Raw genomic sequence first — 72089 nt, forward strand, 5'->3', positions numbered from 1 at the left:
GAGGGAGGTGATCCTGCCCCTTGGTGGCAACACTGGAATATTGCAAAGTTTGTACAAAATTTTTCCTTGATGTCTGGAGCTGTCATGAACCCACCAAGATAAAAATAATTCACCCTTATCTAATAATCCATCCAAATCTACCTGAACCACTTCAACCCTAATGTCCTGATCCACTTGTTGATTGTTTTGATTTTCGTCAGTGGCTCGACTCTTGTGGATAGAAGCATCGTCAAGACGTATTTGTACAACTGAAATTTTCCCTCCAGGCAGCAATATCTTTCCATAATGCACCTGCCAAGATGGGTTTACCTCTGTGCTGCCAATTGTTCTGCCTCCTTGTGAAATCAACAGAGCCTCCAGATCATTGAAATCTTCCATGCCAGAATCTTCTCAAATTAATTTTTGTTTTTCAGCTAATGTAACTCAGATATTTTCATGGATGTGATTAGCAGAAAATACAGTCTTGCTAGTCTTTAAACACTATTAACAGCAATCCAACAACCCACAGCCACCTCCATGTTTTGAAGACAGTTTATATATTGGGAGAATGGGAAGGAAAAATGGATTGGATGGAAACTCTATGTAAATTTCACACCTGGATACATTCAAATCAATCAGGGCAGAGTGGTACTAACTAGTTTTTAAAAAAAAGTCTATTTCTACATTTTTAGCACGAGCTCCTTACAAAGTAAGATTCTGTAAGTACTCTACCTACAGTGAGTATCCTCCATATAGACTTCTGTATGGCTGAATTGCTCATCAGTCATTATCAGACACAGAGAAACTAATAGCATTTGGGATGAAGATAACAAAAGAAAGAACCAAGGCTTAAGTCTGGGTGAGAGAAGGATAAAAGCAGAATAGGATGAAATACATATAGGACTGGAGGAGACAGTAATGGGAGAAGGAAGACATACATATATATATATATATATACATGTATATGGATTGTCCACAAAGACTGTCAGTCCCTACCAGGCCTGGACCTATACTGCCCACTTCTGGCACACTTTCCTTGTTTGCCACACAGAACTGAGACCTCCCTGCAACCTGTTTGTCCCTGTGCCACTCTGCTTTATAATTCTATAAGAATCCCTGGACTCCATTATGAATAAAATCTCCTTTTTTTTTTTTTTTTATTATTTAAATTACACTACAGTAAATAATGCAAAGCTAAAAACTGACGTAAATTTGGACTGCTTCAGCAACCTGAATTCAGCCTGTGTGTGTATTTTTATCACAACAAGTTTTTTACCTGACCTCACTTTATTCTCACGGTGGGCAAGACAAGGCATGGAGATGAAACCCTCTGGGTCTGTACCTTAACCAAACTGCAATGTCTAATTGCTAGAGCAGCCAGAAGGCGTGCAGGAAAAACAAAACTACAAGAGCAAGTAGAATGATTTTGATATCATTAGCCTAGTTCTAACACTGTTCACAGCTTTGCAGCAGTAGTATAAACTCAGTGTTTCCAGGACACTGTGGATTCTTCTTTATTTTTAAGGTCCACAAAACTTGTTTCCAACTAATTGTGATGGTAGATATTCACTACTACATCAGCATTCAGTGGAAGTTCTATTTTAAACGTGAGAAAGTGAAAGGAACTCAGGAGAGGAAAAAGAAAGAAAAAAGATAGAATTAAGCACAATAACTCACATTTTGAATACTGTGATTTCTGATGTCTAACATTTTCACAATCTCACACTAAATGTTTCTAAAGGATTAATACCAAAGAACAGAAATGAAAAACAACTGAAGGCCCACATCATTCATTTATTACAAGTCAAAGAAAGATGAGTATATAATAGAAATAATATGAAATAAAACATGTAATCAAAAGGAATAAAAAAAATCCAAATACTTTCATGCAAACCATAAACTCCTAAAATTGGGTTAAGACAAAGGGAAAGAAGTACAAACTATTCTAGCCAGCCATGACTTTAGGGCTGCAAGCAAGCAATGCCCTGACTCCTGTACAAAAGCCATCAGTGCAAGCAATCTCAAAAGGTATTTGAGAAGCATTAGAACAGAACTGTACTCCAGACCAGGGTTTAAATTCTTAACCAAGCATCAGCTTACTTGAATACTACAACTAGAAGTTACAGTTTGGGCCTTGTACCTCGATGCAGCATAATGTTCAGCTGTACAAACACTTTCCACTTTGAAATAATTTGCATAGTAACTCCGATAGATGCACACAGTTTGGGAACATGTTACTAAGGTATCATTGAAAATATTCATAGAACAAAAACTTCCACGGACAGTATTTTGAGGGAAAATAGCAAAAAGAATCAATTGAGCTAATGACAACAATTATGGGGAAAATTAAATATGTCTGAGCCATTAAATCAAGCTTGAAATATTTGTCTTTCATTTTTTCTTCTACTACAAGGCCTTCTAGCATTGTGAACATTCTGTACATCATGGAAAGTGGCGAAAATGAGAATGGTGGGTGCTTTTTAAAAAACAAAGGCAAAACAAAAAAAAGAATACTGTTAGCAAAACACTGATGTAAACAAGAAGATGCAGAACACCAACAAGGTTAAAGTTGGGATCACAGCTCCACAAAAAAAATTATTCTGTGACCACAGTCAGAATCCATTTTGCCTCAAAGTTGGAGAAACAGTAATACTAACAAAGCTTTGGTCTCTGAATACAACATACTATTATTGCAAAGCAATGTCAAGACTGTCTTTGCACTTGGTAGAAAAAAAAAGTAAAAGATTTATCTTACACAATACATTCTACACTACTGAATGGAAGTTCCTATATTATCAACTCTGAAAGTATCCGTTATCCTGATTCAACAGCCTTTCAGGAAGCTGTGTTCAGTCAAAGAAGGGAACAGGCTGCAGGTAGACCTCACACATATTGGACAGACTACAACTCTAATGGAAAGACCTGTTTGACCACCAACTGTTTGACCACCAACTAAGGTTCATGATGTGACCAAACATTTCCTTGAGAAGTGCCAAATGTTGGTCTGAAATTCCAGGTATCAGCATGTAGGTAGCATACAGCCACCACTGTGGGCTCCTTCTGCATACAGCAGTCACTTTTTCTACAAATTCAGACACCTTAGCAGTATCCTAAACTAGAAACTGTAACATTACCACAGCCTAATCCCTAAGGAGCTCTTACTAATTTTTATTTGTAATAAGATACCTGCAGCAACAAAATCGCTAAGCATTCATATTTATCTTGAGAACAGTAGTTTCCTAAAACTGCAGTGAAAGAGCCCACTGTATGAACTGCACTGCTCAAAACTTACCTTCAAGTAAAGCTTTGGGGGATTTGTAAGACTATCCTTAGAAGGGAAGGTGCAGCATTTGTACACTGGGCATATACTCCACTATTCATTATAAGAGTTTTACAAACACCCAGCTCTTTCTGTTCCCACGCTGATCATTCCCATACACACACACACACATAAAATAGGTGAAAGCTGTAGTGCTTAAAAATATAAAAAATATAATGTTCCCGTATATATTCTTTTTAATGTCAACCAAGACCATAAAAGTATACTTTCCAGTCAAATTTAATCCTATTTTTTTAAATTTATTTTAATTTTTACAGCCCTTTTTAACAGTTACTTAAGTTTAAGTAAAAGTTTATTTTGAAACTCCTTCCAGAGAAGTTTCATGGTTAATCTTCTGACTTTATGGTCAGAAGGAGCTTAATGAACACTATGAAAGATTCATTTTTTAACTGTTCTGCTGAAAAATTAACATACTAGTTTACAAGTTCAATTTTCAAGGTGCATGCATGCAAGTTCCTAATACTTGTATTATTATTGTATTCCTAATACTTGTATTATTATTATAAAAGTTGTATTATACTTTTTATTGAGAGTATTATTATTAATAGCACTTGTTATTAAGAGTAAACTGAAGATCTGCTGCAGTTAGAATCCTACACAAGGCTGCAGTAGCTCATATCTGAGACAGACTCATACTCTTACTAAGAGTCAATAATTTCATACTCAGACTTACTGTGAGTAAGAGTATACTCAAACAGCCACTCTCCTAATTAGCTATTTGTACAATAGGTTAAATGTCCTCTTTTTTTCGCTGAGAAATACCTCACTTGGATACTCACATGGTCATGTGTTCCCAGTGTTTCAAGTAGATTTTATTAAACTACCTCATCTTTCAAGGCTGTGTGCTCAAGATACACCAGAGAGCAATTAAGGATGCACTATTCTTCATCATGAGATGTGAGAACATGGAGAAACTAAAAATAAAATCTAGCTAAAACAAACATGTCAAATCTGTGCATTGAAGTCAAGAGCATTACTCACACAAATTAACGGGCAAACAACATTTCACATCTTTTGCATCTCTTTTAATGCTTTCTTGAAAATGTACTGCAAATATTGAGGAAACAAATGCAGCTAAATGACTCCTGATTACATTTTGTTTTTCACAAAGCAATAGTTCAGAGCACTGAGACTGATTAGAATGATTAGATGTTCCACACATACATTATATTACTTTTCTGTATTTCTCCAAAGAATCCTTATAGCAGGAGAACCTACATGAACAATCAGAAGATAATCTCTTTGCCATGCCATCTTGCAGGAGTGGATAAGGGGTGGGAGGGAAGGAAAGTCAAGCAAACATAAAAACAACTTTACTCTAGTCTACACTTTTCAAAAACAAAACTGCCCCCCACAAAGGCAGTAGATCACACACTACAGCCACCAGTCCATGTAGCACATGGACTACCAGTTACCAACTAGTTTTGACTATTTGAGCACTGTAAAGTACAAAGAACCTTTTAGTTGGCAGTTCTGTCCATCTTCATGCTAGTCAACATTTGCAGCAAGGCAGCTCAATGACAGACAGTAACAAACAACATGTATTCAGCAAGGAGCAAGGAGCAAAAAGTCTGTGAGAAAAGATGTAGAATGAATCAAGCAGAACTACCTTAAATAAATTGTTCTATACCAGTCAACACAGGTACAGAACATAAGCTGATCAACTACAATTATTTCATAGAATCATAGAATGGATTGAGTTAGAAGGGACCCTTTAAGTTCATCTAGTCCAACCCCTATGCTGTGGGAAAGGACCTCTTTAACTACATCAGTTTGCTCGAAACCCTGCCAAACTTGACTTCCAAACGTGAGGCTGCCACAGCTTCCCTGGGCAATCTATTTCAGTGTCTCACCACTCTCACTGTGAAAAAGTTCCTACTTATATCCAGTCTCAACATACTCTATTTCAGCTTAAAGCCATTGCTTCTTACTCAGACACATTCCTATTAATAGACATTTTTATATATTGAAAGGCAGAAATAATTTCATCACACACTCACCGATGTCCTACTACAAAAACAATGACAGGATAACTAATTTTTCATCATTTTTACAGAATAAACTGAACTTTCATAATTGCAAGGTAATATACAATACAGAACAGTGCTACAAGAGCAGTAAAAACATTTCCTGTTTTGCAGTGTCCCCCAGGGGTCTGTCAGGGGACTGGTGCTCTTTAACATCTTTATCAATGACATCGATGATGGAATCGAGTGCACCCTCAGCAAGTTCGCTGATGACACCAAGCTGAGTGGTGCAGTTGACATGGTTGAAGGAAGGGATGCCATTCAGAGGGACCTCGACAGGCTTGAAAGGTGGGCCTGGGTGAACCTGATGAGGTTCAACACGGCAAAGTGCAAGGTTTTGCACTTGGGCTGGAGGAATCCCAGGCATCCGTACAGGCTGGAAAGAGCGGTCCTTGAGAGCAGCCCTGTGGAGAAGGACCTGGGGGTCCTGATGGATGAAAAACTGAACATGAGCCAGCAGTGTGCCCTTGCAGCTCAGAAAGCAAATGGTATCCTGGGCTCCATCAGAAGAGGAGTGGCCAGCAGGGAAAGGGAGGTGATTGTCCCCTCTACTCTGCTCTTGTGAGGCCCAATTTGGAGTACTGAGTGCAGGTCTGGAGCACCCAGTACAAGAGAGAGCTGTTGGAGAAGGTCCAGAAGAGAGCCACAAAGATAATCAGGGGGCTGGAGCACCTCTCCCTACACAGACAGGCTGAGGGAGGTGAGCTTGTTCAGCATGGAGAAAGGAAGGCTGTGGGGTGTCCGCATTGCAGCCTTTCAGTACTTAAAGGGAGCCTACAGACAGGAGGGGAGTCAGCTCTTTGAAAGGATAGATAACAGCAGGATAAGGGGAAATGGTTTTAAATTGAGGGAGGGAAGATTTAGATTGGATGTCAGGAAAAAGTTCTTTACAGAGAGAGTGGTGAAGCTGCCAGAGAGGTTGTGGATGCCCTGTCCTGGGAGGTGAACAAGGTTGGGTGGGGCCTCGGGCAGCCTGGTCTGGTGTTACCTGTGGAGGTTGGTGACCACAGGTGTGGGGGTTGGAGATTCATGATCTTTCATGATCCAACCCAGGCCATTCTGTCATTCTGTGATTTTGTGAAATGTGAGTTTAGGCTACCAGCTCTCCTTTGAAGTATTTGGAGGGGAAAAAAATATTCCAACATTGCCAGGAAACAGTTTTCTGTCATTTTTATGTAAAGAAGCTTGATGAAATAACCTATGGTGACTGCTACCTACAGACTGATTGATCTCCAGGACAATTAAGCATTCACAAACACTTTAATTTACCAATGCCCACTGAAACAGATTTTAAGGGATCATACATCACCGTGTTTGCAACATCTAGGTTGGTTTTGGTCACTCCTATGTAATGGCAGATCTAGCATTTCTTGCAGCATTCTCCAGTGACTCCTTACTATTACATGAAAACACATGCAACACTTCAAACTTTAAGCCTTCTGGTGCAATGGCAGGTCAAACTGTCCTCTGCTAAGTATGGAGGCCACAAGTACCCTCCACTTCCCCCGAGAAAGCTGGGGAGCAGTGACAAGGCCCAGGCCAGCAGCTGCAGACGCACCTTCAAGTGAACACAGAGGCTCAGACGCTGCTTATAGAACTGCAGGTGCTTTAGTTCCAAGTACTGCCCCCTAGCAGCACGCGGCAGGAATCGTGTCCTTATGCGCTTCCATCTCCTTTAGCCCAAGTCCTGCTTAGGGCAATCAAAGGAACCCGCAGGAAAAGCTGCTTTTCACCACCACAGCGGCCGCCCCAAGGTTCGAACCCGCGAAAGTCACAGCCTCTCGGGCGCAGGCGCTCAGGAGGAGCCTCCCTCGACTTCCGGTTCATGGGCAGTCCCCCGACGCATCGCCTCACGCGGCCTGCGCGCAGCTGCGGTTGTAGCCGGAAGTGTGTTTCCGCTAGAGAGTCGGTCTGGGCAGATACACGTGCCATCGGATTAACTCATTTACAGCATGGGAAGTGGTCGAACCGGTTTCGGATAGGAGACTTTTTCTGTTTTGATTATGAGCTGATCACGACTCAGCGGCCAGCTAAGCGCACAACGATTCGGCTGAGAACACGAGCGTCTATGCAGCTGCCAGGACCCAGACAAGCCGCATCCCTGAGCAGGCGGCGCTCCGTGCTCTGCTCATGCGCAGGAGCGGCCGAGGCGTGCTGCTGTGTGGGCCGGGGGTTGAGCAGCTGCCGCCATGGGGAAGCTGAACGTGGTCATGCTGCGATACCTGTCCAAGGAGCACTTCCGAGTCCTGATAGCGGTGAGTGGGCAGGCGGGCGGCGGGCGGGGAAGTCTTGTCGTCCTGGCACGGCCGCGCAGGCTGCCCGCTGGCGCCTTGCCCACCCAAGGAGTGCGGGAGGGAGCGCTCCGAGCGGGCAGAACTGCTCCACCACCCGTCCCTGAGACAGCAGCCAGGCTGCCGATCTGTGGTTGGCACTCTACGAGTTTAGAGCACCCAATACAAGAAAGGCAGAGAGATGTTGGAGAGGATCCAGAGAAGAACCTCAGAGATTATCAGGGGGCTGGAGCACCTCCTCCCTACAGAGGCAGGCTGAGGGAGCTGGGCTTGTTCAGCATGGAGAAAAAAAGGTTGCGGGGTGACCTCACTGCAGCCTTTCAGTACCTAAAGGGAGCCTACAGACAGCAGGGAAGTCAGCTCTTTGAAAGGGTTGATAAGTGCAGGATAAGGGGAAATGGTTTTAAGTTGAGGGAGGGAAGATGTAGGTTGGATGTCAGAGGGAAGTTCTTTACAGGGAGAGCAGTGAGGCTGCCCAGAGAAGCTGTGGATGCCCCGTCCCAGGAGGTGTTCAAAGCCAGGTTGGATGGGGCCTCGGGCAGCCTGGTCCAGTGTTATGTGTGGAGGTTGGTGGCCCTGCCTGTTCGGGGGGGGGGGGGGAGGAAGCGGGGGTTGAGATTCGTGATCTTTGAGGTTCCTTCCTGGCCCTTCTGTGATTTTGTGAAGATGTTAGAATTAAGTTACTCATCTGAGAAAAGTGGTTTTATACTTGGGGAGGATCTGATCTATTCAGCTGCTGAACATTGGCTAACAGACCCGTTTTTCATTTGCTCTTTTAGGTGGAAATGGGAATGAAGAATCATGAAATAGTTCCTGCCAGCTTAATTGCTTCTATCGCAAGCCTGAAGCATGGTGGTTGTAACAAAATTTTGAGAGAGCTGGGGAAACACAGGCTCCTGGCTTATGAACGAACTAGAAGTGAGTTTGGTTTATGTGTTGGGCTCCTCTCACCCCTTCTTATGCTATAGTACCATTGCTTGGCACACACAGACATCTGGAGCATTTTCTCTGCTGTCTAGCCTGGGAACGTGGATTTGTTTAACAACAAATGATGATGCTGTATGTTTAGCTGCTGATTCCAGTAGATCTCATAGACAGGAAAGAGACAAAAGGAGAGCAGTTAAATCTCCTTCACTCCATTACAAAATTCATGGAAATATGAAATAACTATTGGATAAGGTAATATAAATGTGCATGCAGAAATCAACCCAAATGTGTTACAGTTTTTTCATAGTGCACAAATGGAAAAGACTGCAAAAGTCATATGACCTGCACTTCAGCAGGAACAGTTACTAAAGTATTTTTTTTTCCTTTCCAAGTAGTAGTAGTCAAGAAGTACTTGTAGTAGTAGTACTTAATCAAGTAGTAGTGTAGCAGGCCCTTGCCCATTTCCTTCAACCTTGTAGTTTCATCTCACTTTTGAGTCTACATGAAATTCCTTCCCTTTTGGTCTCCATTCTTCAGAGTTTTAAGGATTGGTTTAGAGCCTCAGAACAATCCTATATCCCTGCTATAGCTCCTAGGTAATTATCTTTGAAAGTAATGCCACTTCCATGCCATTTGGAGTATCATAATTGCTTGTGCTGTTGAGGTGCTGATAACATGTCTATCTTTTATCCAGTTAATTTTTCTAAGACTTGCAGGAATTGAAACATTCCATCAAATTTGGCTGATACTAGCCAAGAGGAAATGTAGTACTTGAGTGTTTTGTACCATAAGCTGGAACAAGAAACTTGACTAAAACTAGGCTTTTTTTTTTTTGAAGCTAAAGTGTCTGTAGTAAGGAGTAAAATGTTTTATAATTTATTTTTTTTAGTGGTCCAGGGCTATCGGTTAACTAATGCAGGATATGATTACCTTGCCTTGAAAACTCTGTCTTCCCGACAAGTCATCAGTTCTGTTGGAAATCAGATGGGTGTTGGCAAAGAATCAGGTAATTCAAAAAACGTTTTAATTTTTTTTTTTTTTTTGAAGGAAACATATCAGTATTTTTGCTTGTATTTTGCTAGAAACTTGGTAAATGTATCTCTAGATAGTCATCTCAGTTAAACACCAAGATCTGTGGCTCACTTCATGAGGCTTTTAACTGCATTTGGTTGGTGTTTTTTTTTTTTTTGTAAGAGTGTTGTTCCAGTTTGACCATTTTGTCCAAATTTTGATTCATCTCTTAAAAGGTATTTTGCTGACAGATGCAAAATGTCACATGCTTCATGAAGAATTCTGAAATATTTTATCAAAAATATAACTTCAGTTTTTTTGTTCCACCTGTAAAATAAAATAATGTAAAATACCATCAAAATTCTTGGAGTGCTGTCTTGGTTTCTCTTACGTATAGGTTGTAATTTGGCACAGCATGTCTCTCTCATCATTAAAGAAAGAGACTTGTCATAGGCAAATGGTAGAAATGAAATTAAGAGGTTGGTCCCTTGGGATTTGTCTCCAGTCAGTAGAAAGAAGGCAGCTTTTCCAGCGTGTTATTAGGAACACTGGAGTTTGGCATCTGACCTGTATTGCCCTGTTTGGAAGTTTATAATTCCACGCTGTACAGATGGCCTGGGGAAATACCAGTCTGTTGTGATTGTAGGAACCTGAAGCCAGAGAGCTTGAATTGTCTCAGTTCTATTTCAGTTACTTTTACCTCCTGGTATGAAAGATGTTTCAGATAACATCAGTATTTCTGCTAATGGAGAACCATAATCTCTTCAACAATAATTTCTTCCATCTCAGATCACTAATAGACAATATATAAATATAGCTTTCTTTACTGTTGGACTAAGTGTCGTAGACCTTTCTATGCCAGAAATACTTTTTCATTATAGACTTGTCAGGTATTTATTTCGTATTGCTGTTTCTCTTCTAGATATTTATATCGTTGCAAATGAAGATGAGCAACAGTTTGCAATGAAATTGCACAGGCTTGGAAGAACTTCTTTTCGCAGTCTGAAAAACAAGCGTGATTACCATAAGCACAGGCATAAAATGTCATGGCTTTATTTATCCCGGCTAGCAGCAATGAAGGAGTTTGCCTACATGAAGGTAGGAGGCCATTTGCAAAGTATCAACAATGGTGGAATAGACTGGAAGATACTTCTCATGCTGTCTTCTCATCACTTTGTTTTTGCAGTACTAGTAGAATTTATGCTTATTTTCCTAGTGGGCTTAAATTATGCATTTCAGAGAACATCAGTTTTGTATTCTTATATAGTGTCCGGTAATATAATGAAGCCTTGCAACAAAAGTCGTACAAAACTGAAGCAAGTTTTCCTCCTGAAATCCAAGAGGATTTCAGTTGAATGTTATTATTACTGGACAACTTTATGTTGTCTGTCTGAAAATCTTAATGAAGGCATCTGAGTAAACTGCAGAATGCTGCTTCCACCCTAAGATTTTGTGTTTATCTTAGATTGGAGTTTGTAGTAAACACACTGTTTTCTTAACAATTTTCTTTTTATTTTTTTAATGTGTTAACTCTTTCAGGCTTTGTATGACAGAAAATTTCCTGTTCCAAAGCCTGTAGACTACAACAGACATGCAGTTATTATGGAGCTCCTTGATGGCTATCCTTTGTAAGTACTGAAGCTTGACTTCTCTGTTTCACAGAAACCTAACAATTGTAAGTTCAGTAAGGCAGCAGGGATTGCATTTTTCATTATCATGTGAGTGAATTCTGACCATAGTAAAGCTGCTTGGCCTGCAGTATTATTTGTTCAAAGAAACTAGTGAAGTAGACTTCATTTATTTAAAGTATGCAATGCACTGAAAGAGCAATGTGATGCAGATGTTAGTGTTACAACTGATTTCTATGCAGAAATAGCATATTCTATTATGTTCATATTGAGTTATATTTCCTCTGCATTCTGAGATCAAGTTCATGATGCATGCTGTGGCAATTTGGGAAGATTACAGTTTTCAAATCCAGAGCTTGTGTTTAAAAATATAAGGGGGAAGGGAGAGTGAGGAGAGTTGCTCTGTTTACACATATACTTTTTGCTGTGTCGTGTATACTCTTTTTTTATAAGGAGGAATACTTTTCTTGAATTGTGCAAAATCTTTCAATGGTTTTTAAAAAAACTGTGTGTGAATGAATGATTCGGTTGCATAGCTGAATGTATTTGATACTTTATAAAATGTAGAATAGCCTAAGTGCTTACCCAGAGATTTAAAGCATCACGTGCTAGAACAAAAAGTCTATGTTTTGATATGGTAATGAATATCAAAAATAGGAAGCTTAATCAAAAAGTAATTATCCCAAAGTATAACAGTTGAAGAGAAACATGGAATAAGTGCCTTTTAAGTAAGTGCCTTCAATGTATTCTGAATCCCCTTTTTTTGTTAAATAATTCCACATCCATCCTTTATAATGGTTTCATGTGGGCATCTGCAGTGGAGTTTTACCATGCTCACCCTGTTCTGCAGTTTTAATCTGTAGGAGATGCTGGATGAAAATTATTTCCAATGAACAGCAATCTCAGAAGATACCAGTTAACATGATTTCCAGATTCAAAGAACAAGGAGTATATTTTATGATATAAGACCTGACCATATGAGAAATGTCACCAATTAATTTTTTCTACCTGTACAAAGATGTTCAGCAGCAGCAGCATGTTTGAAAGCTGCTGGACTTCCCTCGTGCTTTCTTTCAGTGTTGTGCAGCTGATAAGCTCTTGTAACACTGTAATGTTGAATTCAGGCCAACATGCATCACAAGAAAATTTTAAGTTCTGGCTTCTCCTTAACAGTTTTTGTATAATAAAACAACTGCCTCTTCATGCTGTTTAAAAGAAGGTGATGTGTATTTTGCCCATTTCCAGTACTTTGTTTTCACTGCTGTGTATTTTAGAGTGTCCTAAGCTTTTTATGTTTTGGATCCTCACCTTACCTTCCAACCTAGTCTTGAAAATATGCTTTTGTGAATGAAAATATGAGGCATTTGAATATGAGATCACCTCCTGTTTCAGTACAGGACTTCCTGTTGTGAAGTTAGGCTTATCTAAAAAAAATCCATACATAAAAATTTGCCGATGCATTATTTAAATACTGCAGTACAACAGAAGAACTGGTGAGAGGACAAGGGGAAATTGGTATAAGTTGAAAAGCTTATAAGGAGAAACTTCCTCCCTGTGAGGGCAGTGCGACAGTGTGTCACAGGGCAGCTAGAGAGGCTTGCACAGTCTTTCTCCATTCCTGGAAGCTTTTCACCCCCATCATGGGAATTCCTGATAACTTTATGTCTGTTTTCAGAGCTCAGCCAGGTTTGAGGTGGTTATCAGAATAGACACCTCTGGAACTCCTTTCTAACTTCAATTACTCTCTCCTTCCGTGAGATTTAATTGGTATATCTTACCTATATTTATTAAGTCCTTCAGGGTTCAGGATATTTTATTTGAAATTTCCAGGTGCCAGGTGCGCCAAATGGAAGATCCTGCTTCTGTCTACAGTGAATTAATGGAGTTAATTGTAAAACTTGCCAATCATGGTTTGATTCATGGGGATTTCAATGAATTCAATCTCATACTGGATAATGATGACCATGTCACTATGATTGATTTTCCACAGATGATATCAACATCACATCCAAATGCTGAATGGTAGGTAAAAAGTTTATGGTATTTTCAAAACAGGTAAGTTAAGTTCTGATAAAAGCAGTCAGCCATGCTTTATGTTTATAACCTGCTACTACTTCTACCATTTTTATCATGTGTCCCAAATGATAAGTATAGTTTGATTTGTGAATGAGTGGAAATTTCCAGGATATATTTATAATTAATTGCTCCTCAAAGAGAATGATTTATTTTGGTTAAGGAATACTTAGAAATAAACTGTATACTATTTAGATAATTAGCTTTTTTTCTAGATGCCTAATAAGTCATTAACTTGCAAATAAAATGAGTAATAAAAAAGTACACAAAATCTTGTTATTGCAATAGATCTTATTACTTTGGTTTTTGGTTTTGTGCATTTCTGTGTTTTTTACAGGTATTTTGACAGAGATGTTAACTGTATTAAGGAGTTCTTCAAGAAACGCTTCAACTATGAGAGTGAGCTCTTCCCAGAATTCAAAGACATCAGGTAGAAGATGCCAGATAAATCTGGGTTCCCCCATCTTTGGTTTTCTGTAGGCTTTATGGAAAGAGCTGATGCCTGTTTGAGATGTTTATAGGAGAACTGTGGAGGGGAGAAAAGCCAAATTAAGCAATTTGAAATGTTTTTGTTGTTCTTACAGTAAGAAGGCCCCCTGTTTTCTTCACAGTCAGTTAGTGAAATGGTATCTAAAAGCTAATGAATGCCTTAAAATGGTCTGCTTTCTCCTCTGCCTTTCTACTTTCTGCTGAGGGAAAAAGATCAATGCAAAACATTAATACAAACGGTAAATACATAGGAAATGTTACAGTAATGCAAAATCAGCTTCTTCCACTCTTAAAAGCCTTAACAGTTCTGGCATATTGAGTATTAATGTAGGTTTTAATTTTAAATTTATTTTACAGAATGGTAGTAAACATGGTGACTACATCTTCAAATATTATCTTCAAAGTTTAGACATAAGGAAAAAATATTTACAGTTAGGGTGGTGAGGCAGTGGCACAGGTTGCCCAATGTGATTGATGCCCCATCCCTGGAGACTTTCAATGGGAGGCTGGATAAAGCGCTGGGCAACCTGATGTAGCTGTGGTGTCCCCATTCATTGCAAGGGAGTTGGACAAGATGGACCTCAGACGTCCCTTCCGACTCAAAGGATTCTGTGAAGTTTTATTTATAATATTGTTTGGTTTTTTTTGAAAAGTAAAATAATTTTTCATGTACTTTGGGAGAGAAGCTGTTGCAATTAGTAGGTTTTTATGTCATTCTGAGCTCTTGCTCAAGGGACAATTGCACTTTCATCAGTGCGTGTCAGTGCACCCTTTATTTTTCTGTTTGAACAAGTATTATTTAAAACTAGATTATGTTTATGTTAAAATGAAATTATTGAAGTAAATAAATACTTATAAATACTTACTATCTTAGAGATGGAGTCATCTTCTGTGGCAGTTTGCTTCTGCTAAGCCACATTCTGCTAAGTACCAAAGCCCAACATTGTCTTGTATGTTTCAACAAAGTAACACTTTTTTTAATACTACGGTAATTACAATTTATGGTATTTTATGGCATTACATCCATAGCAGGATGATTTAACATATTGAAAGAAAACCTTCTTTTATTGCTCTTTTTCAGAAGAGAAAGTTCTCTTGACATAGAGATTGCTGCCAGTGGATATACGAAAGAAATGCAGGACGATGATGAACTGCTTCGCCCATTGGGCTCTGACGAGGATGATCATGCAGCAGAGGTATCAGAATTTGAAGAATTTGATGAGAGTAACCTCAAATTCTTCAGAAGTAATCAGGAAAATAATGCAGAATTAATACAGGAAGAGGATTCTGAAAGCAGCACCTCTGAAGATGCAATGTATCACAATGAAGAGGCTGATACCACTGAAACTAGTGAAAATCTACAAAAACTGAGTTTGTCAGAGTTGAGCTCTGCCATAAATAAGGTTGAAGGGCAGCCTGTGCATTGTAAATCCAGTGAAGATGCAGAGAGTTCTGTAACTGTGTTTTCTGAGCATGATAAGATGCTTCAAGGTACCTCAGAAAATCAGACAGCTCAAGGAGAGTGCTGCATTGACAAGGAAAACGAAGATGAAGAATGTCCTGATCGGGTTGACTTGTCAACTTTAAACAAGAAGTTGAAGCCTTACAGGTAAATATTTTTACTGTATAACCATGTATTTCCTGCACTGCCTCCCAGTAAATGAAAATCTTACAAGTAGTTCAAAAGCAACTGCTCTTCACCACCATAGTTCAAAGTGCCAACTAAGAATTAAATTTATTCTTAAAACAGTGCATTAATATATTTTCTGATGAGGCATTACATGTACAGTACCAGTCATAAGTATGATGCAGCGGTTGTCCTATCCTGTAGTAATAACAGGCTGCTTTCCATGTGTGCAGTATACAAGTGCCTGCTGTGCAGTACTTCTTCCTGTCATAAATGCCTGTGTTGAGCTGTTAGTGTTAATGTTTCAAATGGAAATGTTCTGTAGTACTTAGATGTTCTGCTAGCAGTTCAAATTATGTCTCAAAAATGTTATGATTAAAATGTGATTATTGTGAACACAAAGGGTGTTAATTTTGCTAGGTGGAATAAAGCACTACTTTACATATTTCAGAAATGAAGATAACATACCTCATATTGCTGAGAACAAGGCAAGAACAAGGACCACATCAGTCAGCAGTCTTGGGAGCTGTTCAACCATTCCACCGGTAATTATTACTGTTATTATTGCATTATTATCATCTAGTTCACTCTGAGACCATCTTAAATTTCACATAGATGTTAGTAGGTATTTGTAAAATGCCTTCTAGAATTATTTGGTTTTCAGTGATTACTAACCATGTACCTCTCTGGTTTGCAGTTACATGGTCATAGACAAATGGTACTGATAATTTTCTAATTGCTGACTTGTGAATTATATCCAGCACTTTACTCTATTGGTTGCTCTTTTTCCTGTTACTATGCTTGTGTAATTTTGTGTAATTTGTAATTTGTGGCAGGTGTAGGTCATACAATCTGTTCTTTCATTTCTCTTACTAGAAATGAATTCTGTTCCACAATTAATGTTTTTGTATTTTAGAAGTGAATATTTATGTGAAGATGTAACCTGCTCCGTTTAAAGATTTCTTCATGCTTTGTTGAAACATTTATATCTGCTCATTTTAGTAATGGTTTCTCCAATAATTTGAATTTAACTTTCAGCATTATACAAATCAGGAGGTTTTGCAGCAGAATTTAATGTCTTTTTTTCAACCACAGTCTATACATTAGTCAGTACGACTTCTTCCATTACGTTTTAAGAAGTACATTCTAGTTTCAAAGGGAAAAAAGGACAGTTATATGTGTAAATAAATGTATCAAGAAACGGCATGTCTGGAAGTTGTCTCAAGACATTTGTACAGGGCTTCATGTTTGTTAGTCATTCGAGTTCTTACTGTATAGAGTGGCTTTGTATCTTCTTAAGGAGACAGAGAATTAGATTTGATTTGTGGAATGGGGTAAAGAAGAGCCAGAATAACCTGCCAGGAGTTCTTTAATCTCTGGTGCATGAAGTCTGATGTGTTTTTTTTTTTTTTCAGCTGTTGGATTTTTGTGTATAGTTTTTGTTTTTTTTCCTCAGTTTGCTAACTAAAGTTTGCAGGATTGCTTTAAATTTCAATTATTATACTTCTGTTCACCATTAGGTGGTAGCAGTGGTCATGCTGTAATTCTAGAAACGTTTCTGAGTGTTTAGAGGGTGTGTGTTTATTCTGTAAGCAGACACATAGAACTTTGTTAGAAAATATTCAAATGGCATGTAAGTACCTAATATTCTCTTCTAAAAGAAACATAAGAGCACTTTGGCAGAAGAGGCTTCCTAGAGATGCAGCTACATAAAAATCCTGTTTATCCACTTTACCTTACGTAATCATTCCATTTGCATGCTCATACACTGAGTAAAATGATGTTTCTGTCCGTTGGTAAATCTTATTTGAAAGTTTGAATGCTAGAAGTAAATGGCAGTACTAAGAGGAGGATATGTAGATGAGTGAGCTATTTCTAACATGAGGACATGATTACAAAACTAAAACAAGCAAAGGTACTGCAGTAGGATCCACTGTGACTGATGCTAGTACTTTTCTGTTTTTCATGTAGCTTTCTCCATGGAGAAACATATTAAACCAGATTTTCAGATTGAACACAGAGAAGGAATTCTTACGGACATAAATAAGCAATATGGTAATAGCAGTAGGTACAGTCATAACTGGGAGAATGCCAAAGCAAAAGCAGCAAAACAGCAAAATGTAAATTTGTTTACTCTGAAATTTTTCTATTTTTGCTTATAGTGAAGTTTAAGACGGTGGTTACACAAATGAGATTTGCACACTGTGGTTGAGCAGTATAATTTTGCAAATTTACACTATGATTACAGATCATAGTGTAATATACCTGGTATACCTTGTGTTTTAAGATTTCTTGCTTGAACTGTGAATAAAATCATCTGCTCACTACAGCAGGAGAAGTAGAGAAGCCACCTTTAAGGGCTCTGCCCATACAAAGCAGAGAATGACATCTTTTTTGCTGACAGAATGAGAACATTAGTGGACCGGTTTTAACTAATTCTGTTAACTTTTCTTCAGGAATTTTTGAGGAATATTTTCCAAAGTCCTTGTTGGTAAATTGTGAGGTGAAACAGATACATCATAAACAAGATTAATGCAACATATTGCCTGTTGACTGACAGAGGTCAGTCCCTCTGTGCCCCTGCCTCACATGGGTACCCCTGAGCAGTCCCACTGGCTGCAGCTCTCCCAGCACCACTCTGAGACAGCTCTGTGCCTTCATGTTCCAAATGACAAATCTACAGCTGTAACTATTAAATTATGGATTGATTTTTTTATTATGGATACTTTTAGCCATATGCAATACATAGTAGAACTCAGAATGAAAACAAAATGGTAAAATAGCATGACATTTCTTAAAATTACTGTAGTCATGTTTTTGTTTTTTTTAACTGATCCATTGTAGTTCAGGCACTTATCACTGTGCAAGATACCATTTAAAATGCTACTTATTAGAGCTAACACTAAAAGAAAATAATAGCACAGATAATCTTATACCCCTTTAGATGCTGGAGCCTTGAACAGTGAGTATAGCATCAAACTGGAGTTCCAAGCCACACAACCACCACGTGGACATTTTCTGTAACATAAGTTCTCCCCTTTCAGTCAATCAAACCATATATGACTGCCTCACAGGGAAACACCTCTGTTCATCATTTCTGCTATCAAAGACAATGATGTTTTTGTGAGAACTTCTTGCCGCTCTATTGAAATAAAAGTGTATAAGTGAAAATAAAAGTGATAAAACTGAAATTACACAGCAGTCATAATCACTGGTACCAACCAGGGGCTGCCTGCTAGCTTCTCTGTTACAAACAGCTGGCTGAGATTGCCGTGAAGCCCAGGGATCTGTGCAGAACAGCACATGGCTGAGGGTTGCAAGGGGCAGTTTTGGATACACTGGGGTTAGCCCTGGCATGGATCACCAGCTTGTTGTCATGCAGCGGTTTCCAGTTAGGATCCCCACTGCATGTCCTGGTTAGTAGTGAAAATACAGGATCATTGTCCTGTGTCTTTGTATTAAATGATTTTCAGAGAAGTTCTGATACTGAATTCTTTCTTTGCAGGAAATGGTGAAAAAGAAGATAAAGCGTCAGCTGACAAAACAACAAAAGTCTGCTCTGAGACAACGACTGCAGAAAGGAGAGGCAAATATTTATACCAAACAGCGTCGAGAAAATATGTACAACATTAAGTCAAGCTTGGACGCAGCTAGTTTCTGGGGATAATTTATTGAAACTACTGTAAACATGAGGAAACAAATAGTACATACAGTTGAAAGAATGTTATTAATAACAGATATTCATTTTATACAATGGAGCAACAGCTCTTCTATACAACACTGTTCTTCTGAAAGCTAATAAATATCATTCTTGTTCCTATGGTCTTGTTTGGAAAATTTTCTTTTGTGTTTCTAGTTAAAAACCACTGACTGTAATTTAAGCTAAATCTAGATGTGATCCTTTAACTGTAGAAATTGCCAACAGTACCTTGTTTTAAATTGATTTTACTGTGTTTATATAGATTAAAAATCTTCCACTGTGCAGAGGATTCCTTTTTAAAATATCCCTTCCTTCAAGGTTAGAGCTAGTTTTTGCAATGACATGAAGTTTCAGTGCAAAATGCTGCCTAGTTATAAACGTTTGGCTTAATTAAAAATCACAAGGAAATATTAACAAATGGCCTTTCTTTTCTACCCCATTAGATTTTTCTATTCCATAAGATTTCTTGTGACCTTGAGCAAACACCATCAAACAATATAACGCTATTCATTCTTTGAATTCTTTATCAACTCTTTTTTTTTTTTAACTTTCATTCTAAGCAGTCTCACATAAAAAATCTTGCCCAGAAAGAAGTGTAACAAGTGCTTTATGGATATGGCAGTCACTCGGGTTTCGGATGTACCTGTGCAGTTACCAGTAAATTTAATTTCTTTAGTAACTTACATATAGCAATGTGAACTTCTCTTTTCAAAAATATTACCATATCTTTTATGTTATATCCTGGGGCTCTGAAGGCCTAAAAGATCAAATGCTTTGATGTATCTGCATTTAAGATATGAGCTGTAGCCTTTCTGCAGAAGGATAACTTGGTGAAGTTTAAGTTATCAGTCTGTAGTTTCCAACATCATACATCTTCTATTTGCCAGGGGGAAATCAGGAATTTGAATGATACTTTAGATGTTATGTGCACACATCTGATGTTATCTGTTCTACCCCTTCTACCTGATACTCAGCTTGTAGTTAATTGAAGAACCATAAGCTTTGTTCTGTCTTGAAGCATGCTTGTGATTTGAAAGCTACTAGCTTTGGTCTTGCTGTTACAATACAAAAGCTGGTATTGCCAGCATCTGTACATGTCCTTAAAGCCATGGCAGGCCAGTGACAAGATGCAAGAGATAAATGCTACCTGAAGCATCGCAGCTGTGGGAAAGCCTGGTGACAGAAGGAAGCCCAATTAAGTCGTAGATACAAGTGATTGCAATCAAGATACACAATCCTATTTTCTGATCCAGATAGAACTCATTTTATCTCGAGCAGAAATGTGACCTAAGTTAATTTAATTACATTTCTATTTCAAACATCCAGAGGAAAAAACATCCTTGTATGTTTCTAGGCTGTTATCTATAAAGAGGTTGTTTCAGTGACAACGGTATTTCAGTTGCAGTTCTTTGCCTAAGATGTGTGTGCACTTCTTGGCTTATAAGTCTGAACTTTTCACAGCGAATGAGTTCTTTCTGATGCGTGACCTTAAGTCTGTGTTGGTAATGGATTCCAAAAATACACAAACGCTGTCCCGCTTGATTCAGCTCCACAGAACAGAAGCGGTGATGGAAATCTTTGCTGTTTATTTTCACAGTGTTCCTTTAAAACATCCATTAACTGTTTTAAAAGTACTCTAATGGATGGCTGTAAGTTATCATTTCCTTTTACTGGAGTTAGTGAGGGAGGAACAGCCTCATCGTTACCACTTAATATATCTTTATTAAGCTTTTTTTTTTTTCTTTTTTCTTTTTTTTTAAAGCAGCAGAATTCCTGAAATATCTGAAGTCACTGAAGGTCACAGCAATGTTTGCACACGGTAAACTTCGAAGTGCTATTTAGAGTGGACTTAAGGAAATGCAGTGGTTAGGACAGCAGCGTTACAGCTCAGCAGCAAGGAACGTGGGTTGTAACAAAACCTGTTCAATGTATTTTAGTAGTCATAATGGTGGTTCGTTATCTTGTAGGCAAAATTTGAAGATAGGGAGTGGATACACACTGTACGATGCACTTGTTATATGCAATGGTAGGTGTTAGAAGAGATGCAAGTTTGTGTTGCAGTTTTCCATCCTAAAAAAAGATAAAAGTTGTTTGGGAACATGGAAGGAAGGACTATAGTAATTAAAGAACACTCTCGTATGTCTTTTTTCCAAACCAGGAAGACTTTACAGGAACTGAAATAAGAGCGCTTTGTACTGGCAGTGCAGCCCTGATTGGTGCAGCTTGTGGCTGTTACACAGATGTGCGTGGCAGCACCGTGTGTACGTTTGTACTTCAAGCTTTCACCACTGTATCTGTGTCTGTCCTGACTGGAGCGCTTGTTGAGGCCACTGCACTTTTCCCTTACACGTTAGTAGTTTAACACACTGTCGTTTTAATACACACTGTGTAGGGAGCGAGGAAAAAAAGAGTCAAATTCAGTTAACACACCACAAGTTTAATTTTGCTATTTCAATTTATTTTCCTCTTCCTGTTAATATCAAAGTCCCATCCCTGCTACAGGACTAAAGGAAAAAGAACATACTTCCAGTTTGCTGCTGTTATTTCTCAGCAAAAATCTGCTTCTTCCACAGTACTGTGTGTGGAACAGCTTTACAACTTAATGAAGCGTCGTATCTTCAATCTTCTACAATTTGAGAGTCTGGGGGAAGCGAAGAGGTTTCCTCCTTCACTTGAAATAAACCTGAGCGGTCTTAGCTCCAATACACGGTCCCCATCCAGGCGAAACGCAGGTCTCTGCCCCTGCCCGCCGACGGGTGCGCTTCGCAGGAGGAAGCCGCGCACTGAGCGTGCCAGCCTGCTTTGCAGCTCCTCAGCGCTGCACACGGGGAGGTGGGCCCTTGGAGTGCCTTGGAGTTTGAGGCAGTGCCTGATTGGGAGACGAGGGGAGACTCCTCAGGAGCCCGGTGCATCAATGAGCTGCTGCAGGAAGGCTGAGCTCGGCTCACTCGGGCATGAGGACAGCTGGTGGCCGCTGTCTGGCAAAGCAGGACGGAGATGGACAGAACCCTGGAGTCTTTGCAGCTGGTGATTGCCCGAGTCCTGCCTCACAGAGACCCTACCCTGGTGTTTAAGGACTGTAAGTACCACAAAACTGTCCGGCTTCTGTCACAGCGTGTTTCTTATAGCCGAGATAGTAAGAGAGAGAAGTAATAAGTAATCTGCTTGCATCTGTGTGTGAATCACAAGCTGTAGTTGTTTTAACTCTGCCTATCGCAGGCAGTGTTGCTGGTCACGTTTGGAGTTTGCATTTGACAGAATTGATTCAGAGCCTTTTCATAGGATACTTACTTGCATCCCAGAAACTACTCCTGGTGAAATTTTGACTAATGACAATCCTGGAAAGCTTTCTATCAGCTCCCTTCCTCCAGCAATTATGTAGTTTCATAGTCCTAACTTTCTTTTTAACTTCTGATTCTGTAAAACTAATAAATAAATATCACAATCTTTATGCACAGATGCAATGTGTGAAGATGTTTTCCTGCAGGCATGTGGAATGTGAACTGTTTTCCAGTTTCCAACTTGCCAACAGCTGCACCTTTCCAAAGCATGCCACAACTGCTTGCCTCACTGTCCTTTCTCGCCCTCTTGGTTTACAAACTGCGTAAATGGGTTCTGAAGTGCTTTGCAGCGAGTGCTGCACAGGAAACTGCTCTCTTAACATCCTTTGAAACAAATAGAGTGGAATGTGGTTCACATCATGGAAATGTGACTATTTAAACTGTGCTTTATGATGAGCACAGGGCTGCACGTGGAATGAAGCACTGTTTAATTGGCAAATTTTTACAGAGCACATTCACATTGCCATAGATTTCACACAGTAGTGGGGTAGAAGCCTCCAATAAATTGAACAAACAATAGCTAAATCTCATTGTTTTTACAGTTTCCTCCAGAGGTGAGGAAGATCTCCCACAAATCCTTCCGTATGTTAGCTTTGTGACTGCTGAATTAGGAGTTTGCTGGGTGCTGTTTCAATCAAGTTGGTGAATTGTATACTCAATGAATATACAGATGTTATAATTGTGAAATAAACAAGCAAGTTTGGCTAAGCAGGTTATTATACCAAAAAGAAAAGAGAGTGCTTACCCTTGTCCTAGGCTTGCTGGAAAACTCCAAGGGAGGGATCTCCAGAAAGAGATCCTTCCCCACTGCTAGTCAGCTCTTAAATGGGTCAAGGAGATATGGAGCCAGGCTTCACCCCTTCCAGCAGCAAAGGTGAATTGCCCTCACCTGTGCTCCCAGGGCTGACTCACTTGTCTCAGGTGATCAACCAGAAATTCAGGCTGTGATTCAGCAGTTCCCAGACAGGAATCAACTTTTTACTTGAGTAGAAAGTGATAGGACAAAGTGGAATGCTTTTAAGCTCAAAGAGGGAAGGTTTAGATTGGATGTTGGGGGAAGTTCCTCACAGAGAGAGTGGTGAGGTGCTGGAACAGCTGCCCAGAGAGGCTGTGGATGCTCCACCCCTGGTGGAGTTCAAGGACAGGTTGGATGGGGCCTTGGGCAGTCTGGTCTAGTGCCAGATCTGGAAGTTGGTGGCCCTTGCCTGCGTCATCAGGGTTGGAACCTGGTGATCCTTGAAGTTCTTTCCATTCTGTGATTCTATGATCTACATCAGTCAATCATGTAATGCACAGCCAATGCTGGGATAATGTTTGATTTTTAAGAGTTTTTTTCTTAACATTGAAATCTAATTGTCATTTGCCTGACCTAAGATATACTGCAGAGGTATTTATTTCATCTCCAATTCATTTGTGAACAACCATGTAAGAGTTATTAAAATCAGCCTCATACAATTGGCTGTTATCTACTCCCTTGCTATGGAAAAGTTGAAGACATCAAGCGCGTGGCTAGCAACGGACCTGGGAGAAAAGCTGGTGTACTTCTACATTAAATGTCTCTACTTGCTAGATTCCATGTTCAGATACACAGAAGAGTGAAGCTGTTCTGTAGTTCTGCGACTCTCTGGGAAGAGTAGTAGAACACCACTCTCCTACAAATGTGGCGTAAGGATCCATCCCCAAACCTAAACATTCATGTCAGTGCTTCAGCCCCCTCCCAGAGGAGGTTTATGTGCTGCTGGGTAGGACTACATTACGGCTGCAGCTTTAGGACCTCACAGTACAGTCTGTGAGAGCACACATGTCACAGGAACAAAGAATTGGGTGGAGGGGTGGGCTGCAGGAAAAAGGGCATTCCCTTTCATGAGTTACCACGGGTAACCAGTTCCATCAGATCTACGCACATGGCTTTTATTGAAAGTGTGTGTAGGAGCTGCTTGGACAGCACACTGTGACCACCCACAGATCGAAGGCACGGGGAGATGATTAAAGCAAAACAAAAGTGCAAGTGGTTCAGAGTGCTGTTTTTCTTTAGATTTTCTGAGGTATGGAAAGAATTCTGGGGGTGTTCAAATACAGGTTTGATCTATGAGATTTGCTCCAAAAGTAATGCTTCCTATTTTATTGTTTTGGCCACCAACTTCAGAGGCAGATGTTGATGCTATGGCAGTAGAGGTGGAACCTTCCCACCAGTTTCCCAATACATGTTGTTACCGTGTGACTGATGGCAGCAGAGGGGCACTCTGACAGAATGGAAGCATGTATCAAGCAAAAATGTATCACAGATTACCTCCACATGGAAAAAATGACGCCCACCAACATTCATTAACACTTGCTGAACATTTCTGAAGACCAAACAGTGAGGCAAAGGGTGATGAATTTCAGTTGTGGCAACAGTGACAGTGGGTCACCTTTGCTAGTGCAGATCGCTACAAGCAAGCTCAGCATGCAATTGTTCATTGCTGATGGAAATGCAGAACTAATGGTGGTACCTATGTTGGAAAAAAAAAGTGTTTTGTAACTGAGAATTTGCTTTATCAAACAATGTTATTGTGCTCTTTGTACCTGTTGTATTTTCCATGGAAATAAAAAGGAGGCATTACTTTCAGAACACCCTACTTAAATAGATAGGTTTGAAGTTGCTGTGAGTGCATGCTGCCAGTTCTAACTGGTAACAGAATGTTTTGCATATGATTTGGATGAGAATTTGCATGTGTTCTCTTTATCTTGTCAAATCTAAAAAGTAAGCAGTGTCCATTGCAAATGGGATCCTGGGCTCCATCAGGAGAGAGGTGGTCAGCAGGGACAGGGATGTGATTGTCCCTCTCTACTCGGCTCCTGTGAGGCCCCATCTGGAGTACTGCGTCCAGGTGTGGAGCCCTCAGTACAAGAAAGACATGGAGATTTTGGAAAGGGTCCAGAGGAGGGCGACTAAGATGATCAGGGGGCTGGAGCACCTCCCCTATGAGGACAGGCTGAGGGAGTTGGGCTTGTTCAGCCTGGAGAAGAGAAGGCTGCGGGGTGACCTCATTGCAGCCTATCAATACCTGAAGGGAACCTACACCCAGGAGGGGAGTAAACTCTTCAAAAGGGCTGACAATAGCAGGACTAGGGGAAATGGATCCAAGTTGAAGGAGGGAAGATTTATGTTGGATGTTAGGGGGAAGTTCTTTACAAGGAGAGTGGTTAGGCCCTGGAACGGGCTGCCCAGGGAGGTTGTGGATGCCCCGTCCTTGGACGTGTTCAAGGCCAGGTTGGACGGGGTCCTGGGCAACCTGATCTAAATGTGTATGTTTGGTGGCCCTGCTAGGCAGAGGGGTTGGAACTACATGATCCTTGAGGTCCCTTCCAACCCGGGTGATTCTGTGATTCTGTGATTCTGTGTGTGATCTCTGATTTTTAATGGGATTTAAAGCAATATAATGATGTCTCATGCTTCCCCCATGAAAGCATTCTCTTACAAACATGCTGCTTTCAACTTTTACTGGACCAGGTAAGAATGAACAATCCAGCACCCACTTTGCTACAGCGGCACCTGCCTTTTTCACAACTTGGGCTAGCTCAGTATGTAGAGGAGACTGAGTTTTGCTGATAGAGGAAGAATATGCATCCCAGAGCAAGTCTGCTGCTGCCTGCTCTTGCAGCCCAGGAACTTTCCTTATGCTGGCCGAAGGGTAGAGTGTGAGGGATGCGCTGCAGAAAGCTTGTCCCAGCCGCAAAAGGCAGAGGTGCAGAGTACGCACTGCTGGGTGCTGTTGGCAGGAGTGAGCACAGCTCCTTCTGGGGCAGCCTCTCCCTCCAGTAGCAGGGATGAGATTTAAGGGAGATGCATGATCACAGCTGGGTGCACTGGCAGCAGGACAGCCTGTATTTCACCTGTATCAGCACAGGCAGTCCTGCAAAAAACCTGAAGTGAGAAAGATGAGTGGTCCTTCTTACTTTGTCCTGTTGGTATATAAACCAGAGAGGTGTGCATGTATCTGAAAAGGTGCTGGCCCTGGCTGCTGGGGAGGAATGAGGAAGTGTTAGTATGTAATAAACTACAGTGTAATTAAATTCACTCTCATGTTCATACTCCTTCTCCATACATACTATGGATGTATTAGAATACATTGGTGTAATCTAACTTTCAGTTTTCGTGTTTCTTTTGTTGCAAGCCAAAGCAGCTTGCAGTTCATTATGTTAATCCTAGTCCCTCTGAATTTGGACTCAGAATGGAGTCAAGGTGTTGATTAAACAAGGAAGTACTTTTATTTATTAAAAGAGAGGCAAGCAAGAGAGGGAAAACAAGAGAGAAGAAAAGGAAGGAGAGAAGGAAGGGGAAAGGATGGGAGGGAAAGGGAAGGAAAGCTTAAGGGGAAGTGGAGTGGAGGGAAGAAGAGGTCTTCTCCTCCTGGGATGGTTGAGGATGTGGTGGGATGAGCACAGCTGGCTGTGGGTTTGGCAATGCCTTTTATGCCATAGCATGGTTCCCTTCAATTGGCCCAGGAGCTATTGCTGGGATTAGAGTGTTTGACCTCAGGCATTGTGCACATACCAGCCATGTTTCTCCCTTCATATGGTGGTCATGGAGGGTCATTGTTGTGGCGGGTGGGGACCTGAGACCAATTAAGCAAGGTCTCTGCTTCCTGGCTTCTCCATTGTGCTTGGGCACGGCATGTGTTTGTTCTGCACCTTTCACAAGGTTGGTACAGTACAGTGTTCTGAGGCCTTCACAAGGTTGTTACGGTTTTGTCTCTAGTCACCACTTAGCTGCAAGTCCACCTCTTCGCCAATCAGAGAGAGAATTCACAGTGCTCCCAATTCTGTACTGTGTTGTCACAGAGGCTGAGCCAGAGAGAAATGTCACTTCATTGCTATACCTTTAAAAATACATAGATTCTTTGACAAAAATGTGGATATCCAAGCAAGAAAGGAAGCTGGTGGACTCACAAATTCTGGCAAGTAGAGTCCAATCAAAACCTGCAATACAAAAGGGTTGTTTTTATTTTGTCTGTTGGATCTAAGAGAACGAAGTGCACTGTTTTTATCATAAAATCATAGAATGGCTTAGATTGGAGGGGATCTTAAAGATCATCTAGTTCCAAACCCCTGCACAGAGAAGCTGTGGATGCCCCATCGCTGGAGGCATCAAAGGCCAGGCAGGATGAAGACTTGGGCAGATTGATCTGGTGACAAATAACCCTGCCCATGGCAAGGCTTTTCTATTTCCTAGTAGTTTCCTTTAACTAAAATGTATAATTGTATCACCACTTGTAAATAAGTTTTATAGATTAAAGAAATGGGAAAAGCCCTTTACCTGATGTGGAATTGTTGAGTACAGCCACCGAGGAATATATTACAGAAAAGTTTCCAGAATTAGGGACAGTTTGATATTGAACTAATTTGTGGAAGGCCCAAAATATATGTCAGTATTCAATTCTGTAGAATTTTTACTCCAATATCTGCTGAGATAACTGCATGGGGAGTATGTAGATGACTTCACTTGGCAAATGCTCTGCTGAAGAGCTCAGCATCTGATGGCTGGGGCACTGTGGCAGCAGCAGGCTTTCCCTGCAGCTCTAAGCTGACACCAAGCAGCTACATCTAACTTACTGCAGTACTCATGGTGCTACATCTGGGTCTTGGTCTGCTCTCTCTCCTGTCTTCAGCTCTAGCTTGTCTCCTCTCCAAACCCAGGAGAGCAAAAACAGCTGAAAAGCATTTCATGTGTTACACAGCTGGAAGACCTTCTTTTTGATCCTTCCAGGAAGCAAGCTAAAAGACACCAGCTTGTTTGTCTGGTGTTAGACCTGTGATGCATTTTCTTGGCTGTGTAGGGTGTAGGAAAGGAGTTGCTCTTCTAACTGCCACTTGTGCCTTGCACTCACTGGTGGGAGTCTGTGTGGGAGCCATCAGCCTTACCACACTTTCGAGATGAGTCATCAGCAAGCCAAAGCTGGAAGAGGAGTCAGAAAGAGCACAAACTAAGCCTCAAAATTAAGGTAATATACCTATAAACGCTTCAAGCAGCTGTGAATCAGTTCCCCATTTCATAAAGCATTTCCAAATTTATCACCTTGTTTCAAGCCTAAAATTGTTGAATGCCAGTTATAACCACTGTGGTTTTTTATATCTTTGTTTCAACAATAAAACAATGTTCTGATATCAGCTAGAGGTTGTAATATAGCTTGGAAAAAGCGAAATACTTCCACTGAGATTTTCTAATCACCTGGCTTGAATTCATGGCTCCTGGCTGAATTGCTGAATAGTTCGTTTGTGAAATAGCACAAGTGATTTCAGATCAGTTGAACATCAGTGTGTCTCCATGTTTTTACTGGCAGTGACAAACTATGTTTCATTTGCAAATTTTACCGGCAAAGTTTTCAGGTCAGCAATAGACTGTAGATGTTTTAAGAGAAAAAATATGTTAAGGATTATGATCAGATCCCTGTGGAATCTCAGTAGAATCAGCCCAGCTCACTTATCTCTTCATTAAACGCTGAAGTAGATTTGTCAGTGAGTACTATGCTAGCTCTCTGTGATGTAAGCTTTTGAATTCGAGTGCAGTGTAGACAGAGTAAGTCAGCTGTCTTGGGAAAATATTCCAAGATTAAGTTTCATCAAACAAACCATCTTTTCCTTTCTAGATTATCACTTTTATTATATTATTCCTGTGGAAACCAGTTATACTTCTGATTATCGTAACAGATTAACAATTTTACAGTTGTTCATAGCTATAATTGTTATAGCTATTTTCAGATACTGAAATTCTACCAGAATTCTTTTCATTTTTCCCATATAATGCTAAATAAGACCTTATGCGAAGCCGCTTGACAATGATTAACAGTTATCTTCACACTATCATGTTGAAAATGTCTAACTTTAATAAGTCTCCTTATTCTGTCCCAGATGATAACTTTTTACTCAGCTCGTAACACTTCAGAGACTGACACCTTGCCTCATCCCAAAAGTGGCATCAGTAAGACCTTCCCAGTTGCCACCCTTCCTTTCCTCTGATTGCATCTAAGTTGGCTGTGCCAAGGGGCTAAGCTAGCCACCCGTGAAGCACCTAGTCAACCTACACCATTCTCTGAGCATCTTACCTCCAACACTCTCTTCCACTATTTGACAGCACCTTAAAAATTACTCCTTTGAGGAGCCTGTCCATATGATTTATTTAATTTTGTTCTTTTCCCAAATTTTTGAAGTCTTCTAGGAACTGCCAGTGAATGGAGGATTTAAAGTATTCATTGTCAGCAGATGCAATAAGATCTTTTCCTGAAACTATTTCTTGCTGTTTTTCTACTTAGCAGTCCACAGCTAGTTTAGTCCACTCATCTTGCACACAAGTCCCTCATGGAGAAGGGAAAAGTTCCCTGAATGCTCCTCAGCATATTGTTAGTACTTCCTACATGATGATATTTTTTTAATAGTATCACAGAATCATAGAATCACCAACGTTGGAAAAGACCTACATCATCCATCCAACCATCCAATCTAATCACCAATAGTTCTCACTAAACCATGTGCCTCAACACAAAATCCAGACATTCCTGGAACACCTCCAGGGTTGTTGACTCCACCACCTCCCTGGGCAGCCCATTCCAGTACCTAACCAGTCTTTCAGAAAAAATAATATTTCCTAACATCCAGCCTAAATCTCCCCTGGCACAGCTTGAAGCTATTCCCTCCAGTCCTATCACCAGCTACATGAGAGAAGAGGCCGACCCCCAGCTCACTACAACCTCCCTTCAGGTAGTTATAGAGAGCAGCAAGGTCTCCCCTGATCTTCCTCTTCTCCAGACTGAACAACTCCAGCTCCTTCAGCTGCTCCTCATATGGCCTGTGCTCCAGACCCCTCATCAGCTTCATCGCCCTACTTTGAACCCGCTCCAGGGCCTCAATGTCTTTCTTGCACTGAGGGGCCCAAAACTGGACACAGTACTCAAGGTGCGTCCTCTCCAGAGCTGAGTAGAGGGGAACAATCACAGCCCTGTTCCTGCTGGCAACGGTGTTTCTGATGCAAACCAGGATGCCGTTTGCTTTCTTGGCATATGCCTGGTTTCATTCTGTTTTTGTAGGGATTTGAGGCTTATTCTCTTCATACTACATCAGCATAGGACAGAATAGAAATAGAGAATAGAAATTACAGCATGGGAATCAGTATATCCTAATGTAATCACTGCTAACTTGGTAATGCATAACAGCTGGTAAGTGTACAACAACATAATGGAAAATGTAACTGATGTTGCCTAATCACATTTGCAACATTTTCTTCCCCAAAGCTGTCTAATTATTAATATGAAAATGTGCAAAATGAATCAAAAGAGATGCAAGAAATCCTTCCATCAAAAAACAGCTGGCTCCCACTTCAGTTGCTGACCTTTTTTTTACAGATTTAACCAGTACTGTTTGCTAGCCTGAGCTCAATTTAACAGCTTCCCTAAGATGTGTGCATTAAGTTACAAGCCATAATAGGCTGCAGCTGCAGAAAGGTGCACTTGTAACTTATGAACTTTGTTTAAATGGTATGGTTTCACTGATTATGTGCCGTAGCTTGATTTAAGACATGTAAGACAACTTTACTAGCCTCTCTCTGAAGAATCTTTTTTAATAGATTTTGTATTACGCATTTCTCTTATTCAGAATGCTTGTATTTTTCCTTTGCATTCACATATTAAATTAAATCCACAAAAGCAGTTAAAAGGACTCTCAGAAACAGCTGTTTTGAGTTTTAAAATGACAAAGTAGGTGGTTATCTTGTGTGTATTCTTTATATTCTACTCTCTCAGCAGCAAAATGTTGTCAAGTCTATGACTCCATTCTGTATTAGCAGCAGAGGTACTTGGCTCCTGCCCTCTCAATCATGGCAGTATGCTGTTAATTGTGTGTTTGCCTTGACTGAGGAAGGTGCGTAGCTAGTTTTTTTAGCAGCAATCCACAGAAGATTGGAAACAATTTTTTTTTTCATTATGGCATCAGTTTGATGCAAACTTACGTAATTCAAGTTCAAGAGTTCTGTTTCCCACTTAATTGAGAATTTGACCCCAAAACTTCCATGAGCAGAAGTAAGACATTTCCTACTCAATGAGAAATTGACTGCAAAATAGTGCTATGTTGTATGATACGTGTTATCATTTAATCCTCTTCCAAATCTGGCTCACATAAAACAGCATTTCTGAAAAGTGAAAAAAGCTCAGAGTTCATTTAGGGTAAATGCAGCAGAACAACCCATGTATTTCTGCAGAACCAGAGCTTCCAAGTAGCCTGTTCAAAAAAAAAAAAAAAAAAAAGCCTACCTTTGTAGACTATGAAAGCTTCAAGCAAACTACCAAGATTTGCACTATAGGACAGCCACAGTGCTATCACCTGCCACAATGCTCAGTCCCTGGACAAGAAATTTCCAGGCTATTTAGAAAGCACAGAAGAGGAAAAGAGTGATCTTCTCACTTCATTACCATACATTACAGTCAGCATCATAAATCATAGAATCACAAGGTTGTCTAATCTAAACCTCCTCTAGTACAACTTGTGGCCATTTCTTCAGGTCCTGTTTGTTGCCTAGGAGCAGAGGCCAGGTTCCCCAGAAGAATACTTTGAAGGTCCATGTCAAAGGCTTTGCTGAAGTCTAGGTAGACTACATCAACAGCCTTTCCCTTGTCTACCAGGCTGGTTACCCAGTCATAGAAGGAGATAAGGTTGGTCAAGCACGACCTGCCTTTCATGAACCCGTGTGGCTGGGCCTGATCCCCTGGACGCCACGCACATGCCTTGTGATCTCACCCAAGATGATTTGCTCCATAACCTTCCCTGGTACCGAGGTCAGGCTGACAGGCCTGTTGTTCCCTGGATCTTCCTTACGGCCCTTCTTGTAGGTGGGAGTCACACTGGCAATCCTCCAATCCTCTGGGACCTCTTCAGATAACCAGGAGTGCTTTTAAATAGTAGAGAACAGCTTGGCAAACACGCTTGTCAGCTCCCTCAGCACCCTAGGATGAAGTCTGTCCTGTCCCATGGACTTGTGACAGTCCGGATGGAAGAGGAGCTCTCTAAGTGTCTCCACCTGAATCACTGGGAATATATTCTGCATAGCATCCCGGACTTTCAGATCAGGGTGTAAATTGCCCTGAGTATAACTGATCTGCCTATTAAAGGCAGATATAAACAAGGCGTTGAGGACCTCAGTCTTCTTATCCTCAGTGGTCACATTCCCTGCTGCATCAAGTAAAGGATGGAAATTCCTCCTGGTTCTTCTCTTACCATTGATATATTTATAAAAATTACTGCAGTGGGCAATCTGAGTTCAAGTTGGGCTTTTGCCCTCCTAACTTCCTCCCTGCATACCATAGCAACTTCCTGTTAATCTCCACAAGTAGCCTGTCCCTTCTTCCAGAGGATCTAGACTCTCTTATTTCTTCCAGAGTTTCGACAGTAGCTCCTGGTTCATCCACACTGGTCTTCTCCTACGGCTTGCCTTGCAGCATTCAGGGACAGCCTGTTCTTGCACCTTTAAGATTTCCATCTTGAGGAGCATCCAGGCTTCCTGGACCCCCTTACCCTTAAGGAGTGACTCCCAAGGGACCCGTGCTACAAGCCTCTTGAACTGCTAATTAAGAAAGATCAGGAGGGTAGGGATAAAATGGATAAAACATTGTCTGTTTGTATGGGGGAGACTTGGCTTTGCCTTCGTTTCAGTCCAAACTGTTAACTAATTACAGCAACTGACAATGTACGAAATAATATCTTTTAAAGAACCAAGGATTTAATCATGAAAAAAGTTGGTTGTCAGTGCATATAAATACTACAGTCATTATCTTAAAAATTCAGTCACTTCATAATTGTCTTTCAAAATTCAAGAACCAATTACAGGAATGAGAATGATCTTTGACAGTAAATTGTACATTACTGAGTTGTGTTTTGTTAAGCCTCCCAAGTGAAGGCAAATCTTGCTGTTTCATTTATATACTGCTACTGCTTCTGACAGTTCTCACTTTTTTCTACAATGCCTTATTAGACTCAAAGCACACTGGATGCAAAACACAATGATCAAACAACATTCTTCTTGGAATCTTAAAAAAAAAAAAAAAAAAAAAAAGACACACTATTAAAGGAAAAACGGATCCTGAGAAATCTTAATACAATATTAGTCATCATGGTATTATCTCAGAAGAGCAACAGGGCACAATTAATTGCACACTTGAATGCGTGTAAGCATTTTTTTCATCTTAAATTACAGCAAATCAACATGATATATAATGAAAATGGACAAATTAGTGCTTGTTAGGCATAAAAACAAATGTGTTTTTAGTAGACCACTACTACATAACATCATGTATGAACTTGAGGACAACATATTTAGGCTTATATATAAAAAAAGAATTTCTGAAATTGCTTTAATTATGTATTAGAAATGGATATGCTGGTTTAACCTCATGACAATAAATGTAGTGATTAAAGCTACACAATAGATTTAAATAAGCTGAACTAAATCAAAACATAAAGAATTCTGGACAAAAAAAAAAAAAAAAAAAAAAAAAAAAAAAAGCAACCTGTGTGATGAGACTTTGGTGTTGCGGCCACATTCTGTAGTTTAACCTGATACAACTTCACCCTCATCAGAGTTTTGAGGTGCTGGCTTTGAATGGGGCTGAAAAAAAACAGCAGAAAGTGGTAGTTTGAGATTCTGGCACTAGATAAGCATCTCCATGTATTCCCATTACCAGCCTCACATCTCAACTAGGTTTTATCCTTACTCTCTTCATTACAACCCGTGTTATCCAGTGCTGGATAGCTGCATAGCTTGCTAATTTGACAGACATTAATTCTAATTAGAAGTATTACTTCTCAGCTGCTGTTTCAGTGTTAATCGTATCAGTGCAACCTGTAATAAGGTACTCATTGCTTCGTAGCCCTCTGGTAAAATATTGCTTTATCTGTACAGTTTGCAATGGCAGAAAGTGTTTTGTTTCAGCAAAAAGGAGGGAAAGTTCCTCATTTCCATTGGTGTACTGCAGTAAAAAGATGTACTTCTCTATAGTGCTTGAAAAGTTTTTTGAATCTCAAATTTGCAGAGGAGTGAGAACTTTCTGTCAAGCAAGAAATGCAGGCTGTCCAAGTATTCAGTTACTCTCAAAGTCACAAAGTAGAGTGGAAATTAAAACAAAGTTTTTACTCTGAACTTTTATAATTGCTGTAGAATTGACAGCAGAAGAGAAAGAAGTATCATACACACACTACAGTTCAGTACTAGCTGTACAGTATTCAGCTGTTCAGTACAGCTGTCTATTGCTACTGCTGGCGTGAAACTGCCTGAATGCCTTCTGTTTCCAGTATGGACCACTTAGACCACAGTTGTGTTCTGGTAGGAAGCAAAGCATGGCATTTACACATCATTCCTATTAAGTGTGGCTAGCACATTACAATTTTGGGACTTGGACTGAATAAAAATGGATCAGTATTGCCTGGAACTTCCCTGTGTGGCTTTGCTTATTGCAGCATACATGTTCTTAAAATAGTCAGTAGTTTCAGCTAAACAGGAAACTAACATCCATTTATTTGTCAGCTGCGTAACATTCAATCTCATGATTATGTGGCTGAAATCAATTATTTTTTATTTTTAACAAAAGTACCATACAGGCTTAGTGACAAGGCAAGTAGAAGTACCACAGGTACCACAGGTGTACCACAGTACACCACTGTACTTGTTATTTCTGTGGTCTTTGGATTATGTAATTTGTAATTTGTAATGACTGCACTCTTGGACAATTGCAATTTCCTAAACCAGAGGTGTTCTTGAAGTTTGAATAGCTTGAATAGCTTTCTGTTGCTATATATGTCAAAACCAATGCAGGACTGAATGTGTCTAAACCCATTCCTTATTGTAATGGCAGCTTCTACTAAATTGTCAGTTTTAAAGCTTGAAAATTCATGAAATTTATGTTTAAATATCAGCTTTTACTTAGTGGGGTTTAAATTAGATTGCTATCCAATGTCTGTGTGCATGCTCTGTGGAGCAAGAGACCTCGTAGCAAACATCCAGACATTGACATCAATGAGATACTCACTGCCAGAGAGTATCTAAAGCACTTCTTGAATAGGTGGGTCCCGTCCTGCAGTCTCTGCTACTGAGTGTTGACTCCCAGTTTTTCTCTCACATTTGTAACTACCCTTCATAGTATAGAAGCAGGCTCACCAATTATAGAAGATTGCTCATTTCCTCTGTATTGCCAAGTACTGATTTTCAGAAATCAACAATAGCATAACATACCCCCCTTATTGTCAAGAAGGGAATAATTCAGAAAAGCAGAACTCTGTTTCCATGATTAAGAGATTCTCTCTGTTTCAGTCTTTCTCCAAGTTCATCTGCACATGACAAACAGTTATCCAGCATGCTTCCTTTTACAAATGTTTCTATGCAGGTAGCCCTCTTCCACATGGTATACCAACATCCCAAAGTTTTAACAGAACACCAGAGTAGATGGGAGCCATCCCGTGACACTGTTGGAAATCAGCATTGTGCTCCAGCTGCTGCCCCGCACCTCCCCATGCTCAGTGCGCTGTATGCACATCCTCACCTCCTGAGCACATCAGGGAGAGCTGGTGATGAACACACTCTGTTCCTCTGTCCGTCTCCTGGCCCAGGACAGCTACTGCACATCAGAACAGTGCTGCACCAAACACAGAAACAAGCGACAACAAAATTGGAGATCACACAGCTCCTCTTGCAAGAAAGAGCAATGCTCCATCTGTAGTTTGCATGGGAACTGCCACCACCGTCTCCTGTCTCAAAATGGTTTCCCTTTCCTTTCTTCCACCACCAGCCAGCTCAGGCTGGATGAAGAAAGGGGAAAGCTAAGAAGGAAAATTATCTCTGTCCTCATTTATCTTTTGAATGCCACTGACTCCTGCACGAACTGTTATCAATTGGTTTTATGGTAACAATTACAATACTTGCTCTGGGTAACTACATGAGATCTTTTTGTGAATGGGTAAAAAGAAATTAAAGTATAACATTTTCTCTTGTTTGAAAGTGAACAGCTCCACTCTTGCTATGGAATCAGAGTCCCAACATGCTGTCACAAAAAAACCAATGCTGCTGACCTGGAATGAATGACCAATAGCAGCCTGTAATCCCTGCAGGCCCACAGCCTATGACTCTGGAACACAATTACACTGTCATGCCAGCAGGAACTGCTGGTGAAAGCTTTTATATTAATAATGATTTATAAAGATTCAGCTTCATAAATCTGCATTTCTTGTGTAACATAGAAAACACTAAGGATCAAGGACTTGTGCTGCATCTTACATTCAGATTTTTTTGTCTTTGGCAGTGAATGTTGTAGCAATATTGCAAGAGTTCTGGGAAAGCAAACAGAAGTCGGCTGTACTTCCAAGTGAAGGTATCATTGTGTATGAGTCACTGAGCAGCCTGGGCCCGCCATTTGTGAGTTATGTTACCTTGCCTGGAGGAAGTTGCTTTGGTAACTTTCAGGTAAGTGTCAGCTTCCAATCTTTGTCAGGGGACATTTTTTTCTGAAAAGAGTTTTGCTATGGAATATACAGGGCAACTATTTCTATAACATGGTATTGCAGTTCCATACCTGACTCTTCCAGCCTAGCACTGTCCCATATCTCAGTGATTTCAGAGCAACAAACTAGCTGAAAGAAAATAGCTCAGTTCTGGGAATTAATTGGGCATGGAATGATTTTACCAACCTCATTTCTGTTTTTTAAAAAAAAAACAACCAACAACAGAGAACATTATGTGTAATTCAAATGTTTGCCGGTTAAATCTAAGACCAAAATTTGTGTTCTTTCTTTCCCTGAGGAAACAATAAAATCTGATATGTGGGAGAAATAGCTTTGTATTTCATTTTTTTATTCAATGTGAAGATACTTCTCACTGTAGCAGTATGTCCCCATAATATGCACCATCCTACTCATGCTAACACTGTGCTAACATATAAAAAACAGGGATTAAATCTAACCAGGGCCACATCAGGTTTCTCTTGCAATGAAAAACAACATTGGAACTAAATTTGATGTCTCCAGAAGGAGGAAGGTTACCTTGTAAAGCACTCTATCCTGTATCTTCCTTTCAATAAATAACATCTTAAGCATGAATTCCATAGGCACTGATATTATGATTCACAGAACTGTAGGGGTTGGAAGGGACCTCCTGAGATCATCGAGTCCAACCCCCAGTTCATCTACTTATTAGATTCATCTTATACTTATAGATTCATCTACTTAGGATGTGGAAGTTGGGCCTACACAGAAAGTTTCAACGATTCATCTTGAGATCTTCAACAACCAAATAACTAGGACAAAATCAGAATTCTTTCCAGAATACCAGTTGCAATTTTAGTTGACTCCTTCCAAACTCCCTTCCCTCTTTTTTCACTAGATGCATCCAGAATGTATTTCTAAATATAGCCATCTTCCTTCTTCTTCCTTTTTTTTTTTCTTTTTTTCTTTTTTTTAGAAAAGGCAAGGAAGAAGTCACTAAAAACTAATTGCAAAGGCAATGCTGTTTGTTATTCTATGGCCAGCCTGTGTACATATCCCTAATAACCATCTGATGCCTACCACCAAACTGTCCTCTCGGTAAGGGCCAGTACAAAAGCACCTCAGTATCACCAAATGCTTGTTCATTGGTGTGTAATATGTAGATGTAATCCATTAGGATCTAGAACCAGACATAACTGCTGTTAATTGAAGTATTTTAACCAATTTGAATGACATGCACATGTCTTTCGGATTACAGTACTTTAGCCTCTCTGCTGAACAGAACGAAATAACAGTTTGGAAACTGAATGTTGCATTATGTGCTTTTGGGACATTAAGAGATTGGTTCTGTTCATGCTTTCAGGTAAATAGCATTACAACAATATATTAATTAATTGCCAATGTCTTAATTTATAGTTATAAAGGCTCTCAATTTCCACATTGCTTAGAACTTTGTAGTTGTATTTACATCACTAAATAACAGTAACACAGCATAGTAAAAAACTACAAATGTCTCTGCACAACTCTTCTCACAAATAATCCTTTCTCCTGCCTAAAGACACACAGGTATGTGTTACGTGATATACTTCATGGCACTTCACAGTCCAAGAAACCTATTAATTTACTTAAGCATTTTAAATACCTTCTTTTCCATTTTTGTTCTGGAATCACAAGCCATGACTGACCCTGTAAATTGCAATAATTTTCAGTTATGATAAAGGAACCAACATAAGGCCCATCTGATCAGCTCCTTGTTTCCCCTCTTGCTGAACTCAGGCATGAAACTGCTCCTGGCTTTAGCAGATGTTTTTGTTTTTAATTCCAAAAAGGAAATATGTAGAATACTTTGATTTTATAAATGCAGTGAAAAGTGCTTGTAAGTCAATCCCGGCTTTTATCTTTCTAAGTGAGATCATCTACAACAATGATGATCTCTTCTCTTGAACAATGTGTTTGTAGCTAACCAAGGATAGAAGCACTGAAAAATCCCTGAATTGACAATTCAAATATCAAATTATTATTTGCTTATATACATGCTGGCGTTTCCTTGCTACTGTTAATCAAAGTATGCTTTATAAGAAATGGTAATATCTCTTATTAGACAATGTAATATCGCTGGGAGCAAAAACAATTATCAGATTTTGAGTGCATTAGAATGTTTTGAGTCTGTAGGACTACAACATAAACATGTATATGAAATAAAAAGTCTTTTTTTCCCACTCCAATAAAAGTTTAATTGATTAAATAGAAAGTCACTATCTAGTGAATATTCTCTTAGTTACGCCATAGACTACTGTGGTCACAACAATATTAATACTATCAAAACTGCTACAAGTTTTAAATTAGTACTACAGGTACTAATTTTACTAGAAGTAAAAAGAGCACAAGTTATTTCTGTCAATATTCAGCACTCAATACACAGCACAAATTCTGTCTGACTCGTTATGAGGCAGGGTGAACAATGGGAACGTTGCTTCTTGGTATATTGATAGAAGACAAAATAAAGCTGGGCAACAAAGAGGCTTGGTAATTGCATAAAGCACCAGCTTCCCACTCCAGCTCCAGGTTACAGCCTTCTCTAAAATATATATTTATAAAAGTGAATAATTAGTTAAATATTTCCTCTGTTTTATTCAGTCCATGTGACGTTACTAGCTTAAAGACTCAGTTCAATCCTTGTTAAGCATTTCCACAAGGGCCAGAAGTCAACTGTTTAAAATCAAAAAGATCAGTACTCCCTGATCTTACAGTAGATGTTTCTAGGTTGTATATAGTTGTGTACTGTACAGTGATTATGGAGCAAGACAGAGCAGTTAGATGGTATAAAAAATGTAGCATTTGTAACCAAAGAATCGTAAAATGGTTTAGGTTGGAATGGACCTATAAGACACCTAGTTTCAAACCCCTGCTATAGGCAGGGACACCTCCCTCTAGACCAGGCTGCTCAGAGCTCCATCCAACCTGGCCTTGAATGCTACCAGGGAGGGGGCATCCGCAACCTCTCTGGGAAACCTGTTCCACCTTCAAAGTAAGGAATTTCTTCCTAATAACAAGTCTAAATCTGTCCTCTTCCAGTTTAAAACTATTTCTCCTTGTCCTGTCTCTACATGCCCTTATAAAAAGCTCCTCCCCAGTTTTCTTGTAGGCCCCCTTCAGGTACAGAAAGGCCGCTATAAAGGTCCACTTGGAGTCTTCTCCAGGCTGAAGAACGCAGCCCTCTTACTGTCCTCACAGGAAGGTGCTCCAACCTCTGATCATCTTTGTGGCCGTCCTTTGCACCCTTCATGTCCTTCTGTTGGGGGCACCAGAACTGGACACAGCACAGTGGGGTGTCAGTGAGCAGAGTTGAGGGACAGAATTACCCACGCTCCTCTTGATGCAAGCCAGAATACAGTCAGCCTTCTGGGCTGCAAGCACACTTTGCTGACTCATGTTGAATCTCATCAACTGACACCCTCAAATCCTTCTCCTCAGGGCTGCTTTCAAGCCATTCTCAGCAAGTAGAAACAGGCTATAATGAAATGTCTGTGCTTTTCCGACAGTTTCACCTACTGAGAACAAAGAGCTATCGTCTCTAAGATAAAGAGCTAAGGTTTACTTTCCCTGTTTCCAACATGTCTGTAAAAGCAGGATGAACCTTCTTCATTGTGCCTTGGATCAACACCTCCTCTTTCCTCTGGGGACGAAGAGTACAGCTTTGTTACCTTTTCCAGCTACAAACATCAAAACTGCTGAAATGCAGCATGTTGAAGAGAGGACATGGCTACCAGTATTCCACTGTATATTGCACCACTACAGTGCAGCAGACATTGCCCACTCAATGACTGTCAGAGACCTCTTCTGCAATTCCCAGCACAAATTCAACTTCATATAATACCAGACTTCTCTGTAAACCAGAGACAAAGATCCTATACCCTTAATTAATACCTTTGTCTTTTGAGAAACTACATCAAGATTGTGCCATTTTAGTCATTTTTTCAGGATTGGGAGGAAAAAAATAAAGGGAAAAAACATCACAGAGAAAAGTCATATGTCAACACTTTAAAATATGATTTCCATTTATGTTCAAGTTTTTATAGCTTCCATTATATTTAGTTAAATGTAAAGAATCTTTCCCTTCTTCCAGATTTGTAAATCTCTTGATCTCTCAAAACTAACCATTTGCTTATAAATATATAAAGACTCTTTGATCTGCTGCTTTGCTGGTATTACTTAAAAATGAATGGTTTTCTTTTATCTCTCATTTTAACTGGATTTCATCTGCACAAAGATGGTTTAAATCCAAATTGTTTGGCTTGGTTTAGATTATAACATTTATTGTTGAAAGCACATAGAAATCTAAGTTCTTAGAATTTTACAGAACAAAATCACATGCAACTTGCAAAAGAATCTTTAAACATAATGAAGGAAAAATACACAGTGTTGAAACATTTGACCTGAGCAGCTTGAAAGGGATGTAAAAGGGTTAGATATTTTACATTTTCATAAAGACCCCAGGTTCTGAAAGAGCATGACAGGAAAAACTGAAATGAAATACAAACTTAATTTCATACTAAAAATCACATTTTTTGGAAGAAAAAAATTATTTAAAATGGCTTTTTAAAAGGTAGGGTAAATTGGTTTTTATAATGAAAAATGTTCTACCTGATTAAAAGATAAGCATTTTGTAATTTATTTACATATTTTAATGAAAATTACTTGTTTCAGAGAACTATGCTTCCATTTTCATTGCACGTCAAAAATCAGCAGTTTTCTTGATCAACCAGTTACTATATTATTTAGAAGTTTCCCAGCGTATTTGCGCTTCTTATCAAAATGCGTAGAAACAACCTGGTAGAGTTAAACCAACTATGCCAGATACTGAATACCTTTAGGCCTGGAGAAGGAAATAAAAAAGACCATGGAAGAATCTGCGGATGCTGCTGTAAACGAACATGAAAAGTATGCATTTCACAGAGTGGCAGAATGACAGGGGTTGGAAGGGACCACAAGAGATCATTCTGTCATATCAGACATTGCAAACTAAGATGAATGACTAGCTAATGTACCAGTTAAAGTAAGATAAATTCCTCAAGTGCGGCACAGCGTACTCGCCATGAAGAAAATTAGATGTTGAAATTCTAAATATGTTAATGTTTCTTGCTATCTGAAATGTACTCAGGCAATTTTAAAATTTGGTCTTCCTTCACGTCTAGTAAAATTTTACTCAGCAAGTCTCTATTAAGGTGGCTTTGTTCTTGGTAAGCCCTGGCAGGTTCTGACTTGCCCTGTCATTTCATTCTGTGCAAAATGTAGGAGAGGAACACAGTGATGCATTGACTTGGTTGTATTCGTAACACTTCATTCTGTATTAAGAGAGCGGAAATCATACGTCAATTAGTTGTTTAGAAAGACTAGTATTTTTTATATAATTATTATTACAGTAAAATCTAATATTATTCTCATACCATTCCTTATAAATTACTGTGAGGTTCAGAGGCAGAGCCAAAAGAACAGACAAATCAGAGTTTGAGGATAATTGCTTTTCATTGTAGCATCACTGAATGGCCATAGCTGATTCAGCAGGTAGTGCACAGAACATCTGCTCTCTGTCTCTATCTTGATTGCCATGCTGTTAGCCAGATTTGAGATTTGAAAAGAGTTCCACCGTTCAGGCAGGTTGACATAAATCTTTCAAGGCATTTTTTTAAGCCTTCTCAAAAGCTTGGGATGCAGTTCATCGTCTAAGATCATATGGACTCCATTCATACAATCCATTCCCTGTAGTTGCTGAAGCTCAAGCATGGCTGGTGCTTTCGTCTCTACTTTTCACTGTCTGTGGCATACAACTGTGTCTTGTAAAAGCTGTGATAAAGTTAAAATCCTGAGCTTGATGTGGGGAATGTGGGTGAGCCCAGGTGACATATGTCACATGGGAGGCAAGATAAGGTAAGTTTCCTGTGTTTAGACAAAACCAGAAGCATAACATTTTGTCCAGGTCATGCCATACAGCTCATGTTTAGGAATCTCCATTGCCTCCAAAGTGAGTAAAATCCTGATTTTATTAAAAATATGAGTGCATTGTTTGCTTGTTGAGAGCTAAGAAATTTTCATGCTCTATTACAAAACCAGATAAGTAGTCTTCAACTGAAACTTCTGAAGGCCAAAGTAAACACACAGAGTAGACCCTCTGTTAGCTGTGAGAGGACAGCAGATATCAGCACTGGCAGTTCATGTAGCTATGCAGCAAAGCAGGGCAAACAACTTTATTTTCAAGTTCCTCCTTTCCACTGTCCAGAGTCTCCACAAAATTCGTAGAATATTTGGTTCAAAAGAGGCATAGGATAGCATCACTGGGAAATCAGAGGTGTCACTCTACTTCTGGATGTTAAATTATGGTTGATTTTGAAGGAAAAAAAAAAAAAAGAAAAAAAGAAAACATTTAGGATGCATTTTCACTGCAAAATATTTTGTAAACTTAATTCACTCCCAGCTTGGCTGTTGCTAGAAAGTATGCTAAGCAGCAAATTAATGTTTGCAGTAACTATTAAAAAATCCAATTGAGGGTTACAAAAGTTAAAGAATTTTGATAAATTAATGTTTACTTAAACCAGTAATTTTTATGAAGATTTCTGGCAAAGCTACTTCCCAATTAAAATGTTGGTTCTCAGAAGTCAGATTTTATGATAAAAGCAATTATTAATAGTATAAATAATATATTTTAACTCTAATTTACTTTGAGAGGCAAAAAAACGCACATAAGAAATGCAGTGGGAAATAAAGGTTTCATCTGAGACCTGTAAAACTGCTTATGTGCTTTTACAGAGCTGCTTAAGCAGAGCAGAGGCAAGGCGAGATGCTGCAAAAGTGGCTCTGATCAACTCTCTCTTCAATGAATTGCCCTGCCGCAGAATCACGAAGGAATTCATCATGGAAAGTGTTCAGGAGGCTGTTTCTTCAACAAGTGTAAGTCAAAAAAATCAGGGGGGAATCATATGATCTTGTAGATAAAATGCCTGCTAACTATCAGTGAGCAAAAAGAGCACACGTGAATGGTATTAACGAATAGAAGATACAAGATTATGATTCTCTGCTAGTAGATTTTCCACCAGTTGACAAAAGTCAAGGTCTTACTGTTTTTTCACCTTTGTAGTAATAAAGATTATCGATTTTATTAAAATTACTAAATTAGGAATTAAAGCATCAGTTTTTAAAAGTTGTGTTAGTCCTTAAAGCTCACTGCAATTTTTTAATTTTTTTTTTTTTTTTTTAGTTTATACCTAGATAAAATATTTATAGTTCAGAACACTACTACATAGCAAATATCATTTCAGAATGCTCTAAATCCTGTGGAATGAAAGTACTGCTTTGCTAAAAGACATGTATTGTGAGTTAAGGAAAGTTGAATTGAATTTCTTTTCTGCTAGCAAAAGATATTTCTGATAAGAAGTGTGGAAGAGATTTTTTAAATTTTGGAAATATCACTATTTTCTTCTGGATTTCTTTTTAGATAATCTGCAGTGCTCTCCTGCTGAGTGTACTCCCTTACAGGATATATTTGGGAAGGGATGTAGAAACAGATGAGCATAAGGAGGTCTAGTCTGTATCTGTTTTATAGATGAAAGAATGGTTTTCTTTTACAGTACTGAGAATTTTATACATTACAGAGGGACAAAAATCCATAAAAGTGAGGAAAAATAGAACATGATTTATTTGTGTATGAAATTTAAAGGGAGTTTTTGACTTCAGTAATTTATCACTTTTATGGAAATTTTTGAGCTAAAAGGTTATATGCTTCACAGAGTTCTGCCTGGATTTCCTTAGGGATATTTGAAAGCCAGCATAAATATTTCAACAGCATCGTGTTAACGCTACAACATTCAAAAGCCATAAATTTTCTTTCAGTTCAGTGGAACCATATTGGGTAGAAATCTGTTTAACTTTCTGAAGTTGCCATTGAACACCTGGGGTTATGCAAAGGAGTCTGTCCAAAATTATCTCACGTTCCTTTTTCTAGGTTTTCCCCTAAAAAGAAGCTTACAGGTTGCCCAGGGAAGTTGTGGACGCTCCATCCCTGGAGGCATTCAGGCTGGATGTGACTCTGGGCAGCCTGATCTGGTGGTTGGTGGCCCTGCACATAGCAGTGGGGTTGAAACTAGATGATCATTGTGATCATTTTCAACCCTGGCCGTTCTATCATTCTGTGATTCTATGAAAGAGACGAAACTCAGCCCCTTCCTGTATCTGGGTAATTAATGCAGCTTTTGAATTCTACTGAAAAAGTGAATGTAAAACTATGGATCGTATTATTAGCATGCCCATAGCTGCACTTTATTGAGTGTACTCATTACTATATGTACACTTTATGAGATGCAAAACCTGCACTGTCAGGTTTGTTGAACTAGGAGTAAGTGTTTCTTAAATACCTGGAACTAGACAGAATTGATTTAACTGAAGGAACGTTTTGTTGATTCATCTCAAGCAATTATGACTTTAGATGGATGAACACCACACAGAGATCAGGAGGTAGACTCTTCCATTAATAGTGCACTGGGACAGCAAAGATTAGGTAAAGAGAAGCAGGTCTTGACATAAAATTATTGTATGCTGCTGAGCTACTAACCACTGCCAGTTTATTTTAGAAGTGCTCAGGGGGTACTGCTCCAGTTCATAAGCCAAAACTTGCTTCGAAACTCTAGTCTGTCATTATAGTCCCATTACAGTCAATTTATATTGAAGGTGGAGAGTATTATATCTTTTTGACTTAGAAGAGATAAACAAGTCTGGGCAGAACAATAAAAAATTGCTTCCCCTTCTTGCCTTTCTCAGGTCATATTTCTTTCCATTCTTACACCTGAAAGAAGATTTTGTTAGAGCTCCAGATCAGATAACTTTGCCTATATAATTTTCCTTTTTATAAAGAAATTGATAATTCCAGATTGTATTTTTCTCCATCTTCTTTACAATAACAATTTTTTATATTTTGGGGGGGGGGAGGGGGGAGGGTGGGTAGGGAGCGGGGGGAATGGTTAGAAAACATCTAAAAGCATTTAATGAGCTCTGTAAAATTGTTTTCCTGGAACTTTCTCCTGCTCTATAAATCATCCTTCTACTTCTCCTTTTCTGCTGGGCACAGGCAAGGGTCTTATTTCCTCTGCATTACAGTGTTGAGATATTTTGCAAAGTATCTGAGCTGTAGCAAGCACCAAGACAGAAAAACTGCACACAATCAGTCTAGTGGCTGTGTGGATAGATACAAAGGAGCTCTTAAGAAGGTAATGTGAAAATCATACCTACAAGACCTACAAGGAAGTACATCAGTTAAACTGACTAAAAATGTATCAGCAGGAGAGTGATTTGAGAAATGTCAGTAGGAAGACCATGGGGGTATTAGCTAAGGAAGCCTTTTGAGTGCTAACTTCTTACTGCAAATCAAATACTAAAGCGCTTCTGGTTAATCCCACATGTTTCCTCCTTTCAGCAATCAGTGTGTCACTAAGCACTTCAGCACTCTCATTTCACAATCAGATAGTACACTAAATATTGATAAAATGAGTAGTTTCTATGGTAATTGTGATTTGCAGAAACAGGCTCCCAAATTGTTTGCTGGGGAAAGAAATAGAGGGGCGTTAAAAATGTCTTGGGTTAGCAGTATTAAGACATGTTATTGACTATAAAATATACAACCATAAATCAACTACTTCCTTTCTAATCACATTCTCTTGTTTCTTCCCAAAGGGTAACCTGAAGGATGCTGATGACCCCAGCACTAGTATTGGAGCTTATCATTACATGCTGGAGTCAAACATTGGAAAGACAATGCTGGAATTTCAGGTATAAGTATAAGAAGTGGGTTCTACATTATTCACCTCTGAGTGAAGAAACTTAAAGAGTAATTTCAAATAGAATTCATTGCATCTGAGGCATGCTGAGACCATAGAGCATGAGAGAAAACTGGATTTAGATCAAATCTGAATGTCCAAAGGTTAACTTCAAAACTGCACTACAGTAAATCAAGTGTCAACAACATGTCTGCAGTATTAGCAAAGAGTAGTGTCCCTTCAAGCTGATTACATGCTCTGAAATATTATCTACACAGTGCTGAGCCTCAAATTCACGTATGGTAATATGGTCTTTTTGATTCCATATCCTAATAAAAAATGTCACACTAAATCTACATTACTGGAGAAAATACTGTGATCACTGACCTTATACTGGGTTGGTACATCCTGACAAGTGAGCACTTGACTTCCTGCACTGGTATTCAAAAGAAAATCTGAAAGTACTGTACTGAACATGAGTGAATGAATTGCCACACACTGTCTAACGTAATACGTTGAAGGTCAAATATTCTTGTAATGACAGTCATTTCAAAGGTGTGGTGACCAGTTCTGGCCCTCTGTCAGAACCTTTCTAAAATTAATTCCAGTTGAAAGAAGTTTGATTCACTTCAGAACTCATATTCTGAACTACTAACAAAATCTCCAATGCTTTATTACAGCTTTCTAAATTACCAAATTATGTGTAAAACCTTCATGCACAATTATTTAATCTAGGCACCAAAGTAAACCCACATATTTTTGAGTTTATTTTTCTTACATTTGACTAAGTGTGAATTGATTGATGTGATGTCGTATAGACTTCAACTGCCTACAATATGCTGTAGGGTTTTGATTTTTATTGATGAATAGCACGAGTTAACTGGGCATAAGTGCTGTGTGTTATGGGTACCATTCTGCTTCATCTTCTGAGTGCAATCAAGGTGCAGTTGTGTGTAGGTTTCAGATGTGTGAAGTAGGGAACAAATTCGGGAAAATAGTCTGAATATTTCTAGAGCATGCCTTTTTTGAACTGCGTGTTTCCAGAAGCCTACATGTTTTGGCTGAGCTGTAAGTAGCACCTCACAGTGGCACATCTAACAAAGAGTGAGAAAAGTGTCATCAGGGAAAAGCTGCCCTATTTACTTAATGTCATAGGTAATGTCATAGTATCTATGATATTTACTTAATGTCATAGATACTGCACTCAAGATGATAAACTTTCAGGAGACTTGCTGGGGCCAAAGTTATGTAATTCTGAAGTCTGATCTTATGCCTTCTTCTCTCAAGATGCACTTCATCTGGGGATGGAGTTTCAGAAATGACCATCTTTAAAGATGCTTTGGGGACTTTGCATTTTGGGCTTGTATGTTGATTTATTTTGTTTTTGTTTCCTGAGGTAAAGAAAAGGGAATAAGTAAAGAGATAGATGTAAAGAACTGAATATTTAGGTCAGATCTTGGGTTAAACAGTACCTGTTTATAATGACATAATGAATTTTCTTGCACAAAATCTTTACATGTAGTAAAAAAAGAAGTTATTTTCATTAATTGTGAGAAATAATTCAAATAATTTTTTGGAGGCCGGATCTCTTGTGAAAAAGTTTTGATTCGTGATTACAGTGGCCGGCATTCTGCAAGCCAGCGTGCCTGCTGTAAGAAAAACAAGCTCTTCTATCTCCTAGATCTCAACACTGAGTTCCTCCCCTGCTGCCAGGTTCACATTCTTCACAATCCTTGGTAGTTGACAAAGTCCATCTGTCTTTGTTTCTCCAAGTAAGCGGAATTCATGAAATAGTGACCAGGCCAGTACCTTCTGCCATATGTCTTGCCAGATAAGTTTGTCTCTTCTTGCAGAGTCCTGGGTGCAGATGTATGTCTTATAGTCCTTATCTTTGGTCATTCCTAACTCACCCCCACAGTCTCCCCAAGGGAGGAGCGCACACAAATTAACATGCCAGCCACACTCTCCATTTATCTGTCCACAGACAGAAAATTATCTTGTATCACAGGTTCTGAGGTATGTCCCTTGGGTGCAACATTCTATTACTTATGCAAAAATCATACATCATTTCCCACACCATCAAATTATGATCCTTACTATGAATGAAGTACAGCTGTATTCAAGACATTAGGTCAACACCACCAGGTATACTGCTCCTGGTGTCTCAGTCTGAAATGTGAGATTGTGCAGAGTTAATCTGTGTGCTCTTACTTTCTTTACAAGACCACTTCCTCTGTCTACTAACTATGTCCATCTCAAGTGTATGTAAAATTCATTGTAATACAAGCAGTCTCCTGCATAAGCAAAAACTAATAATGTAGCCAAGTTTATAAAAGAATCATAGAATCATAAAATTACTCAGGTTGGAAGGGACCTCAAGGATCATCAAGTCCAACTGCAGCCTAACCATAGTACCCTAACTTTAACAACTCTCTGCTAAATCATATCTCTGAGCACCACATCCAAACGGCTCTTAAACACATCCAGGGACGGTGACTCAACCACCTCCCTGAGGAGCCTATTCCAATGTTTAACCACCCCTTCTATAAAGAAGTGTTTCCTAACATCCAATCTAAACTTACCTTGGTGCAACTTGAGGCCATTTCCCCTTGTCTTGTCACCTGCCACCCATGAGAAGAGACCAACCCTGCTCTCACTATAAGCACCTTTCAGGTACTGGAAAAGAGTAATAAGGTCTCCCCTCAGCCGCCTCTTCCCCAGACTAAACACCCCCAGCTCCCTCAGCCTCTCCTCATAGGGCTGATTTTCCAAGCCCTTCACAAGCCTTGTTGCCCTTCTCTGGACCAGCTCCAGTACCTCCATGTCCTTTCTGTACTGAGGTGCCCAAAAGTGAACACAGTACTCGAGGTGAGGCCTCACCAGTGCTGAGTACAGAGGCAGGATGACTTCCCTAGTCCTGCTCACCACACCATTTCTGATGACATTCTGATGAAGCCAGGATGACATTGGCTTTCTTGGCCACCAGGGCACACTGCTGGCTCATGTTCAGCTGACTGTCCATCAGAACACCAAGGTCACTTTCCATCAGGCAGCCTTCCAGCCACACCTCCCCAAGCCTGTAGGGTTGCCTGGGGTTGTTGTGACCAAAATGCAGGACCCGACACTTGGCCCTATTGAAACTCATGCCATTAACCTTGACCCATTGATCCAGTCTGTCCAGGTCCCTCTGCAGTGCCCGTCTCCCCTCTGGCAGATCAGCACTCCCTCCCAGCTTGGTGTCATCTGCAAACTTACTGAGGGTGCACTGAATCCTCTCATCAATGAAGATGTTAAACAGAAGCGGCCCCAGTACTGAGCCTTGGGGGACACCGCTCGTGAGCGGCCACCAACTAAATCCAACTCCATTGACCACGACTCTTTAGGCCCACCATCCAGCCAGTGCTTCACCCAGTGGAGCGTACACCCATTCAAACCATGGGCAGCCAGCTTCTCCATGAGAATGTTATGGGGGACAGTGTCAAAGGCCTTACTGAAGTCCAGGTAGACCACATCGACAGCCTGACCCTCATCCACTAAGCAGATTACCTTGTCATAGAATAAAATCAGATTTGTCAGACAGGATCTACCATTCGTAAACCCATGCTGACTGGGGTTGGACCTTTAATTGGTCCATGATGGCTCCCAAGATTATTCGTTCTGTAATCTTCTCGGGACCGAGGTGAGACTGATAGGCCTGTAGCTACCAGGATCATCTTTCCAGCCCTTTTAGAAGATGGGCATCACATTTGCCAGTTTCCAATCCACCGGGACATCCCCGGTTAGCCAGGACTGCCGAATGTCAACTCCCTCAGCACTCTAGGGTGCATCTGGTCCCATGGACGTGTAAGCATCCAGCTTTTGCAGAAGGTCCAAATCTATCTTGTCACGGATCATGAAGGGCTTATTCTGTTCCCCATCCCTATCTACCAGCGCAAGGGGCTGTGTTCCCAGGGAGTAACAAGTCTTACTATTAATGACTGAGGCAAAGAAGTCATTAAGTACCTCAGCCTTATCAATGTCCTTGGTGACCAGGTTGCTCTCAGCATCCAACAAGGGATGGAGATTCTCCCTAGCCTTCCTTTTGCTATTAATGTGTTTATAAAAGCGTTTACTGTTTTCCTTTTCCTTAGTGGCCAAGCTCAGTTCTAACTGCGCTTTGGCTTTTCTAATTTTCTCCCTGCACAGCTTCACTACATACCTGTAATCATCATAAGAGGCTTGCCCACTCTTCCAGAGACCATAAACTTTCCTTTTGTTCTTGAGTTTCAGCCGAAGGTCCCTGTTCAGCCAGCCTGGCCTCCTTGCCCATCGGCTCGTCTTCCATGACATGGGGATGGTCAGGTGCTGCACCTTTAAAACAATTTCCTTAAAATATTCCCAGCCTTCCTGGGCTCCCACGCTCTCCAAAACTAACTTCCAAGGGACCCTCTCAAACATGGTCCTAAAGAGGTTGAAGTCCACCCTCCAGAAGTCCAAGGTGGCAGTTCTGCTGACTCCCCTCCTTGTTCAACAAGGATACAGAAATCTAGCATCTCACATGATCACGTTGCCCCAGACAGTCTCCAACCTTTACATCCCCCACCAGACCTTTTCTGTTAACAAACAGCAGGTCCAGGATATTGCTTCCTCTCGTCGGCTCCCTCACCAGCTGTGTCAGGAAGTTATCTCCCACACACTTTAGGAACCTCCAGGACTTTCCCTGTCAGCTGTATTATAGTTCCAGCAGATGTCTGGGAAGTTGAAGTCCCCCACCAGAACAAGGGGGAGTGACCTAGAGACCTCACCCAACTGTTTATAGAGCATCTCGTCCACCTCTTCATCCTGGGTGGGTGGCCTGTAGCAGACTCCCACAATAATGTCAGTCTTGTTGGCCTTTGGTTTTATTCTGATCCATATGCTCTCAACCCTATCATCAACATTATTAATTTCCACACATTCATAGTCTTTTTTAACATAGAGAGCTACACCACCACCTTTCCTACCCGGCCTGTCTCTTTTGAAAAGCCAGTAGCCCTCCATCACTGCATTCCAGCTGTGGGAGTCATTCCACCAAATTTCCGTGATGGCAACTATATCATAACTTTCCAAACACACAACGGCCTCCAGTTCCTCTTGTTTATTACCCATGCTGCATGCATTAGTATAAAGACACCTGAGCTTGGTCTCCTTGCGAGTGGCAGTAACCCTGGTACCCTCATGACCACACTCAGGTATTTCCACAGCCACCAGCCTCACACCTGCCCTTGTGTTCTTCCTACAAAGGGGAGAGTCATCCTCCTCTTCCACCAAGGCACAAGACCATGGAGTCTTACAAGCACATCCTTCTCCTGCAAGCACAGGAACGTTACATTCAGGCTCTGTATTAGTGACCCCAGTTACACCCCCAGCAGGAGCACTGTCTGCATGTAGGTTCCCCTCTATCACCTGTTTGCAAGGTGGCATGGGGTTTACTTATTTCGTGCAGAGCTTCATCTGGATGCTGAGATCTAGGGGCTGATAGGGTTTGGTACCAGCAATCAATCTCCCTCTCACATTCCTTAATGCTCCTCAGCCTCTCCACCTCATCGTGCAGGTTGGCCACAAAGCTGAGTAAGTAGTTTACCTGGTCGCATCGTACATAATCTCTGCCTCCTTCACCTAGCACTGCAAGGGCCTGTAGTGCCAGGCTCTGGCACTCACTACAACCAGAGGACTGCACACCAGCATCTTGGTTTGGGATCTGTCTGAGTATCTTCATTGTTCTTGGCAGCAGCCTTCCTTTCGTATGTGTGTGGGGAGCCAGTCTGGCTCTCCACAGTCTTCTTGGCTGCCGCCAAGGTTCAAGGAAAGGACTGAAATGTAGGAATAATTGTCAAGGTACCAGACAAGAAAAATAATTTGTACAGCCCATGTAAGCTCTACGTTTTCTATCTAATGTAAGGTAGATAATTTTAACAGTTTTATCACTGAACCCTTTTGCCCTATCTTCTGTTTTGTCAGAAGACCACCAATCATCAAACTAAATCCAAAAATCCAGTTACAAGCCAATGCTTTTGGTCACATCAAAAGCAGTAAATGAACATGAGAAAAAACAGACTAAGATTAACTCTTCATTCTGCCCAGTTTATGGTTAGCATTTGAAAGAGAATCACTGGTGATGAAAATAATCCTTGTATGCTACCAAGTTAGTCTTTATCTTTCTCTCTCCATCTCTAATTTAATTTGTAACGTGTTAGGCGCTCTCAATAACACTGGGGCAGTGATTCAGTATCAGGGTAGGTACTCATTACCATGAGCAATGGTCAGGATTGACACATGTATATGTATATTCTTCCTTAAGGTTTACTTTTCTCTCCTATTCCCCGACTTTCCATTAGCACCCACTGTAAATCTCCACAGGGTCTTGATATTATCAAAATAGGGCAATGCTAGCAATATGTTTGTTTTGGAACAAGTAATTTTAGAAGTATTAAATCTTTACAATGAGAAATCCAATTCCATCTAACCTAGCTCTATTCAATATAGCAGATACAATGACAACCCTCTCAGGGATCTCATTCAGTTCTTCTGTGCATAGCCTTGTTTAATAGCACCAGCTGGCCCATTAAACTGCATAAACTGTGTTTCAGGTGAAGCATTTGTTTTGTGTATTTACTGTGAAATAGCCATTTTGTTTCAGAAAAAGACCAAAATGCCTGGAGGTTAACAGCCTCACCTCATGTAAAGAAAAACGAATACATGGATAACAATTTTGTTTAAGGCTACTGGATGTCTGCCATGAAATAAAAATCCCATCAGAAAAGTGATCAGTTAGATAGCAAATCTCATCCTTTGTGTGTGTGTGTGTCTGTAAAAATTTATTTGATGGCATTCTTTCTGTGATAGACATCTATCTCAATTCAAAGTTTGGAAATTACCGAAACTAACAGAACGGTGATTTGGGGCAAGGATCTAAGGTTAATTTTAAGTATCATTGATACTTCACCAAATTAAATGTTATTTTGCAATGATTATGGGGACATGACACAATGAAAGTTAGAAAGTAAATTAAACTGCCTTACTTCAGTGTGCAGAAAATAGAAAATAAAATACTCAACATGGTGATCAAGAGTTTGCCATATTTTTAACGCTGGTGTCTGATAGCTAAAAAGCTCTAAATATGCAAGCACTATGACTAAAAACAAGGTTGTAGTAGTCACCTAGAAGTAAGTAAAAGCTCCGACTGAGGGACTTAGAATATCAATATTTTACAGTACTCTATTTGCTTCAAAAGAGGAAACACTATCTTTTAGCTACCCGTAAGTCTTTCATTATAACGTTCATTATAACTAACACAGGGAGTTTGGATTAATTTTCCTTTGTCTCATCAACTTTAAACATAAAATCTGCTCTTTTTTTTTTTTTTTTTTTTCTGTTAAGTACTGTGTTTTTTGATTATTTCAATGTGTAATCACATTTTGCAGGAGCTGATGATTGTCTTTCAGCTTCTGCATTGGAATGGAAGCCTTAAAGCCCTACGGAAAACAAAGTGCTCCCGACAGGTAGGACAAGCCATTAAAAAGTTGACTGAGTAGTTAAATGTGTGAGGTTAAAATATGCAAGTTACTATTAGTAGTAGTACTTTTAATTTCTGAGTTAATGTATTTGTCCTTTATTTTGATTTATACAAGATTTAGAAAAGTTAAGTTTTAAAATACTGTGTATTTTCTGTATTTGTCCCTTGATATCACTGCAAGAAGACCTTGGACTATTTCTCACTTTTATCTATCAACAGGCAGAAAATTCATTTGAGATAAATTGCAACCCTAACAGATTTTATCTTCTATTTTGGGACAACACTTGAAAATGCAATACATTGAAAAACTTCAAAATATTTTTAACTTGTGAAATTAAGTTGTGTATTATGTTACAACCTACAAAAAAATTATGCATTCTGAGTTTTCCAAAGGGAAGAGAATAACTTTCGCTGTTTAAAATGTTACCTCTTTTCAAGAGAAATAAGCATATGTAGATTTAGTTCTATCTTTTAGTGATCTACAGCTTTTGAAAGAGCATTACAGAGGATTGCTGTATAATTTTTGTGCAAAGCTGAATGATTCTCACTGTTGTTTGTCTGTCTATTTAAAGTAGATTTGTTACTAAGTTCCATGTCTGTTGTTATTTCCCTGAATGGTAGGAAGTAATTTCCTACTACTCCCAGTGTTCCTTAGATGAAAAGATGAGAAGTCACATGGCCCTGGACTGGATTACAAAGGAGAAAGAATCTCCAGGAATTATTTCCCAAGAGCTGCAAGTGGCACTGAGGGAACTGGAAGAAGTCAGGAAAGCTGGGCATGAACTGAGGTTCTACAAAGAAAAGAAAGAAATACTGAGCTTAGCACTGAGTCAGATCTACAGTGATCAAGTTACCACTTCCTCATGGGAAAATCAAATGAGCTTGGCCCTACATGGTTACCGCTAAATTTGAAGATGTTTTAACATGCCAGGCTAGGTTAAAAATACTCTCCATGTAAGTTGTTAGCTTTCTTTTCCATAGATGTTTTAATTTCTGTATCTAAAAGCACTTTTTTTTCTTTTTCTTTTTTTAATTATTATTTTTATTTCAGTGGCTAGAAATATTCTTCAGGTCAAGCTAAAGCTGCCATGAAACATTTGATGTAGCACTGGTACTAAGGTATGTGTGAAACCTAGATGGAGACAAAGCACAAAAGCTTTTATGGTACTCTGAAGATTGAACTTGATGTGGTAACCTGGATTTTGTTTTCCACATGAAGACTACATCTTCTCTGTTGAAGACATAAAAATTGTCTTCACAAACCTACAAACTACCAGCAGTAAAAGACAAAAAGCGTAGTTCATACCTGCACTGGTGCTTGGTTACTCCCAGACTTCTTCACAGCATGTGTTTCCTCCTATCAGGTGCTACTGCTGAAGTTCATTGTGTTTTTCAAAGGGTATAAAGAACCTTTCAAGCAAAGAAAACCTACAGCGTTAAACAAGTTCTCCAGATTCAAGGTGCTTTACCTCTGTTGCAGCCAACAAGATTTCACAAATCTATGGGAACATAAGGATGAGCAGAAGTTATTCACTGGCCATCGGTATGGCTAACTGTGTGATAAAAGTCTTCTAGTTAGACTTTATATACCTTTGCTTGCACTTCAGCAAATGCCTACTGAGGTTCAAGATCTTTCCTTTTCTCTTGCTGACTGTCAGCACAATTCCACTACTAGAAGCTACTGTCTGTAAAGCAAAGTAGGCAGCATAAGTCTGATGAGTCACACACTCATAATAACCAGCATGCCATTTTAGCTGAATATGACAGCAGGAAGGTGTTAAGATGCTGGTCAATGAACTTGAACACATGTCTCCATAGTTCTGTTTCCTGGTAATTTCTGCCAGAAGAATGGACATTTAGCATAGCTGTAGTTTAAATCAACTCAGTAACCTCAGTAGTATCTCTTGGCATAAGTACAATTTGCTTTAAACATAATGTATTTCTGCATAAGAGAGACACACAGTTCAGTTGGAGCAAAAGCAGGCTGGGGAAAATTCATTTTCCTTCCTTAAGAAATGGATACCCAACAGTGTCACACATCTCATATAAAAAAGACAGGAGAATAGGTCAGCAGTAATAACCATGTTGCAAAACCATGCACACCACTGCTAGACAGTGTGGGACACAGCCTTACTGCAGGGACAGACAACTGTGACCTGTAAAGATTCTTGTACTGTATAGGGAAAGGTGTGGGATAGCTGTAAAGTACAGATGCTCATACAGGGAGAACCAAGCTGCCCTTAGAGCTTAGCTATAGCAAGCACAGTGATTTGAAGAATTAATTACACAAAGTATTCTGTTAATGCTTGCTTGCAACACCACAGTAGCTTTTAGATGTTGTGGATGATAAGTGGGATGTAGAATTGTAGAAAGAGAGATACATTGTAAGACTGTTCTGCTTTAACAAGGCAGAAGAAACAACAGACAAAACCGCACCTGTTTAGTGGAGTCCTTATAAGCCACACATACCAGGCAGAATTTGCCTAAAATTGTGACAGACTGCATCAAGACATTCTCCTTTGTCTTCTTACCTGTGTGTGAAGAGACTTTTCCAATTGCCTTTGCATTCCACAGTAATCTTTGGGACAAAAGGAATATTTGGAGGAAGTAAACAACATACCCTAAGGACAGTGACATTGAAGATGGCCAAATAAGGCCATATCTGTTAGTCAGTCATTGGGTGTGGATAGGATAATGAATTTGGGAGTGTAAGGGATATGTAATTCAGGTGGAGCATACTTGGAGAGCTACCTGATGCTATCCCAGCACTGCCAATAAAGAATACCTTGCTTAATCATAACAAAGCTTTGCTGTTAAGTTTCTACACATCAATTTCTTCCAATCAGCAGCTTGAAAAGAAAAATAAGTAGCACAGAATTTTGGAAAGCTGTGGTGAGATTGTAAATGAAGAACAACAGCTGTGGGTTTGTCATTTTTTTTTTTTTTTTTTTTTTTTTTTTTAATTCTTATCTGCTGAATGTGAAATTTCCAAGGGAAAGAAAAGAATGCAGCCTCCCCTTCAGCATTCTGACATCTCAGCTTGAACTAATAGTGGCATGGACTTTACAAGTCTTGAATTCTTTCTCTAAGCTCACTGAAAAACGAAGTATTTCAGTTCATTGTAAAAAATCAACAAATCCCATAAGCTTTCTTGTCTTGAAAAAATATGATTATGTGGAATGGAAAATGGATGGGACAAAAGTGAGATCTTGAGCGATACACGAGGTTGGAGAAAAGTCTCATTTTTTATCTCCTTTCAGGTGCTCATTTAAAAACTGTACAAAATTGTATGGCTCTATTACTCAAAAATATGTTTTCTTAACAGAAAGAGTAAATTTTGCCTAGCTTTTAATGTTTTGTTTTCTTTCAGGGCATTTCATATGTATAACTATAAAGTGAAAGTAATTTTCACACTGCATCAATAGATTGTACACATTCCCTTGTGCATTTAGGTTGTGTAATTTAGGCAATATTTTGCGTCCCATCAACATAGTATGTAAGCTGTTTAAAACAGTAGGTTGTAGAAAAAGTAGTGGAAAAACTTGGATTGCTTTGATTTTTGTTTGTTGATCAGATGGAGAAATAAACAATCACACTCCTGTGGATTGATTTCAACATTCAAGCTTCATTTTTTGTGTTAGTAGCTACTTCAGATCTAAGGATTTGTGCAGAAATGAGTACTTCAAAGCACAAAGAAAACTGGAGACCCCATTCTAGATCTCTGCATTCTTTGAGCTGATGGGAAGACACAAAAGAGAGGTTAGCTTTGAAAGGACACATTTCACTTAGCATTAACAAGTGCTGCCCACTTTCCCACTTACCTTTTCTTCTTACCCCACTCCTGTCTCTCCTTATCATATTTTAACCTTACAGTCTTGCTTGTTGTCAAATACATTCCTCTGGATTACATGCTTTGTATGCTGTTCCTCCCATTGTGAGAAAGGACGGTGCCAATGCTGCCACTGCAGCCAAATACCTAATCACTTTTGCGTAGGAACTTTGTGTTGTAGCCTTACCAGCCTACCTTGGATGTCAGTACTGTTTATGTCTCCTGTTAAATGTTGAAATATATTATTGCCTACCCACAGCACAGGCAGTCTGACTTCATCGGTTATCTCCTCCTTGTATTTCAAACATCACTTTGATGTTGGACACAAGAGATACATAGGTGCCCATAATTTCTGCAAGTAACTATGTGTGGACAGAATCTATCAGACTGCATTTATGTAACACAATACACCAAATCAACATATGCTGGGAAAATGTATAGTCCTTTTACCGTGCAACCACAGCTTTCTTTCAGAGGAACACTTGAGTAAATGGTCCTTTAAAGTTTCATAGAAAGCAATACCCTTTCAGGGGAGCTGTGAAGCAAAGGCAACTGTAGTTTATAATAAGAAACCTCTGAAATGCTGCCTCTCTTGCCCTTTAGACTGAACTTATCAGCCTGAGGAGAGAATATCTCAGCTATTTCCACCACAGTGGATTGAATTTGCATCGGGAGACTTAATGTTCTGAATGGAATGAATTGTGTCCAGGTAATTCGGAAGCAATGATAATAGCTGTTCGATAGATAATGTGGCAGACTGGGAGAACAAGAGCCCTTTGACCACACTTCTGTTAGGAGAATTGTATCATTTACCTGAGAGTAAAATTAGCAGAGAAAGCTCTCCAAGCAGGTTGTTACACTATATTTTTGTGAAAATATTCAGTGCATTTTTGCTTTCACGCTGTTAAAGGGAAGCTTAAGGAAGCTCTGTTTTGACATGAGCCACTTCATCCTTGGTATTGCTGTTCTCATATGTATTAAAAACTGGATTTTCAGGATCCAAAACAAGAAGCCTCAGAAAGGATAAAGAAAATTGGTGTAAAGCTATTGCTCGTAATAAAGTGCCAGCAGTTTACTGTGTCTTAAAACTTTTGTATATCTTTTGTATATGTATCAATCAGTGCACTAAAGCATAACTGTGATAAAACAAATGCACTGAACATAAGAATCTATCAAGCTTTGACAACAGAGGTTCCAAAAACATACAGCAGGCTTTTGCTGCCTCTATTCAGGTGGATGTTCATTCATGTCACCTACAATTGTTTCCGTTTTCTAAAAACTGATGATCACACCTCAGTTAAACCATAATTCTGGGCAAATATGAAAATGCACATGCACACTCATTGAACCTCAAGCACCTGATCACCTGTTCCTCCTGGTGTTAGAATCATTAGTTTAATCTTTTTTTTTTCTTGAGGTCTGTAATTTGTTTTCTGTTGGACAAGATATCTCCTGGTTTAAATAAACAATTGGGTGGAGAAAGGTATCTCACAATTATTTATACTCTATATATACTTAGTGTATTGATCTTCCAATTGTAGCCGAGCTTTACAGTTAACATATTGGGCCAAATTCTTCTCTCTCATGTGCAAGTGCACAACTTGCACAAAATGCAAGATATCACACATACGATTTTACCTTAGCCCTTAAAACACATGTTTTGCTTTCATTCACAATTCCATAGCTTTGAGTTCCTATATGACACTGCCTGTGCTCTGCCCCAGTAAGGCTCCATCTGCAGTTCTGTGTCCAGGCCTGAGGCCCCGAATACAGGAAAGACATGGAGCTGTTGGAGATATCCAGTGGAGGCCACAAGAGGATCAGAGGGCTGGTGCACTTCTGTGAACAACAGAACATCTTTCTCTCCAAATTGGGAAGATATGGATTTGACAGGTGGACTGTTTGATAAATGTTTGATAGATGCTGGTTGCAGGATCAAGTCAAGAGAGTGGTGGTCAATAGCTCAATGGATGCAGATTGGTGACAAGTGCTGTCACACAGGTGTCAGCACTGGGACTTATACTCTTTAATACCTTCATCAGTGACACGGACAGCAGGGTCTAGTGCACCCTCGGCACATTTGCTGATGACACCAAATTGTGGGGTGCAGCTGATACACGGAAGGAAAGGGGTGCCATTTAAAGGTACCTAGACAGGCTTGACTAGTGGGTCCAAGTGAACCTCATAAGGCTCAACAAATACAAATGCAAAGTCTTGCGCCTGACTCAAGACAACCTCCATTACTAATACAAATTGGGGGATGAAAGGATTGAGAGCAACCGTGCTGAAAAAGACCTGGGGTAGTGATAGATGGCAAGCTGGACAAGAACCGGCAATGTGCCCTTGTGGCCCAGAAAGCCAACTTTATCGTGGGCTGCATCAAAAGTTGCATGATCAGCATGCTGAGGGAGGTGATCCTGCCCCTCTGCTCTGCACTGGTGAGGCCTCACCTGGAGTGTGTCCAGATGTGGAGCCCTCAGTACAGGAGAGACGTGGAGCTGTTGGAGCACAAAAATGATGCATGGAGTGAAACATCTCTCCTATGAGGACAGGCTCAGAGAGCTGGGACTGTTTGGCCTGGAGAAGATAAGGCTGTGAGGTGACCTAATAGCAATCTTTCAGTATCTAAAGGGAAGCAACAGAAATAAACAAGACAAACTCTTTAGCAGGGTCTGTGGCAACAGAACAAGAAGAAATGGCTTCAAGCTCAGGGAGGGTAGATTTAGGTTAGATATAAGGAAAAATCATTTTACAATAATATATAATAATATATATAATACATATATATAATATATATAATATAATATATATTATTATATTATATAATATATTAATATATTATATATATATTATATATATAATATATATAATAATATATATATAATATATAATATTATTATATATTATTATATTATATAATATATATAATATATACAATAATATATAATAAATATATAATGAGAGTGGTAAGGCACTGGAACAGGTTATCTAGTGCTGTGCTGGATGCCCTGTCCCTGGAGACTTTCAAGGGGAGGCTGAATAAGGCCCTGGGCAACTTGATCTAGCTGTGATGTCCCTGTTCATTGCAGGGAAGTTGGACTAGATGGCCCTCAGAGGTGCAGTCCAATTCTAAGAATTCTATGATTCTGTACAACCATCCTTACATCTTTTTCCTAATGACAAATCTATCCTAACTAGATTCAGTTTGATATTCCTGAAATTTCTTAGTCTCTCTCAAGCAGTTGTACTGGAGGATTATTGCTGTACCTCAGAATTGCTACCTAATCTCTCAGCTTCACAATCACTAGTTGATACAAACACAAGTCCCTCAGCAATTCCATTTAAACCTCTGATCACATTATTTATTCTTTAGCCTTCTTCCATGGAAGACTGGTGCTAAATCAGTGTGACATCACTAGCTCAACAGAGTGGTCTCATTGAAGCGTTATAGTACAGAGCAGTTACTGTCTGTGTTTAGTCTGTAAGACTCCTGCACACGTGTCAGCTTAAGGATTGCTTAGCAAAAGGAATCTGTGGCTAGATGACACTATGTGTATATCAGTTGTACCATAGGTACCTCTAAATAGCATAGTCAGTTCAATTTCTGTAGTCACCAGTATGTCACAATTCACACTGCAGGTGAGGCAGGAGTCAAACATGCATCTTTGGATCTATACTTACCACTCTGAAGAAAGGTGCAAAGAGGTCAGAACCAAACATTTTTTGCTTGTGCTCAGTGAAAGGACAAGAGGCAATAGGGATAAATGAGAACACAGGAGGATACACGTGAGAAACTGAAAGCACTCCTTTACTGTGAGGGTGAATGTGCCTTGGCACAAGTTACCCAAAGGGGTTCAGGAGAGTACTACTTGCAGAAACTCAGAAGTCAGCTGAATAACCACATTTTGAAAGGTTCACAAGGAAGCTGAAGAACAAAATGAAGGGAGGCTATGGAAGATCCCTAAACTGCCAGCCAGGTCAGAGAGTCACAGGAAATATCAACTAATCCTGAAGAGGAGAGCGTGCACATTTGAGGCCTCCAGCAGCACTGAAAAAAACAACATGGAGGGATTCCTTGTCACCTCAAACACTGCCCTTGATGAGAATCCCATCCAGTCTTCATCCGTACATGCTCCACTACCAAAAGAATAAGAAGCAGTCCAGGAAGAACCAGGATAGCACTGATAGATGCTCAGGTGTAGAAGGAACGAATACATGGAAGGGGAAAGAATACAGAATAGAACCAAGAAGCAGTCAAACAGCAGGATAGGGCACCTTACGTGTCCTGGGGAAGTTACGTCCACCAGCGTTGCACAGCATACAGTCCCAGGAGCTGAGAGCAATGGCTTACAATGCAACTTGAGGGGCAGTCTGACAGAATGGCATCTGGTGCAGATGAAACAAAGGTGTATCAACGAATTCTTCCATGTGGAAATAATGGCATCCGCTGACATCCAGTGGCATTTGCTGCAAATCTGTGGAGACCACAAAGTGGACGTGAGCACAGTGAGGCGGTGGGTGGTGTGTTTCAGCAGTGCTGGCAGCAACAAAGAGCAGAGGTGTGTCTGTTCTGTGGAGCTGATGGGGATTATTTCTGTAAGGAGAACTCAGAACACCTACTGAACTCTGAGGAAAAAACAGGGGCTCCGGACCACAAGGCACGTTGCTTAGTTGCAGTAATACTCGCTCACGAGCAAGTGCTGTAGGGAAAATTAAAACCCCATGAGAAGCAGTATTTTAGAGGTTTGCTTCTTAACGAACTGCTTTTTCAATCAGCTAACTTTTGTGGGGAACTTTGTAAATCTCCACTTACATGTACATTCTGTGCTAATGCTGCACTCACAGGTTGTTTTGTACAGCCAGTAATGAGCGTGAGGCAGCTTAGTAAATGGCTGGTTAACAGCTACAGCCATGAAATCCACCAGCCTACGCTACGGCTTGATCACCACACAACTCCTCAAGAAGGCAATGCACTATTCCGTTTGCAATGGGCAGGAGGCAGTAGGTGGTGCTAGATGTGCGTAGGAAAGGCCTTGGAAATGCCATTCAGCTTCACCCTGCAAGAAACACATGCACCACAAAATCATAATAAATGCCATGTAAGCCTTTGGTTCCATGAGAGCTTCACAGAGAGGCCCACAGTGTGTCTGGATGTCTGCTACAGGATGTTTCTGGAGTAGAACAGCCTCAGAGGCAGCCTTTGTCCAAGCACTGAGGTTGACATTGTTTCTCTGGCGCCTCGGTATGGCCACTTTGAGGCACGGACTCAGGAGAGGTAGCTGAAGAGGAAGCGTACAAAAGCGCAGGACTATGACACGGATATTCAGGCCTTTGGAGACAGAAAACTGTATCCACGAATTTATTTCTAAGGAGAAAATTGTGTCTTTTTTTCCTGTTCCTGTCAGTTTTCTAAACCATTCTCTTACCACGGTGATGACGGTCTTCTCCTTTCTTGAACCTCTTGAGATTCCTGGTATGTTTTTTTCATTTGTGTAGGATGAAAGTAAATAAACATAATCTGTATTTCTTTGATCCTGTCACAGAAAATCTAAATGGTAAAAACCAAGCTGTATGACCAACCAAAATATCACAACCTAACTTTCTCCGGAAGACAGAATTTCCATACAACATTAATACATCACAATTAGATGGATGACAAGGGGAAGGCAAGCAATACCATCATGAGCAGACCATCTTCCAAGCAGAAATCCCTTAGCTTTCCAAACTATGTGCTCTCCTTCTTAATAAAATAAAATATTAGTAATAATAATAATAAGAAAATTTATCTTCTGTCCTACTTCCTGAGAACAGGAATGGGGTTGTCTTCCTACAGAGTCAGAACTTGCAGCAGCAGAGCTGTTGACTGCAGTGCCATGTTTTCTTTCGTCAGGATTCAGAATCTTATCTGGTATCACTGCCTCATTACCAAGTTTAACCACCAGAAGTTCACTGGTGCGGCCTATTTTCTTTGCTAAGAGCATCATATGTTCAGCAAAATCTGTAGGTGTTCTTTCGTTATATGAAGCTTAATGGTTAGGGTCAATGTAAATGACCCACCAGAATCAAGATATCTTGCAGTGATCCTGACTGCTTAAAGTCTACTCCCTTAAAGATGATTGCTTGAAGTCTGTTCCCTAAACACCAAGCTTTGAAGTTCTCCAGCAGTTTGCACACTAGGTAGAACAAGCCAGTTAGTTAACCTCCCACCCGTCCTCCTAGATTTTGAAAGATTCTCTTGGTAGAACTAAATCTCTCGATGAACTAAATGATTCTCTTGATGAACCGAATGGTGAAGGTTGATTTCTCATATTGCAGTGCCTAGACATCGTTGCAAAGGAGGATGTCATTGCTACATTTTTCTTTCTGGAGTAGCCTGTGTGTCCACGGGCTTGCGACAGCTGTGCACTCAGCTCGCCTTATGGATTCTGACATCTCACTGGTGTGATTTTTCTGTCTCCAGCCCGATCCTCCCAATTGCAGTTCATGTCAGCTGCCTCTGAACTGGTGCTGGCAACGCAAGCCTTTCTTGCAGGACAAGTGCTCCAGCTTCATTGCCTCAGCAGTTTCCTGTGAGGCCCTCTGGATGGGCAGCGTCACGCCTGGCTGCAACTCTGGCAAGGAGGCAGAGCCTGGATTAGGCCTGGTGCTTGCTGGGCAGAGGAGATTGGCCCTGCTGCCCCCAGCTAGGGGAGAAAAACAGGAGAAAATCTCCAGGGGCGAGCCACGGCCGTCTTTGACCTGATGTGGGAGGAAGCAATGCACGGAGCGGGCAGGGCAGCAGTGCTGGCTTGAGAGAGTCAGTGAGGCCCGTGTCCTGTTGCCTCAGGAAGAGGCAAAACATGGGTTTTGTTGAAGGCATCCCAGTGCTGAATGGATCAGGAGATTTGTCACGACTGGGGCAATGTGGGAAGACTCAATCAAAGCCCCAGACACTGCTGCAAAATGCCAACAGCGAGCAGACACAATAGAGGGAACGGAACGGACAGAGGCACCGCGGAAAACTCGGATGCCATTGCTGGGGTTGGAGCGCTGCAGATGACGCTCGCCCGCTGTGACATCACTGGCATCGACGCCCTCCGTGAGGGATAGTGACACACGCAGCAGGGATTGTGACCTCTTGGCCCTCACTGCCTGTAGCCGAGCGCAGAGTCTCTCACTCTGGCTTGTGCCTGCACTCCAGCCGAGCGTGTCCGTGAGGCTTGGAGCGAGCAGCAAGGATAGCCTTGGTGCTGGTCTCGTGCTCTGGGAGCTGCCGACAGCCGCTCTCAGTGCTCGTCCCCAGAGCCACCACAGCTTTTTCCCCGCCCTGCCTGGCTCAGGCAGCCGGGGCACCCAGGAGGCCGCAGCAGCAAAGGGAACCGGTAAGGGGACGCCTCAGCCTGGGCAGCCCACTGGGAGGGTTTCCTTCCTGAGGGACCCAGGCACTCGTTCCTCCGCTGACGGGGTCAGCGAGTGACCGTGGCCTCTCTTCCTTTCCTAGCGTGACCCCTGCAGCTGCAGCAGCGCGGTGAGGAGCAGCCCCTCATCCCCTTTGCTCTCCTGCCCACCACAGCAGCTGGACAGCATGGCCACCGAGCTGGATCGTCGCTGCCCCATCTGCCTGGACACCATGGATGACGCCAGCTACGTGATGCCGTGCCTGCACCGGTTTTGCTTTGGCTGCATCCAGCGGTGGGCTGAGAGCAGGCCCACGTGCCCCCTCTGCAAACGCAGGGTGCAGTCCATCTTGCACTCCGTGCGTGCGGACGACAACTTTGAAGAGTTTGTTGTCGGACAGCAGGAGAGGGCCGGAACAGCAGCCCACCACACAACGCCGTTAGAAGGCCTAACAGGGGCGGTGCCCACCTGGCCGCCCGTTTCCCGCCTGACTCCAGCTGTGCTCCGGCCCCTGCTGCCCTGGCTGCACCAGGAGCTGAGTCGGCTCTTTGGGTCTGACCACAGGGCAGCCTCTGCAGCGCAGGGCCGAGTCATCTCTGGCCTGTGCTTCTTTGGCCTGAACCAGACAGCGCTGACTCTGTGGCTGTTCAGCTGCCTGCAGATCCGGGCCGCCAGCTTTGTGCAACGGCTCGTTGCGCAAGCCACGCAGGTGTGCAACGGGCCGGTGCCACATCTGCATGCCACAAGACAGCAGGGCAGCCCCGCAGCTGCCCACACCGGCCCACAGCCCTCCAGCAGCACCAGGGAAGACAACGTGGAGGAGGAGCTTCCTGCCCCCTCAACCGCTGCCCTTGGTGAAGGTCCCAGCCAGTCTCCATCCATCCCAGCTCCATTGCAGACCGGCCAAGCAGCAGCCCAGGAGGAGCCGGGGGACGCAGTGCCAGGTCCCTCCAGCACCAGCAGGGCCACGCAGAGCTCACGCAGGGCGCCTCAGCGAGCTCCAAAGAGGAGGGCCCGCAACTCTGAGGCCTCTGCACCTCCTGCCAAGAGGCCACCCCGCCGGCAGCACTAGGACACTGCCCCAGCAGCTGGCGAGAACAGGGCCGGGCCTGCAGCTGGGGCACAGCCAACAACGGGTTGGAAGGGACCTCAAAGATCACGGATCTCCAACCCCCCCGCCACAGGCAGGGCCACCAACCTCCACACGTAACACCAGACCAGGCTGCCTGAGGCCCCATCCAACCTGGCCTTGAACACCTCCCGGGACGGGGCATCCACAGCTTCTCTGGGCAGCCTCACCGCTCTGCCTGTGAAGAACTTCCCCCCCAATATCCAACCTGAACCTTCCCTCCCTCACCTTCAGACCATTTCCCCTTGTCCTGCTGTTATCTACCCTTTCCAAGAGTTGACTGCAATAAAATCACAGAAAAGTCTCCGTGTTGCTCCTAGTGCCTTTGTCAGCGCTGTGCACGAGGGAGGTCTGAGCTCTGCTGGGCCTGGAGGCCTCCCGTGCTGCTGTTACTGCTTCTTTACAACCTCCCTTAACCATTGAAAAACGTCAACAGAGGAGGCACTGCTTCATTTCTATGCAGGGCACAAGGTGGCTCATCTCCATCAATCAAACACACCCATGTCCTTTGACTGTCTTCTGCTTACAATCCCAAAGGTTTCACTCCACAGCTACTCTAACACAGTAACACAATGGAAAACGCTGGACTGACGTCAGAACAGCAAAGTCCTAGGCTACAGTAAATGATTATATGCTCAAATACAGCAGTCATAAACCAAGAAAGAAAGGAAAAAGTTTACCTTTGGAAGGCCTCAGGTAGGCAGGGATCTCCAGCAGTATACCCTTGCCTCCACTGTCAACCCTTAAATGAGGTCTGGGAAGGGGTTGATCCTGGCTCCACCCTTTCCAGACAAGTGGGTGCATTGCATACACCTCCTTGCTGGAGTGAAATCCCTCCTTGATCCTCACTGGTTGAGGACTCTGTTGTTATTCTGGAGCCGCTGTGTGCAAGACAGCTTATGAGCATAGTGTCTCTTGCCAGTCTCTGCTACTCTAATTGTAAACACTAGATTAGTGGGGCACTTCCCATGTAGGCTCTCTTACCTGATCCTCGTTGGCAAGGACTCCGGGATTTACTGCCTTTCTGACAATTTTAATTCCCTCAGCGGATGTCTCTCCTACTTGGTTTAGCTTTCATGGATTTATGCTTTTGTTGTCAGTATTCCACATCATATGAGCATTTCAAGCACTAGGAGTTAAACAGTTAATGTTCCAGACTTCTGATTTCCTGGCTATCTGGTTCTCAGAAGAGAAGAACTGCATACCCCAGAGGATTTCAGAGGAAAAGATAAAACTGCTCTCAAAGTCACAAAACTGCTCTCTTCTTAACTGGGGGGCAGCTCTGAGCTCTTCATTGGATTGTTTTCCTGCCCACATTTTATTTACAAGCAAGCACTGAGCCTGCCGCAAGATTTATGTGCTTTTTTCTGCTCTGGCAGGGTAGCATCTGAACTGAACGCAATTCCTCCTCAGTATGAGAATCTTATGAATTTTGCATAAAATATGTATCAGAAAGACCTCACACAGCTACTGAGATGGGATTAGCTGTGCATCTTATTACTAGTTCATAACGAAGAAGCCCAGCAACAATCAACACCTCAAGGGCCCCAGTAAGCCTGGAGGAGTTGGTGCTGGGCTGTGTTTAAAAGATGCTCTGTACCCAGACCTATGCAGTTAGAAGAAGGTGCCTCCCTGCAGCAGATGCGGCAGATGCTGTGACCACGCAGTTCACACCACAATGAGCTGCACTGGGCCCAGCCCTCACAGTAGTGATGAGGGAGAGTACAGGTGAGCATCTGCTATTTATTCACTTCCTTCCTACTCCTTCTCCCAAACCTTACATAAGCAGGCAAATTTAACATCACCCTGGTCCTTCACATCAGATCACAGAGCAAATTTTAAAATATGAGTGCTTTGTAAAGTTTGACAGGTCAGCTGAGTGGCGAGAAGTTAGATTATTTCACTGGAACCATTTACACTCACAAATAGCTGTTGTTTCAAGCTCTGCTGTGTCACTGCTAGTTTGCCTTCTGATGTTGCAAACAGGAGCTCCATTTGTTCTAGCTGTTACAAGGTGGGAGCCTGATATCACAAAAGGAAACAGGAAGAAATAGCTTGTTTTACACTGACCTGTGTCACTGGACAACAATGTTCGCTTATAACTGTGAGTATGATGACAACTGGCTTTGCACTGAGACTGAACAGTCATGGCTCACATTACCGAAACATCAATTTAATGACCCTGCAGCTGTCAATAAAACCACTTAAGTAGGAGAAGGGATCTGTATCACTCATCGCTCACTCAATGTTAACATTTTGCCTGTTATTAATCACCTTTAATAAATGGTATTAGTTAACTATCAGTAATAACAGTACCAACAACACGTTTCCACAGTGAGAGATTCATACAACTACTGTGCCAAAATCCACTCTTCTATAGGTTGCTAAAATAAAAAAGAATTATTTTCCTCCTCTTTTATATAGACAAATATGTGGACTGAGAAAAAAGAAGGAAAGCATACTCTGAAGACAGTGGAGTTTAATACAAATCCAGAGCCAAAATAACAGTGGAATCATGCTGTTAAGGAAAAGTTACTGTATGACAAAAAAAATTAGTGCAGGGTATCATAATGGCAAAGTTATTTGTTGCCGAGCAACAATTTAATCACTACCACCACAAGCTGAACAAATTACCGCATTCTTCTTACTGAACCGAGGATGCGTACAACTGTCCAGATTTCCACTCCATCCATAGATGTAAGCAAAACTAAACAGCAACCATTTACATGTTTTCCCCACCATTGTGGCCCTAATGTTCAAGACCTCAAGATTGCTGCTGTATTTTCCACTCCTTCCAAGTAGCATCTCCATAAAAATTAGCTGAGACGAACAGTGTCACATAAGGGTAATTAGAAACAAAGGTACCTTTCCATATAATGTGGCCAGGTGCGGAACTGTAACATGTACCATGTGGTGGAACCAAGTAATTGTGTGAAACAGGATACAGGAACTCTGAAATCCAGCTTACAAGTCCGGATGCACAAAACACATACAAAATGTATGGTTAGTGGGACACCATTGTTTGAAATTTCAGAGTGCAAGGAAAGATAACATCTTCCAGCACTGGAAAAATCCAGTCCATCAGAGGAAGGAATGTTCCATCTAATGTAGAACAGGTGAAAATATGGAGACAGAAAGAACTCACTTTATGGCTCAAACTTCCTGCATAATTCATGCCACCCACAGAATTCATGCAGACTTACTTTTATAATGAATGGTCAATTTTATCTGCCTCAGACACTGCAAAATATTTCAAGCTACCAGGACTTTTTGAAATTGCAGTGACAAAAATAGACCACCACAGTACCTGTAAGTTCTGTAGGCAGAGGCTCTGAGATGAGATGCTAGCACTTGGAGAAAGGTTTTTGTTTAATACTAACTATACCAATGCAGTTTGGTAGCATCATGATTGTTGCTTAGAATACAGAGCGCTGGAGCACCTTATTATCCTGTTGAAATAATAACTAGGTTTTTGCAGATGACAGACTGTAGTTCATGCAAGGAGACTGACTTTCCCCATAGGTGCAAGTTCCCAAATACATTTTTCTGACCATTTCCCACAACAAATTTTTCCACATCCCATCAGTTATTTCCTTTATTCCAGCACCTCTTTCTGTCTGAGCCACACAAGGATGGCTAACACCACTAGTCTGAAGCAGGAATCCACCAGCTTCTTTCTGCCACAGGTTTGTCGGATTAAGACAGAAATGATGTACACTTTGGCTCTGTAACTGAGAATAACACAACTCTTCTACCTGTTCCCCAGAACAAGCTATGACTAACTTGATCTACATAAAACAGATGACAAGAAGTATGGAGTGGAAAGGATAAATCCTTCACATTTGTGTCAATTCAGTATGGTTATGACATTGAGGGCAAGTTAGGTACAATTTTCCTAAAAAAAACAAAAAACAAACAAACCAAAAACCAGCCACTGATGTTCAGTAATGTCCTCATTTCTACTTATATATAATATAGGTAGAAATATATAATATATAATATATATATAATATATAATTCCATTATAGCTCAGACTGAAGAACTAGCGAACTATCTATTAATGTATTGGCTTGCTAAAGTTGCAGCTATGGAGGCAGTCCTAACTGTCGAGGACCATTACTCCAAGCTTCAGAGACACCCACACCATTGAAGGGAACCAGGCAATAATGCTTGGAGGTCTGAGTGAACGAACAAGGATTTCTGGGCACAGTCAAATAAAAAAATACAGGGGGCGGAAGCACAGACACGTAACCTTGGAATTATACTGAAATACTTTATTTCTATCTCACAAAAAGCAATAGTGTTTGCAGTACACATGCCTTTCAAATCAGTGCTGGTAAAATGCAAAAACATTTCTCTGAAATATGAAGAAAATCAGCTTTTTCTCCCTTTACAAATGAAACAGATGACTTTGCATATTTTATATATATCTATACGTATACACGCACACATACAGTATTTGAATCCCCATTTGAAGGCAGGTATTTTACAACCTGCAGTTTTACCACTCACAATTCAGACACCTGTGAATTGACATTGTCTTGTATATTTCTACAGTGTTTAAAACACAAAGAGCAACCCTTTACAAGTACCTACACTACATAGCATTTCAAATGAACTCAAGATATTTTTCAGGGATACCTAACTTAACCTTGACTTAACAAAGACAGGACTCAGTTCTCATTGTAGAAAGTTGTTTTGTGCCATATATTCAAAACTCTCCTAGTCTCCAAATCTTGGAACAGAAAATCTATGCTTCATTTTTAAGAAATCCATTCAAATTGGATTGTATAAATCCATTCAAGCTAGTATGTTTTTTAACAGCTGTATCTTTAAGATTGTGTTATGATTTGTTTTTGTGCCACCATTACTAATTCAGAAAAGATACCTGTCTCCTGTTCTGGATCAAAGTTAATTATCACATATAAAAATCAATATCTCTATTACAACAGCAGGTTGAAATAGCACAGCAAAATTAAAGATTTAAATTCTTCAGCAATATGACCTGAGTTTAATATGGTAAATATATTTTTTTTCTAGAAACCATGTGACTCCATGCCTTGAAAAGAGTAGCAAAAATTTTTGAACATTTAGTAGCATCTTGATGAAAGCGATAAGCACAAACAATATTACTATTCAAAATCATTGTATGTACGCACTTTACTGTAAATGTCAAACAATGAATGTTCAGCGTGTGGCCAAGCATACTACGTGACAAGGATCCGAGTTGCGTGAGGAGCTAAAATGTACATGACTGAACCCAGCAAGTGCATTCAAGTGAGAATGGTCACTGAGGCAGCATTAATAGAATTTCAGAGTGCAAACAAAGACACCATCTTCCAGGAAAGCAAAGGAAGGACGGTACAGTCTGTGTCATAAAATGGAATGTTCTACCAAAGGGAGAACAGGTGAAAGATAGACTCAAAACGTTTGCTTAAAAAGAATTCTAAAAGTTACACCTCCAGTATCTGCTGGCCACCAAGATGAAGTAGTTAGT

At 40.7% G+C, this 72089-nt stretch overlaps 2 protein-coding genes across 2 annotated transcripts; both read left to right on the forward strand.

Moving 5' to 3' along the window:
- Window positions 1-7535: 7535 nt before the first annotated feature.
- On the forward strand, window positions 7536-19059 carry RIOK2 (RIO kinase 2; the record flags this gene model as incomplete). The annotated part of the gene is made up of 10 exons (XM_079548841.1): window positions 7536-7601; window positions 8417-8555; window positions 9454-9570; window positions 10498-10673; window positions 11115-11203; window positions 13034-13225; window positions 13614-13706; window positions 14847-15374; window positions 15844-15937; window positions 18898-19059. The coding sequence occupies 10 exons, from the start codon at window positions 7536-7538 to the stop codon at window positions 19057-19059; spliced, it is 1656 nt and encodes a 551-aa protein (XP_079404967.1).
- Window positions 19060-22089: 3030 nt separating this feature from the next.
- LIX1 (limb and CNS expressed 1) lies at window positions 22090-55163 on the forward strand (the record flags this gene model as incomplete). The annotated part of the gene is made up of 6 exons (XM_079548462.1): window positions 22090-22171; window positions 36746-36906; window positions 43728-43868; window positions 46641-46736; window positions 54166-54243; window positions 54879-55163. 6 exons carry the CDS (start codon window positions 22090-22092, stop codon window positions 55161-55163), a joined length of 843 nt encoding a protein of 280 aa, XP_079404588.1.
- Window positions 55164-72089: the final 16926 nt, after the last annotated feature.

The sequence above is a fragment of the Tetrao urogallus genome (assembly GCF_951394365.1).
Source record: "Tetrao urogallus genome assembly, chromosome: Z".
Lineage (NCBI taxonomy): Eukaryota > Metazoa > Chordata > Aves > Galliformes > Phasianidae > Tetrao > Tetrao urogallus.